The sequence below is a fragment of the Macrotis lagotis genome, chromosome X, assembly GCF_037893015.1.
Source record: "Macrotis lagotis isolate mMagLag1 chromosome X, bilby.v1.9.chrom.fasta, whole genome shotgun sequence".
Taxonomy (NCBI): Eukaryota; Metazoa; Chordata; class Mammalia; order Peramelemorphia; family Peramelidae; genus Macrotis; species Macrotis lagotis.
This window is the reverse complement of record NC_133666.1, coordinates 398,749,681-398,821,769: the sequence shown is the minus strand read 5'-3', so window position 1 is coordinate 398,821,769 and position 72,089 is coordinate 398,749,681. Positions and strand designations below refer to the sequence as shown.

General features: G+C 34.9%; 1 protein-coding gene across 6 annotated transcripts; it reads right to left on the bottom strand.

Moving 5' to 3' along the window:
- Positions 1 to 28,541: 28,541 nt before the first annotated feature.
- PEX2 (peroxisomal biogenesis factor 2) lies at positions 28,542 to 60,569 on the bottom strand. 6 transcript variants are annotated; one of them, XM_074207793.1, is made up of 3 exons: positions 60,494 to 60,569; positions 39,651 to 39,777; positions 28,542 to 38,705 (listed from the first exon to the last, which is right to left on the bottom strand). In XM_074207793.1, the coding sequence occupies exon 3, from the start codon at positions 38,683 to 38,685 to the stop codon at positions 37,768 to 37,770; it is 918 nt and encodes a 305-aa protein (XP_074063894.1). In that variant the 5' UTR covers positions 38,686 to 38,705; positions 39,651 to 39,777; positions 60,494 to 60,569; the 3' UTR covers positions 28,542 to 37,767. The 6 variants fall into 6 exon arrangements, with proteins under 6 accessions (XP_074063894.1, XP_074063893.1, XP_074063895.1 ...); XM_074207792.1 differs by having other exon boundaries at positions 60,498 to 60,567; XM_074207794.1 differs by having other exon boundaries at positions 60,488 to 60,509.
- Positions 60,570 to 72,089: the final 11,520 nt, after the last annotated feature.

The following is a 72,089-nucleotide window of genomic DNA, read 5'->3' as shown; positions in this document are numbered from 1 at the left end:
TATTTCAAACCAATACTCCAGAAATCCAAAGACTAATATTTTCTTGAAGTAAAGTTTTGTTCTAAATCTGTGTGGCTTGAACCATTTTTAAAACATTTTTATAACTTTTCTCAATATAATTGGTTTTCCTTTTTAACCCCACATATTTTACTTTATGCATTTACAAACATCATTCTGACAAGGGGTCCATAATACAAAAAAGTTTCAAAACTTAAAGGGATATGTTGTGGGCTACTAATCAAAGGCAATGACTTTAGAAGATAAAGGACAACTTGTGAAGTAAATAACTAGTTAAGAGGGAGGGATTTAGATTTTTTGACTAGTAGAGTCAAATAGAAACAGATGAATCCCAGAGGACCACACAGATTGACTGAGGAAACCACAAATGATGATTTTGTTTGCTATACTGTATTTTTACAACTTTTGTTAAATATTTCCCAATTTTAATCTGGATCTGGCCATACTCAGGAGTTTTGAGTAGCTTGATGTCCCAAGGCAGTGAATCTGATTCTAGATCAGAATTTGAAATACAGAAAAGATTAAATCCTTTCCATGAATAGAGATCATCTAATGAGGGCAAGTAAAAGGATTTTAAACTCTAATACTGGTTGGTGGTTGTTGTTGTGGAAGAGAGTTGATTGGCTAATATTGGTTCCTTTCTGTTTGATCTTCTCTATTTGTTGATGATGATGAAGACGATCAAGACATGAGGGAGGTGATACCATGCATGTGAACTGGAGTTGAGTGAGGGGTTGCTGTCTCACTTTCTCCTTCGGAGCCACCTGAATCCAGTGGCCAGATATGGATCAGACAACTGGAGATGGCCCTGGATATTTATGATAGAAATGAATCTTTTTCAGGCTTTTCTTATCTCTTCTCTTTGGAGTTAATTTAGGGTGTGGTTTTTCCCTTTATCCTAAACCCTGTGCTGCCCTACCTCTGGAGATTTAATAAGTCACAACTTGTTAGAAAAATTAGCTTGATATTTAGAATAAATCTCTCAAGAACATATGGGTCCCTTTTGTATTTTATGGAGTTTATATTAGATGAGAAGTTATTAACATAATTTTAAAAGTTCTAGGCTCTCAATTAGGAAAAGCTTTAACATTCAGAAATAAATTTGGTTCTGCTCAAGTTAAATGATTTTTGGGAAAAATATCTTTTTTTTAGTCTACCAACCCAGATTCTAAAGGATGTTGCTATAACATAGAAAAAAAGAATAACAGTTGATATTATCAATAATTCACAGGAAATAAAAATCAAAGAAAGGAAAAAATAATAAAATCCATAGTTTTAAATATTAAGTAAGGTGAAATAGAGATCCTACTGGAAGTTATTAATTTTGACTTCACAGGTATCACTGAGATTTGATACAATGAATTCAGTTTGGAACATGGCTTAAATATGGGGGGAACCTTATTCAAAGGAGATGATTTGAGTGAAAGTCAATGGAGGAAGAAATGGAAAAGATATTGTCATGGAATTACAGAATACTTAGGCAGAGAAAATCCTTAAGTAATTTGAGATACAGATAACAAGCTTAGAACAAGGGGGATATTGTAATGATGAATTGGCAAGTGAGTAAGAATTATACTAATTTGTGCTGTAGTTACTTCTCTGCAAAAAGGGGAACTTTTTTTCAGATCTAATTTTCACCAAAAGGAGGGATTGGTTGCTCAATCAGAAATAATTGAAACTTAGGGAAGAAATGACCACTTCATTTTAAAATATGTGATAAAGAAGAAGAAAATCAATTATCTTCATTCTAGATTTTGGAAGAAAAGATTTTATGCGGTTCAAAAAGAAGAATTATAATCCCATGACCTAAAATGCCACAGGAGAAGTCAGCTCAGAAGAGGTGGGAAGCTGTCTAGATAAGAAAATGAGGAAAAAGATGAAATCATCTAAAAAAGAGTGATGTGGATTCAGGGAGTTTATCAATCAATTTTTCGAAGGATGAAAACATGATTATTGTCCTATAAGAATACTGTCAGGGGGCGGCTAGGTGGCACAGTGGCTAAAGCACCGGCCCTGGAGTCAGGAGTACCTGGGTTCAAATCCAGTCTCAGACACTTAATAATTACCTAGCTGTGTGGCCTTGGGCAAGCCACTTTAACCCCATTTGCCTTGCAAAAAACCTAAAAAAAAAAAAAAAAAAAAAAAGAATACTGTCAGGAAAGTTTAACCTGAGCAAAGAACTGAAGAATTCAAGTATAACATAAAAGGTTCAGATTTGTTATTTGTTTGGGCTTTTTTTTTTTTTAGTTTTAATGAGGGGAAAGAGGGATTACCTTCAAAGTTAGCATGTTCCTCTTCATTAAATGCTTTTCATTGAAGGTTGAATAATCATTGCGGTTGTTGCAAGAGGAATTCTTAGATCAGAATCTTTTGAGATCAACTTGAAACTCTCCCAATCTATGATGGTTAAAAGATTTATATTCCTTTGCACATAGGAGGTGCTTTAAAAATACCTTGAGTCTAAATGAATCAAAGAAAAGGAACTCATATCTCATCAATTACACACACACATATAATTATAATAAAGGCAATATTCTTTAGAATCTGCCTTGATAGACTTATAAAGGTAGTTATTCCCCTAAAAGGGATAGGAACCTTGCTTAGGATGAATGAAACCTTGATAATGGATGAGGGGAAAAGAAAGTAGAATTTTCAGACTCTAGGATATTGTGATTAGCTCTGAATGCCACATTTTAAAGGAAAGACAGGGATATATTGGAATGCACTTGCATAAATGAAAGTGACCTGGGCAGTGAAGGGCACTGAGATTATGCCATGGGAATCAGTTGAAGGAAATAAGAATGTTTAGCAGACATGTGCATCCCCCAAAATATGATGATATCTACCTTCAAGCAGATTTTACCTGTTTTCCTTGGCCTTGCATAGCAGAACTAGAAGCAATATAATTAGAGTTATCCCAAAATATAATGGGGACAACTAGGTATCAAATGGCATAGAATATCAGACCTGGAATCAGGAAGACTTGTTTTCTTGACTTCAGATCAGGCCTTAGACACTTATTAGCTGCATGACCCTGGGCAAGTCACTTCACCTAGTGTTTTTCAGTTTCCTCATCTGGAAAATGAGGTAGAGAAGGAAATGGCAAACCACTCTAGTAATTTTTTGCCAAGAAAACCCCAAATGAGGTGATAAAGAGTTGGGTATGACTGAAGAGTGTGAACAAAAGTATAGAGGGCTGCCTTAGGATTAACATGTTCCCCTTCAATAGAAATTTTTCATTGAAGACAATAGTCACTCCTTAGAGTTATTGCTGGGGAATAAATTAAATGAGGTTAGCATGAGACTCTCCATCTGTATAATATTTACAGATGTTTGTATTTCCCACCCAGCACAATCCCTTGAACATAGTAGGTACTTTATGAATATCCTTTGAGTCTAAATGAATAAAAGAAAAAGAATGCAAATATATCTCCTCAAGCCCTGGGCTGCAAGTCTATTGTTTCCTCTTTTGTCAATTGCTCTCTACCTTAGACAATAGTTACAAGCCTGAACCTATCATTCCCTTTTTATCTGTCTTCCAGAGCTCTTCTTGCTCTGTAACATCCCTAGTAGCTTTTTACCTTGTAGGCCTATTTGCTTTTGCCCTTTGACATAGGAAACCTCTGAGGGAAGCTTGAAGCCAGTTAGTTGTCAATCTTTCAATTAACTGAACTTTTGTACTTAAGCTGTTGTTTAAAGAGAGTCTCTTCAGAAGTGCAGCTCCCCTGCATAAACCATTGCAATAAACCCTAAACTCTTTCAGGAAGAATAGCACAGCTTTTCCAGTTTCCTAGTCTCTGATAGTTCCTTTGATTGTCCCCTGCCCAGTCCAAAGGGAATTGAGCAAGGGGGGAAATGTTGGTCTCCATCACTTCCGTAGAAGGTAGGAAGTCTGGAGTTCCCAGTGTCATCCCTCTGTTTCCTCTCCTGTCAGTTCTCTCTCCTAACTCTGGGCTCAAGTCAGTGCAAAAGACAATAGAGATTATTTACCCAAACTTTTTATTCTGTTGGGCCTGTCAGACAGGTTTTCTGACTCTCAGCCAAGCAGACTTTCTGTTGGCTCCTGGAACCAAAATTTGGAGCTGAGAAGGCATATTTCTCTTGAGATGCATAAATTTTCATTTCCTTTTTTTCTATGACCTAGCAAGCATATCTTAAATCTCTACAGACCTTTGATACTCCAAAGACAATAATAGACTTTTATTGAGTCTAAAAGAATTAACGGAATAAGTATTTTAACTAAGAAAGCTGAAAGTATTTGTACCTCCGGTAATATGAGTTGGATTTAAGTTTTGCCTTCATCACTTATTAGCTGTGTGATAATGGACAAATCACTTAACTTCTCTGTGGTTCAATTTCTTTACCAATAAAATCATCATCATCATCATCATCATCATCACACCTATGTCACTAACTTATTGTATCAAATGACATGATATACAAAAGGACCTTATAGATTTTAGATACAAATGTCAACTACTCCTAAACATTGGTGCTGCTTTTCCCAATTAGGATAATCTAGTAATAGTGGAGATGATTAATGTCCAAATATTCATTTTCATTCAGTAAATGTAATTGGGCACTTACTGAAAGACACTATGTTGGATGCTGGTCATATAAAGAAAAAACATCAGTACCTATCCTCAAGAGAGCAAAAGGACTATGGTAAGACCTCAATGGTTAATTCCAACATTTATGCTGTGAATCTGTGTCATGACTCCAAAAGATGGCTGCTACTACTCTCTCTCTAACCGACTTATTATGAGACATGCTACTTTTTATGATATTCAAAATGAAACTGAATTCAGTGATAAACAATTATAAGTGCTACAGCTGCTATATAGGATAATTTATTTTAAATATATTTTATTGAAGTTTTTTTGTTTTAAATTTCTACATTCCTGAATGCATCACTTTCCCTTCTCTTATACAGAAAGGCATCACTTAAAACAAAGAAAAGATTTTTAAAATAGTCAGCAAAACTAACCAATGTATTCAAATAATTCTTTACTCCCCATCCCTAGCCCTGACTCTGCAAAGAAGCTGGTTAAAGTACCTTTGCATACCTCTTTTTAGGAGTCAGATTGGGTCAGATTTAAAGTTGAAAGGGAATCTAAGGGGCCATTTAATCCATTTAACCCTTTTATTTTTTTAAATTAAGGAAACTGAAGCCAAGAGATACTAAATGACTTTAAAAAGAAAGTCAAAATGTGATTACTTAAAGTTTTTCAAAATTTCAATGAAATTGATTGATTCAGCAGTTTCCCCCCAACATATGTGTGTGTGTGTGTATGTGTATATATATATATATATATATATATATATATATACATATATGTATATTATGTGTTTTCCCTTATTCTGGTCTGACATTCTCACTTAGATCATCATCATTTAAAATTCAACATATTCAAAACCAAGTTCAATGTTTTCTGCTTTCCCCTATAAAATTACCATCTTATTCTGTTTCTCATTCAGGTGCAAACCTTCAAGAGTCATCATTGCCATTCTTTTTCTAATTTTTTGTAAGTCACCAAGTCCTAGTAGTTTTTTCTCCTGGAAGGTTTTATGGTATCTATTCTTTCCTGTTCATTCCTATATGCACTACCTGCTCAAGTCATCATTTCAAACTAACTTGCCATTTCCTTCTTAATTCGACTCTCTTCTCTGATTTCATATTAATCTTTCTTAAATACCACTTTTATGTGTCTGCCCTATGAAAATCTTTTAATGGTTCATTTTCACCTGCCATACCAAGCATAAACTTAAGTCAAAGTTTTCTAAAACCTAAGGCCATCCTGATTTTCCTGTTCCCCAAACATGAACACTTTGACTCAGTCTTATGTGCGTTTTCACTGTCCCTTGGATGGATTAAGTAGCTCTCAAGTTCCAAGTAAGAAATCTAGAAAATTCAAGAATCACAGAGTTTGTGAGTTGGCAGGTATCTCAGCAGCCATCTAGCTCAATCCAAACACAAAAAGAAGATTCATAATAACATACGCAAGACTGGTTATTCAGATTCAGTTTGAAGACTTCCCAGGAGAGAGAACCAACATACATATACTCTCTTCAACTTGATATTTTGTTTTCATTAGGTTTCTGGGATGCCATTCTATCCTGGTTCTCCACAACCTTTGAAATCATCCCTTCTCATTTTAATTTGATGAATCCTTATCGAGGTTACATCTTCTATCCATTGACGTACTATAGAGTTTTGTTCTTGATCTTCTTCCTTCTACTTCTGTTCTACTTGGTGAATTCAGCAGTTCCCATGGACTTAACTATCCTGTTAATATTGATGATTCTTAAAATTATGTATTCTAATCTTGCATCTCTGTCAGAAATCTCAAACTGGATGTTTGACATCTAAAATTCAACATATACAAAACGAATTTAATTATCCTTCCCCCTCCAAACTTTCCTTATTATTATTATTATTTTTTAGGGTTTTTTTTTTGGCAAGGCAAATGGGGTTAAGTGGCTTGCCCAAGGCCACACAGCTAGGTAATTATTAAGTGTCTGAGACTGGATTTGAACCCAGGTACTCCTGACTCCAAGGCCGGTGCTTTATCCACTACGCCACCTAGCCGCCCCAAACAAACTTTCCTTATTATTAAAGGCATCATCATCTTCTCAGTTCCCAGGCTCACAACCTAGATGTCATCCTTGACTATCTATTTTGCAGGATTATTTTTAAGGAAGTGTTATAAACCTTAAAAAAATTCTATAAATCTTTCCTTTTGTGCTATGAGCTTTGAGACATTAGGCAAGTTTACCCCAAATTCATATCTTACTAAACGCCTCATACAATATTTGAAACACATTAAGTGCTTAATAAATATTCATAGAATCATAGGGTCATAAACCTAGAGCTAGAGGGAAACTCAGAGGTTATTTAGATTACCTATCTCATCTTGTATATGAGGAAGCTGTTGAATGAATTTGTGACGAAAAACAAAACAAAACTAATGATTTTCCAGAGGCCTTTATATGAAACTGTATTCTAGTCAAGGGGAAAACTTTGTCAGAAGAAATGGAAGACAGTGGAAGAAAGGGGAAGACTTATCAATCCCTGAGATTTAAAGGAAGAAAAAATTAAGGTGAACCAAGGAGTAGATCATATCACATTTACATGAGGCAAGGTTAGTCAATTGCTTCAGTTGTGTCTGACTCTTCATGACCACATTTGGAATTTTCTTGGCAAAGGTTAGGTGACTTACTAAGGGTTACACACACAGCAAGATAAGTTTTCCTGACTCTAAGCCCAGTGGAAAGGTGACTGCCTCTGGAGTCAGTAGACCTAGTTCAAATCCCATCTTTATTACTGACATTCTGTATAACTCTGGACAAATCCCTTAACTTCTCTACACCTCCATTTCTTCATTTGTAAAATGAATGAACTAGATATCCTCTAGGATACTTCTGGCTTTAAATCTTTGATATTACATCTAGGATTTATTCTAGCATGAGGCCCTGGACCTATACAACTCCAACCTCTTTAGGGTCTCTGTTCCTGCCTCCTTGCATATATTTCTCCACAACTTCCATTCCCAACAATTCTTTTTTTAGAAAGATTTTATTTATTTTGAGTTTTACAATTCCCCCCACCATTCTTTCTCCCCCCCCCCCCACAGAAGGCATTCTGTTAGTCTTTACATTGTTTCCATGGTATACATTGATCTCAGTTGAATGAGATGAGAGAGAAATCATATCCTTAAGAAAGAAAGATAAAGTATATGAGCAAATTCACATAATAAGATAATGGGTGTTTCCCCCCTAAATTGAAGGTAATAGTCTTTGATCTTTGTTCAAACTCCACAGTTCTTTCTCTAGATACAGATGATATTCTCCATTGCAGATAGTTCAAAATTGTCCCTGGTTGCTGCACTAATGGAATGAGCAAGTCCATCAAGGTTGATCATCACCCCCATGTTGCTGTTTAGGTGTACAATGTTTTTCTGGCTCATCTTGTTCAGCATCAGTTCATGTAAATCCCTCCAGGCTTCCCTGAATTCCCATCCCTCCTGGTTTCTAATAGAACAATAGTGTTTCATGACATACATATACCAGTTTGTTAAGTCATTCCCCAATTGAAGGACATTCACTTAATTTCTAATTCTTTGCCACCACAAACAGGGTTGCTATGAATGTTTTTGTACAAGTGATGTTTTTACCCTTTTTCACAATCCCTTCAGGGTATAGATCCAGGAGTGGTATTGCTGGATCAAAGGGTATGTACATTTTTGTTGCCCTTTGGGCATAATTCCAAATTGCCCTCCAGAAAGGTTGAATGACCAACAGGTTCTTAATGGAGGGCCTATACCCAGTCTTGGGAGCCACCAAGTGTCTGGGAACAAGCAGACTCTGCTCTCATTATCCAGAATCTAGGGAAAAATAAAGGAAGATCAAGGTCTCCTGCCTATACAGTACTGAGCACATTCTGATTGTTCCAGATTGGAATTCTGAACTCATTTCTCCATGGAACACTTATTATATGTTGTATTTAAGTTCTCTACAACTTTTAGTATGGAATAATATGTAAGATTTAAATGGGAGGAGTGCACTATTTTGAGAAATTTATTCCAAAGAATATATTAGACATGAACTTTTAGAATACAGCCATTCAGAAGCTAGGGATCACATGGTATAGTAGAAGATCTTAATTTATAATCAGGGGAATTATTTTTGAATCAATATTTTGACCTTCTATCTCTGTGATATTGGACAAGTTAACTTACCTGGTTTTAGTATCCTCATTTATAAAATGGTGGTGAAGGAGCCAAAATTTCCCTTCTAGCTCTAAAAATCTATGTTTTAGATATAGTACATAGCACATAGTAAATATTCTAATTTTTGTTCATCTATTGTTGTAATCCATTCATTTTTCAGTAATATCAGGCTTCACTGGAGTTTTCTAGGCAAAGATACGAGAGTAGCTTGCTATTTCCTTTTCCAGCTCATTTTACAGATGGGGAAACTGAGTTAAGTGACTTGCCAAGGGTCACACAACTACTGTCTGAAGTAAGATTTGAATTCGGAAAGATATCTTCCTGAATCCAGGTGTAGCACTTTATCCACTGTGCCAGTTGATCTTTTATATATAAATATAAACATTTATCATGAAATCTCTAAAATCATCCTTAAGTGCCAAGTGACAAACTGAGATATAAAAATAGGTCAGATCTTAAATTAACTAAATTCTTTACTACATATACTGTGTATAGTTTCTATCAACTTTGAAATGTTTCAAAAATGGGCTTGGTGACAGATGGTACATCTCTTTTCCAAGGACTAGCCTAGTTGATTTAGGTGAGACTCATCACTGTGAAGACCACATAGTGGTGTCACACTCAGAAACAGATCACTTTGGCTGCAAACTGGCTTTTGGAAACACAAACGTACATTTTCTCCATTATATTTTTAAGCATTTCCCACTTATTTTCATCTGGTTTAGTCTTCAGTAGGGAGTGTTCTAGCTACTTGACCTTAAAGTGTGACTTAAGAGATACCAGATCGTGATGTTTTGGGGCACAATTTTCATTAAGTCACAGAGGGACTATGATGTAGGTTACTAGAAGATATATGCACATCAATGAAATTATAGTAGCTTGAAGTACTAACAGGTGTAGATGTTTAATGTTGCCTAGTGGGCAAATTGCATGATTGAATTCAATCAGAAGAAACATTTAAGAGGCTACTATCTAAGAACAAAAACATTCCTTTGATTTCTGGAGGACAGAATGTCCTATTGATGAAGGGAATACAACAGAAATACAAATATGTATAGTTCAAGAGAAATTGGGAGAACCTTGTGATTTAAGTGTTTCAGAGAAGGCTTCACAGAAGTGGAAGCACTGGAAGTAAGCCTTGATGGAAGACAAGGATTCAGATAAGGAAGGAGGCTTGAGAGACAGATTGTGGAAATACTTAAAGTTCACAAAGACCAGTGTGATGAATGAAATAAGACAAGATAGTAAGATGCATCCAGATTATGAAGGATCTTGAATGACAGGTTGGAAGTGATGTAATTTGTGGGGAGGTGAGGGGGAAGAGAAATTTTGTAACAGTTACTTAGAGGAATGGAAGAGACAATAAATGAGAATAGGTGATAGCTAGAGACTGAAGTGAATAGAGCTCTGAGTCAGGAAGACAGACTCTTACTAGCAAGTCTCTTAAACTCTGTTTGCCTCAGTTTTCTCAACTGGAAAATGAGATTATCATAGTAATAGTAACTACCTCCAGGGTTTTTGTGCGATCAAATGAGATAATATTTGTAAAGCTCTTAACAAAGTACTTAGTATATATCAGGTATTTAATAAATGTTATTCCCTTGTTTCCTCCAAAAGTACTTCAATTAATAACTGAATAGTTAATTTAGTCTGTAGCTGGGAAGTGAGGTTCAAATATTTTGTAAGGATTAAAATGATGATAATAGTAATAATAAGTGTACATGTTTAAAGCTCACTTCCACTCAAACTCTGCTGCCTTCCATCCCCCAACTTGGTGATAGGTAGAGCTATACATACTTCAGGTACAGAGGGGAAAAAAATCCTGTAGCAGAAAACACCAAAATGACTTTTTGAATTATTTAATTTAGGAGAAAGTAAATTACAGTACATTATTGGCTCTGGAGTCAGAGAATCTGGATTCAAAGCCTATCCTGACACTAGCCATGTCACAACCTTTCTTCATTTGTGATATGACAGGCTTGGAGTTGATGGAAACTCTGGGGTTCTTTCCAAGTCTAGAACTATGATTCTATGAACACTAGAACCCAGGACAGTTAGAGCAGTTATCTATCCTCTTTGCACACAGAGCATTAGACAACCAGCCTAGCATTAGCCCAATGTTGAACTCAAGTTATGACATGTGCAAAGTGTAAGGAAGACTTTTCTTTCCCTTCCCTTGGAACATTCTTCCTCTTTAAGACAAATATTTCCTTTTAAATCACCTGGAGACAAGGTTTCCTCTGGTTAGGCAGTGCTATAGATACAGATAAATCCTGACTGACCTCAGGCTCTGTTATAGTGCTGCTGTCTTTCAAACCACAAAATTGTTGGCTCAGTCTTCTTCTTGGATACATATACACATGCAACATATATGCACATACATATGTGTATATCTATTTATACCTTATTAAGGTTTATGTGTGTGTTTCTGACACATTACTTAATTAGTACTAGCTCATTGACATACCTATATGTATCTATGTAGATATATTAATAACAATGATAATAGTAAATAATTACTATTTGCTCAGCACTATACTAAGCACTTTACAATTATTCTCTCATTTGATCCTCAAAACAACTGTGGGAAATAGGCACTCTTATTATCCCTGCTTTACAGAAGAAGAAGCTATGGTGGACAAAAATTAAATGACTTACCCAGGGTTACATAGCTTGTATCTAAAACTGGATCTGGACTCAAATCTTCCTGACTCCTGGCCCAGAGCTCCAACTGGCTAATCATATACATATACTCATATACATGTATATTATGAATAGTTATCAGTTTTTTACAAGTATGCATGAGTTTAATTGCTTCAATCTGATTTCCCATATAATAAAGATACCAATTCAGTTTTAGAATGGGTAAATTCAGAATCCCCACCCCGTCCCCCATTCCTAACTTGTGCTCACATTTATGCAGGTAAAAAGAGCTCAACTCATTTGTCTAAAAAAATAAAACAATTGAGTGAGACACAATTAGCATCCTAAGCATCTTACCTAACTGAAGAGGAAAATCCACCAATTCAAGGCAAATAAACTGGCTTTTTAAAAAATGTCAGGAGATAAAAATCAAGGTTTTTCAAATACTTTTGCAGCAGAGAATGTTGAAAGGGAATGAAAAAAAAAAGGACCTACTCCAAAGGACAAAGAGAAATCTGAGACAGCAGGTTAGCGACAGAGCTAATGTTGCTTCTGTCTTTTCAAAGGATAAAAAAAAGCCATGGCAGATAAAGATCATATTTCCTGGTTCAGTGGAAGAGTTGAACATTATGGAACACATTCTAACCTCTCATGCTTACTCCTCATAGGAGATTAGAAACAGGCCCAAACAGGTTACAGTAGCAAAGAGTTAATTTTTTTTTGGAGAGTAGAGCAAACATTAGCTTTAGATATTATTCCCAAACAAGTGGACTAAGTATATATTACCAAAGATAAGTTCACATTTTGATCAGAATTCTAAGAATTAGAGAACAAACATTCTTAAAACCAACGTGCCCAAGGGAATTCATGAAGTCAGCTTATCTCAAATATGTTAGTAATTAACAAAAAAACAAGTAATTCTATTTTGTTATGTAGTGAGGGACTTTGAATCAGGAACTTTGACTTTTCAACCTGCTGACATACTCTGGTCATTTTTGTTAGCTTGAGATGAGAAAAAAACAACATTTTTCTTAGAATTGGGTGTTTTGCATTTTCTTAGTAATTTCTTAAAAGGATATTAGCTGGAACTAGATGGATCCTTTCATCATAGAATCAGATTTACAATGATATTATTACTAATAATAACACATAACACTTTAAATATTTAAAAAGTCCCTGCCTCATACCAACCCTGGACATGTTATAGATGAGTAAACTGAAAATCAGAAAGGTTAAATTTCTTTCCCATGGTCACACAGTTATTAAATTCAAAGAGTCAGAATGAAGATAAAATAATTTCATTAAATTGAAGTATACATATGGAAAAATTTCACATTGGTCCTTTCTCCTAGAGTCAACTTTTGTAGAAGTTCAGTTTGAAAAGATTACAGTCCTAAACCTAGGAGTTGTACTGTTATATTTGATCTATTAAAAAAAAAGAAAATCAAAGAATAGTGAGAAGTTAGACTATAATATAGAATTTAAAAAATTGCTTATTGTGTAGCTCAACACCTCTTCTTCAGTTTATAGCCTGAGAGAGTTTCCCAGAATACCAAGAAGTGAAGTGATTGCTCAGGGTAATAGCCAGATGGTCTCAGAGGTGGGGCTTGAGCTCAGGTCATACTGGATTTGACACTGGCTCTCCATTCACTGTACCCCAACCATCATAGCTGTGGAAATTTAAGATTTTCAGAATACTTTATATACATTATCTCATTTTTCCCTCCTCCTCATCTGAAAAATCCCATTATCACCCCTCACCATTTCCTGCTTTGCTCCATTGCTTGTTGAAGAGGTGACCCTTTTCCTTGCCAAAATCAACCCAAAACTTTTCACATTTTAATTCCTCTTCAGGTGCTTTACCATTCAGTTTTACTGGCCTATTTGCTTTTATTCATGCCTAACAGTTCATTGCTTGGTCTATTTGCCTGGTTCATCTTCATCTTTCTACCCCTCCCCCACAAGTGTGACTATAACCCAAGACTTTGCCCTAGTCCCTTTTAATTTTTTTCATCATACTCTCTCTAATGGTGATCTCTATTTCCATGGCATCAATTATTACCTGTATGTGGAGAGTGCCTATATATATATATATAGTCTTTGATATCTCCCCTGAGGTCTAGTTGTGTATCATCAGTTCTCTTCTGGTTATCTCTATTTGGAGCTTCTAAAGATGCCTCAAAAAATGGAACTCATTCTCACCCCCATCCCTTATCATCACCCAAGATCTATCTGTCTGTTCTCCAGTCTTCCCTATTTTTACTGAATACATTACCATTTCCATAATCATCCTATGGTTTGTAAGTTCCAAGTCTCTTCCCCTATACCTTTCATTTCATCACAAATTAGTGGGTCAAGTCTATCACTATATCTCTTATATCCAGCACCTTTGTTTTTTCCTTCCTTCCTTTATTTCTTTGGGGGGGTGTTGCAAAGCAATGGGGTTAAGTGGCTTGACCAAGGCTACACAGCTAGATAATTAAGTTTCTGAGGCCGGATTTAAACTCAGGTCCTCCTGACTCCAGAGTCAGCGCTCTATCCACTGCACCACCTAGCCACCCCCTCCCTTTCTTTCTGATAATAAAATAATAACCAACATTTAAATAGTACTTATTATGTGCCAAGAGCTTTACAATAGTCATCTCATTTCATTCTCAAACAATCCTTGGAGGTAGGTGCTATTATTCTTCTTCCTCATTTTCACTGAGACCAACAGAGGTTGTGACTTGCCCACAGTGACTTGCACACAGCTAAGTAAATGTTTGAGGCTAAATCTGAACTCAAATCTTCCTGACATCAGGTCTGGCATTCTATCTATCGAACAATTTAGCTATTTTCATTTATATGGTCACTACCCTGGTTCAGGTTTTTATTATCTTTTGCTTAGTGTATGGCAATAGATTCCTAATTGGACTTTCTACTTTTCATTATCCTCCTCTATCTAATCCTTTATTTCATACAGCTGCCAAAATAATGTTCCTAACACACACACACACACACACAACCATGTAATTCCTCTATTTAAAAATTTTCATTGGTTCCATGTTGCCTCTAGAAAAAAATGAACTCCTCAACTTCACATTTGTAACCCTCTATAATATGTCTCCAACCCACTTCTGCAGATTTATTTAATATTACCCCTTTTCATTTTTCTCAAAATCAGAATTACACTTTTCACCATCATATCTTCACATATTCTTTCTCCTAAGCCTGTAATGCACTGCATTCTTATCTTCATTTAAAAGAGTCCTAATCTCTTTTAAAAATTCAGTGTAGATACCATCTCCTCTATGGAACCTCTCCTAATCCCCCAAATTTTTAACAGCCTCTCCTTCATAAAATTAACTTGAATTTACTTATGTAGCATCCTTTTAGGGCCACTTCAACTTGCACATTCACTCAAGGGTTGAATTCCCTAGAAAGCAGCTATTACTTTTAGGCCCTAGAGTACTTTGTGGATAACTACTTCTAAAATAACATGTCTCCACTAGGGACCTTCCCATTAACAGTAAGCCAGTAGACAATAAGTTCTTAGAAAAAAATTTACCAAAAACATTACAGTAAATATAGTATCTACAAAATATCTCTCTTCAACCCCTTGACCCCCATAAACCTGGGATAGTCTCCTACATATAAATATAGTATCATGGGAAGAATAAGGAAAATATAATGGTGGTGAGGCATACATACACACACACACATACACAAACATACATATATATATATATGTATATATATATATATATACATATATATATATATGTATCACAAGTAGTCAAAATTAACCAAGATTAGAAGAAAAGCAGAAAACTAGAAAAAAAATTTATAGCAAGCATTTCTGATGAAGTCTATATTTTTCAACCATATAGAGAATGGAGTCAAATTTATAAGAATACAAGTTATCCTCCAATTGATAAATGATCAAAAGATATGATCAGGTAGTTCTCAGACAAAGAAATCAATGTTACTTATAGTTATAAAAAATGCTCTAAATCACTAGTGAAAAGAGAAATGCAAATTAAAACAACTCTAAGGTACCACTTCACACTTCTCAGATTGGCTAAAATGACAGAAAAGAAAAATAATAAATGTTGGAGAGGATATGGGGAAATTGAGGCAATAATGAACCACTGGTGGAGTTACAAACTGATCCAGCAATTCTGGAGAGCAATTTGGAACTATGCCCAAAGGGTTATAAAACTGTGCATACCCTTTGGTCCGAAAATACCATTAAGTCTATATTCCAAAGAGTTTTTTTTTAAATGGAACAAGGACTTATTTGTACAAAGATATTTACAGCAGCTCTTTTTGTGTTGGCAAAGATTGGATATTGAAGGGACTGAACAAGTTATGGTATATGATTATAAGAGAATACTAATGACAAGCAAATGATTTCAGAAAAAACCTGGTGAATTGATGCTGAACGAAGTGAGCAGATACAGAACATATACACAGTAACAACAATATTGTACAATGAACAAATAAAGAATGACATAGTTATCCTCAGTATTAGTGATCTAAGATATTTCCAAAAGATTTATAATAAAAATGTTATCTTCCTCCAGAGAAAACAACTGATGAAGACTGAATATAGATCGAAGCATATTATTTCTTCCCTTCTTTCCTCTCTTTCTCTCCCACTCTTCCTCCCTCCCTTCTCTCTTTCCTTCTTCTCTTTCTTCCTCCTTTCCTTCCTTCTTTGTAGAAAAATAAATATTATCTATTTTAAAATAGACAATACAATATTTAAAAACTTAGCAATTCACCATTTCAGAACTGCAGGGTCTTCATGTTCTTTCTTTACCCATGAACTCCTCAAGGGCTTCTCTTTCAGCAAAGCATCTCTTCTCTGATACTCATTTTTCTTCCAATATAACTAAAAGAAAACTCTTTTGTTGCACTTTCCAAAGGAAGAAAACAATGGATAAAGAGAAGTTGAATGGTTTAAGGAAAGGGAGGTCTCCTGGAATAGGGGCAAGATGAAATCCTAAAATAGGAGGGAAGTGATTGTCTCCCTGGGTTCCTCCTTAAATAGAGGATCTGGGAGGATCCCTCTCAATATTCACCCTCAACCTTTTCTAATCAGAAAGATTACAGTATCCTGGGGATATTGAGGAGATAAGTGTTTCACAGTTGATTTCATGTTGCTAGAAGATGAATTACTGGAGACACTGATAAAGACTAGGTAAGTACCTAAGTGAGAAGTGTTTTAAAAATCTAAATTGGGGGCAGCTTAGGTGGCGCAGTGGATAGAGCACTAACCCTGGAGTCAGTCAGGAGAACCTGAGGTCAAATTCTGCCTCAGACACTTACTAACTACCTAGCTGTGTGGCCTTGGGCAAGACACTTAACCCCATTTGCCTTGCAAAAAAAAAAATCTAAATTGGTTTCTCTGATTTTTGTATATCCATATCAGCATCTTCTAACAAATTTCATTTCCCCTCCTCATTGGCATTTATCCCCAAGGTGAGTCAATTAGATGTTCATGAATATAGCAGATGTCCAATAGTTAATTAATATTTTGTTCCTGTGATGCTTTACCTATATAGGGTAAACATTATCCATATGGAAGACAGTGTAGAAATCCTTATCGTGATTATTGTTAGGTGTGATGACCAAATATCTTGCTGAAAACTGCTGGAATTGAGGGGCTGAAAAATCTATGATTAAATCCTGGTCCTGTTCTTTACACTTGTCTAGTTTTGGACAAGTCACTTAATCTCTCTGGGTCTCCATTCCACATCTGGAAAATGAAGGGATTGGAGTGAATAATTTCTAAGGGTCCTGTCCAGCTCTGATTCCATTATATATACTGTAAATGATATCCTCTGTCCATTGCATTTAATTCCATGGAGACTGTCTATAAACATTAACTTAGCTCTCCCATTAGACTGCGAGCTCCTTGAGAGCAAGACTGTTTTTTTTTTAACCTTTCTTTGTAACCCCTGGTGATTAAGACATTACCTTGCTAACTGTTGATATTCTAAATATTAGACATTTGTCTAATGGATATATTACTTAAATAAATAAATCATAGTAGTCTTGATATTCATATAAATGTAACCAATAGACAAAGGAAAATTGCATATAAGTGGAAAGATATCTAGTAAGTTCTCTTTTTAGGGGAAAAAAAAGAATTTGCTGACTTGGCTTTTAGTTTAAATCCAAGGCTCACAGGAAGCATTTTTGAGGACATTTAGTCATTTCATATGACAATAGTTAAGCATTTGCAAAAACAACACCATCAAGATAATTGTAGTTTATGTGGCAACATCTGATTCAGAAAATGAAGAGGGAAAAAAAAAAGACTTATGAAGGACTTGATAAGATCCTTAAAATCTTCAATGCAAAGGGAAGACTAGGCAAAAAAATATGTTGGAAAATATGATTCAGGAGTACACAAAAGCATGTAGATTAAAGATATGCCTCATGCCTAAATACTGCATATAATTTCATTGAGAAAAGAGTATAGAGACACTACACAAAGTTAGCATCAAACAACAAGCAAATGAAGCTGATTTTATTTTATCAGTCAGGAAAATGAGTGGTTACTAATGTGGGAGTCATTTTTGAAAGAATCATTTACATCAGTGACTTTCTAGAGTAAGATCATAATCAATACCAAATTAGAAGACTACAAATTAGAAGATATGGTATGTAATTGAGGAAATTACAATACAGCTTATTTAAGTAAGCTGTTGACATTGACAAATGGAAAACAAATAAAGAAACAGACATCAACATAGATGATTACCTAAATAAGTATTACTTCTAGGTAAGATTAAACTCTTAAACTCTATAAATCAGTTGCCATGATGAAAAGAATAAAAAGAACATTAAAACTTTCTCATGAAAGAAACACTTTCCCTTGCTACCACAGACACTTTTCCTTCCCTTGATCCCCTTGTCAAGTACAGAACAATTATAGCTAAGGGAAACACAGGCTTAGAATTTATATTCATTTGTATATTCTTGCAAATGAGGATGATGAGAAATTATAAGCAGTATGATCATATAAAAAAACCAAGAAATAACAGAAGTTTAAAAAAAGTAAAGAGAAAACTAAAAAGCAAAGTTATGTGGGGGATATTTAAGGATGGAAACTGAAAGGGCAAGCCAGTCTTTATAACAAAGAAAAAAGTGCAAAATTAACCAACATATTAAAAAGGATAACATCATAGACAAAATCCTTTAGCTCTGCAAAGTATCTTCTCACATCTTTTCTTTGGGGTCAAGCTTGGTTGTGATTTCACAGCATTTAAATTTTGTTATTTTGCTGTTATTACTTTATTTATATTTTTTTGTAGTACTCAAGTCTATCTATTTCTTGGTTATATTTTGCATCAGGTCATCTTCCCATGCTTCTCTGTATTCATCATATTTATTGTTTCTTACAGTTCAGTAATATTTCATCAATTTGTATACAATTTAGTTAACCATTCCACAATCAATGGGTATATACTTTTCACACAATACTTTATTACTATTAAAAGTGCTACATTACTATTTTAATGGATATGGATATGGATTAGGCCTTATTAATCAGTCATCATTTATACTATCTTGCAGTCATCAATGAAAATAATAGTAGTTACCTATTACTGTCATTATATATGTTTTCATCCAAATGACTTTTCCAAATCATATTATTCATGTCTCAAACAAAATACAAAAAGGTGGATTAGGGTGGAGGTAAACTAAATTATTTCTTAGACCTCTTTCAGCTTTAATATTTTGATTCTTATTATACAGAAATATTATACATATATCAAAATATTCTATTGTAATTTCTTTTACTGATTAGCTATAAATATTATTAGAGAGGTGTTTTAATTTTTTGGGTTTTTTTGGTGGTATAGTCTAGATCAGTGATATCTTTGGTTTAGGGAATTCCTAATTTAGGTTTTCCTACTTCTGAATGATTGATCACTCATAACTTATTGCCTTAGAGAATTGCTTTGTGTACTGGGAAGTTAAGTAACTTCTGCCTCTTTCTGTAGCTAACAATGTCAAAGGCAAGACTTGAATCTAGTCTTATTGACCTAGAGGATAACCCATTAGTTCAGTCACTATACTGATATACAGTGTTTCTTTGTCTAGTTAAAAAAACACAACCCTATTATGTCTACTTCTCTTTCCCTATATCCTGCTCATATAAAATGTTTCAGTCAAGTTTGTTAATTTTACCAAATTGGGATCAGTGTAGGCTATAGAAAGAAGAAATCATACATAAGGAATAGGTCTGATTTTGGAAAAAAATTGTGAAGTAGACAGGTATAGTCTCCATTCCCTGCTTCTTCTCCAGGAACTTAGTGACTTCCTGGTCCATGGCAGCTCAGGGCCTCCCTGAATAACACTTCAGTCTGTTTCCCTTCCTTGCTCCATGTTCCCTGCCTCTCATGGCTGTCTCAACTATTTGCTTTGTCTACCCTTCTCTCTTTCCCTAAGACCTGTAACTTTTTTTTATATCAGTGAAATTAATTTAAAAATCAATCATAAAGGCAGCTTTGAAAGTATAAATGTTACAAAAAAGGCAACATGGAAATTGAGTAGGACATATTGGTGGTTATAGAACTAAGGACGATTTCAGGAACTGTGGTGGAGATGTGGTGAGGGAGGATCTCTTCAAAGTTGCTAAAATTATATTCCACAGGTAGTTGCTGACCTTTGATCACCCTTTTGGGGCTAACTCATAATCAATTTTCAAGCAAGAAAAGTCAATAGGGAAATAAATAGAAGTGGAACAAAAGAAGCATCAAGAAAGAACTTTCAGTGCAGTATAGAACCAACTTTAGTGTTAAGTATTTTCCCTTTAAAATGTTCTTATATATGAGGACAGTTAGGAGGTACAGTGGATAGAATACTGGCCCTGTAGTCAGGAGGACCTGAGTTCAAATTTGGCTTCAGACACTTAATACTTAATTAGTTGGGCAATTTTGGATTAACTTCATTGCCTTACAAAAACAGAACAAAACAAAACAAAACAAAAATGTTGTCATATAATTCTACCTGAATTATCAGTGTTGTACCAATCAAACTACCAAAAAATTATTTTACAGGGCAAGAAAAAGTAGAAACAAAATTCATCTAGAGGAATAAAAGATCAAGAATATCAAGGGAATTAATGGAAAAAAATGCAAAGGAAGGTGGCTTAACCATACCAGATCTAAAACTATATCATAAAGTGTCAGCCATCAAAATTATCTGGTACCAGCTAAGAAATAGAATAGTGGATCAGTGGAATAGTTTAGGTAAAAAAGAAACATTAGTAAATGACTATAGTAATCTACTGTTTGAGAAACTCAAAGATTCCAGCTTCTGAGAGAAGAATTTACTATTTGACAAAAACTCCTGGGAAAATGGAAAATAGTATGGCAGAAACTAGGCATAGACCCACATCTCAAGCCCTTTACCAAGATAAGGTAGAAATGGGTACAGGATTTAGTCATAAAGCATGAAATCATAAGCCAATTAGTAGATAAAGAGATAGTTAATCTGTCATATCTATGGTGAGGGGAGTTTTTAACCAAATAAGAGAGAGAGAACATTATAAATTGCAAAATGGGTAATTTTGATTACATTAAAAATTTTGCACAAATAAAACTAATGCAGCCAATGACTAGAAAGTTGGGAAACAATTTTTCCAGTCATTGTTTCTGATAAAGGACTCATTTCTAAAGTATTTAGAGAACTGAATCAAATTTATATGAATACAAGTCATCTCCAATTGATAAATGATAAAAGGATACAAATAAGTAGTTTTCAGATATAGAAATTAAAGTAATCTATGGTCATATTAAAAAATGCTCCAAATCATGACTGATTAGAGAAATGCAAATTAAAACAACTCTGAGGCATCAGGTTGGCTAAAATAACAAAAAAAGGAAAAATGATCAATATTAGAGAGGATGTGGGAAAACTGGGACACTAATGTATTGGTGGTGGAGTTGTGAATTGATCTGACCATTGTACAGAGCACTTTGTAATTATGCCCAAAAGGTGATTCAGTAATACTACTCTTGGGGCTGTATGACAAAGAGATCATAAAAACGGGGAAAAGACCCACACATACAAAAATATTTATAGTAGCTCTTTTAGAAATTTAGGAAATACCTATCAAATGGGTAATAGCTGAACAAATTGTGGTATATGAATATGATATAGTACTATTGTTCTGTAAGATATCAAAAGCAGGCAGACTTTGGAAAATCCTAGAAAGAGTTGCATGAACTGATGTTGAGTGAAGTGGGCAGAACCAGAAGAACATTGTATACATTAACAGTAACATTGTAAGATGATCACTTGTGATGGAAGCAGCTACTCTCAGCAGTTCAGTGAACAAGAACAATTTTAAAAGACTTGTGATAGAAAATGTTCACATTCAGAGGAAAAAAACTATGGAATTTGAATACAGAGCAAAAAGTATTATGCTCACTTTTCAAAAATTCTTTTATATTTTTCTTTCTTCCTCATGGTTTTCCCACTTTAGTTCTAATTATTCTTTCACATGACTAATATGGAAATATGCTAAACATGATTATATATATATACATATATATATATGTATATATATAAAACTTATATGGGGTTACACACTATTGTGGGGAGGGGAAATGGAATGGAAAAGTGGTAGAAAAATGTGTGACTCAAAAGCTCATAAAAAGGATGAATGGCAAAAACTATCTTTGCATGTAATTGGAAAAAACAAAAATAATAAAAAAAAATGCTTCCATACCAGCAATACTTCTCCACTCATTACTATTAGTACCATTAATTATTTTGTCTTTTATTCCTTTTTCTAGTTCACTGAAAGATGCTCCTTTGGTGGGGTGGGGCGATTAGACTCTCCTTGATCTTCATTTTTTATTTATTTTTAAATATACTCTATTTTATTCCAATTACATATAAAGACAATTTTAAACATTCATTTAAATTTTTAAGTTCTAGAATTTTCTCCCTCCTTCCCTCCATCCCCTCATCCTTCCCTAAGATAGTGAGTATTTTGATTTAGGTTATATAAGTGCAATCAATGTAAAACACTCCCATATTAGCTGTTGATGATATTAGTAGTTGATCTTTTTTTTTAGGTTTTTGCAAGGCAAATGGGGTTAAGTGGCTTGCCCAAGGCCACACAGCTAGGTAATTATTAAGTGTCTGAGATCGCATTTGAACCCAGGTACTCCTGACTCCAATGCCGGTGCTTTATCCACTATGCCACCTAGCTGCCCCGTAGTTGATCATTTTCAAAGATCATGACATCAGGGAAGTGATGCCAGGACAAGCATGTGAATTGGATTTGAGTGAGAAGGTTCTGTGCTAAGTCACCAGCCTCACTTTCTTCTCCAGAATTCAGTGACCAGAGTTGGATCAGGATGACTAGAGATGATCCTGTATGCAGGCAAATAGAATTAAGTGACTTAAGGTCAAATAACTTAGGAAGTGTCTGAGGCCAGATTTGAACTTAAGTCCCTCTGACTTCAGGGCTGGTACTCTACCCACTTCACCATTTAGCCATCCAATTAGTTTAGCTGTGAAAGAAGAAACATCCTAAAAAAAAAACAAACAAAAAAACCCAAACCATGAAAAAAGTGAAGTGTGTGTTTCAATTTGCATTCAGATGCCATCAGTTCTTTCTCTAGATGGATCATTATATTGCTGAGAATAACTAGATCATTCATAGTTGTTTATTGTACAATATTGCCATTACTGTGTACAATGTTCTGCTCATTTCATTTTGCATCAGTTCATAAAAGTCTAAAAGATGCTTCTAAAATTAGATTTTAACAGTTATTTAGGAGATATCTTCTTCCTCCTATCCTAAGGATTAGTATTTGTCTTGGGTGTTAGGTTTTTATTGAGTTTATAACATCCCTTTCTACTTTCTCCATTTCTTGCAATGCCACATCTCAAAAGAATTTGACTTTATATTACATTTCTCAACTTTGGAAAGCATCAATCTGAAACCAAGATCCTGGTGTTAGTAGGTTAGGGGAGACCACCAGATGATTCTAATGAACTCTTAAATGTTATTATTCTCATACTTCATGGGGACTATTTTAACAGACACCAATGGTGTTCTTTCCTCTCTACAATTCATTCTGTCAGATTAACTGGAGCATCACATATCTCTGTTTACAAACCTTCAATGACTCTCCATTGCCTAGTGAATAAATGAATAACATTTATAAAGTGCTTATGTTCCAGGTTGAATGCTGAGGATTTAAATAAATGCAAGAAAGATGGCCCCTGACCTCAAGGAACTTGAATCCTAACAGAGTAATGGTCAGTACGTTTATGGAAGCAAGGTTTGGAAATAGCTAGGAGATTACTTGAAGCCCTGGATCTGGTTAGGATAAAGTTCAGTGACCAGAACCCAGGATTGCAGGGAAAGAATTTGGATGGAAAGGGTTAGAACAGGTTTGGAAATGAATTAGAGTATAAATCCTATAACTTGGCATTGCAGGTCATTCAAAATCAACTCACCTATCTGGTCTCATTTTATTCCTCCTCATCTGTCCTACAATTCAGTCAATGTGGAATATTTGCTATTCTTAAAATCTAAACTATATGATGTCTTCTCTTTTCAGTGTTAAGAATCTAGAGTTTAAAAAAACTCAATAAAAACCTAAGACCCAAGAATCTACAGTTCAGTGTTAAGAATCTAGGGTTTAAAACCTTAGACATCACCTAATCCAAACCACTCATTTCATAGTCAATCAATCGATCAACCAAATAATTATTATCATAATAATTATTAAATATTTCCAATCAGTTTATTATCTGATTGGAAAGGGAAGAGAATGGACATTGGAGAGCTCCTCCCTAATCCTCTATCATTTAAGGTAAGTATCATCTACAGAAACTCATTCTTCTGCAAGAAGAAAACAACTCCATAACTCATACCTCCTCAGGTCATTTCTCAAAGATGCAGGATTTCCTCATACTTCCCTGTTACTACTCCATTTCAGCTTACTTTTATTTTTTAGTTTTTTTTTTTGCAAGGCAAATGGGGTTAAGTGACTTGCCCAAGGCCACACAGCTAGGTAATTATTAAGTGTCTGAGACTGGATTTGAACCCAGGTACTCCTGACTCCAAGGCCATTGCTTTATCCACTATGCCACCTAGCTGCCCCTCAGCTTCTTTTTATGTGTTGTGTTTTCCTATTTGATTCTGAATAACATGAAGGCAGAGAGAATGCCTTGTACTTTTCTTTATATTCCCAGAATTTAGCTTGGGTTTTAAAAAAGAGAGGCAAAAACAGTATCCATCTTCAAGGAGTTTACCTATTAATGTAGAAGACAACAACAAATAGGTACATATATACAGAGTAGAAAGAAGATAACCAAAGTAGGGTGGCTAGGTGGCACAGTGGCTAGAGCACTGGCCCTGGAGTCAGGAGTACCTGGGTTCAAATCCGACCTCAGACACTTAATAATTACCTATCTGTGTGGACTTGGGCAAGCCACTTAACCCCCATTGCCTTGTAAAAGAAATTTTTAAAAAAAGAAGACTCAAAGTGACTGGAGAGGTTTGGGAAGGTCTTCTTTAGAGGACGGCATCTGAGCTGAGTTTTGAAAGAAACCAGACTATCCACAGACAGAGATGAGAAGGAACAACAGTCTAGGCATGAAATAGAATGGGGGACAGTTAGTGAAAATGACCCAGAGGTCAGAGAAGAAGGAGTATCACCTGTGAAGAACAGCAAATGCTCTTGTGTCTCTGAACTTTTCAGTACTTGGAGATTAAAGTATATGAAGACTGGAAAGTAAGAAGGGGCCATGATATGAAGGGCTTTAAATATCAAACACTGGTAAATGATTTTCCCAAGATCATATAGATATCAAACATTCGAACCATAATCACAAAATCAGAGTCAGAAAGGAACTCATCGATTATAAAGAGCAACTTGTGCCCAAACAGCATCCAGGTCTTCCCTAATCTCTGACACAAGGTCCACTGGATCAGATCATTATTTCTTGCTTGGATTATTAAAACAGACTTATCATTGAGTTCCTTGAGTTCCACATTCAGTCCTACACTATGCTGCCTCCTCTTTCTAATCTCAGCCTATTGAAATTGTACATATACTTTCAGGTACAACTCACTGGAAAATTATTAAGTATTTGACCACTTACCATATGGAATATGATTTTTCTTGATCTTTGTCCCATAGAACATAACCAAGAGCAATGGGATAACCCTTAAAAGGAGCTGGATTAATTTCCTGTCAACAAAACTTGTTAAAAATTTGAATTGTTGAACATCCTCTTTCAGGGAAAAAGAAGGACTTTCAATGAAACAGGGGACTTTCAAACTTTCCTATTGAAACAAGCAGAGTTGAACAGAAAGTTTGAAATCCAAGTACAGGACTCTAGTGAACCATAGAGGTTGTGAAAGAGAAGGACTAACTATGAGGAACTCAATGATATTGAACTGTTTGTATTCCTGCATGGGAAGAAGATATTGATAACTCATATGAACTTTCTCATTTATAAGAGCTGTTAGAAGGAGCATATATAGACAAAATAAGGAGAGGAATATAATAGTATAATATAGTAAAAAGATGGAGTCAATGGGTGATAAAGGAAAGGGAGGAAGGAAAAGGAGATGAAGAAGCTAAGAAATTTCACATAACAGTCAAGAAAAAGCTTTTTCAATGAAGTGGAAAGGGGGAAGGGAAGGGGGAGTGAGTGAGCCTTTATTCTCATCAGAAATGGCTCAGGGAGGAAAGAACATACACACTTAATAGGGTGAGGAAATCTATCTTACCCTAGAGAAAAATAAGAAGAAAGGGATGGGATAAGGGGGAATGGGGGGAATAGGTGATAGAAGAGAGGGAAGATCAAGGGAGAGGGTACTCAGATTCAAGACACTTTTGGAGCCAGGATGAAAGAAGGGAGAGAACAGAATAAATGAGAGTGGGGAGAAATAGAGTGGAGGTACAGCTAGTAATAGCAACTATGGGAAAAATATTGAAACAAGTTCTCTGGTGGACTTATGATAAAGCAGACAGAGCCACTGAAATCTGAACACGGACTGAAGTACAATTTTTTTTTTCTCTCTCAATTCTTAAGGTTTCTCATCTTCTTGGTGGGGAAAGGGTTTATGTTTACTCTTATAACACATTCGATTTACAACAACGTATGGCATGGAAACAATGTAGAGACTATCAGACAGCCTTCTGTGGTGGGGATAGGGAAGGGAGGGGGGAAAATGGTAGAATTCAGAGTCCTGCAAAAAATGATGGGTACATATTACTATTGTATATAATTGAAAAACAAATAAAATGTTAAAAATTAAAAAAAACTGAATTGTACAAGAATACAAGATAGCTTTTGAATGCAGTAGGATCCCAAGTAGTATGTGACCATTGTACAATTACATTATGTTGGAGATTCTTTTCTGGGGTGTGAGCTGGATTACATGGCCACTAAAATCCATCTCTTAACTTCTGAAAATGTTTATTTTATGAAATGCCTTCTTCACACACATAGACATATACAAATGTACATGTATATTCACATATATGTATATATATGAATATACATGGCAAAGTTCGAGATTTTCTTCAATTCTTCTTACCTTCTAATAGGGGCATGACAAGAGTGAAAATTTTCTCTTTGAAAAGGAAAAAGATTTGAATTTGAAGAAAATTCTTATTATTCTAATATTTTAAATATTGTTTATTTCAATGCTATTGCATGCAACTATATAGCAGAACACAGTGATGTTATTGCTATGGGAAGTCAAGGGATCATGGAGGTCTAGGTTTTCCTACCCATTATCCACCCATGTAGTAGAATCAACATATGAAGGAAAGAATAGGAGACTGATTACTAAATTTTTTTTAAACAAAACTGATGAGACAGCAAATGATATTCAATCCTATTAAAGAGACTAAGCACAGACCTTTAACAAAATCCTTACATTCCTTGCATTGGGATTGTGTGATATGGTTCTACAATTCAGGGAGATTGGAAATTACAGAACATCTGCAATGAAATTGGTTTTCTGTGGAAAACTGATGAATCACTTACTGCCAATGACTGGAAGGAAAAGTACTTGTTTATGCCCTTATGTAATGAATTTTTATGAGGTGAAGTTTGCTGTTTATAAAAAATACACTTTAAGCTGCTGTAGATGTAAAATAATAGAATTCAGAATTCAGAGCAATGCATTACTGCAAAGACAGTCACTAGCAGAATATTATCTGCTTACAAAACACCAAAACAGGGCTATTACTTCTATAATGGAATTAAAAAAAAATCTCATCCACCCAGTTAGATTCTAGGAGAAAAAGTATTTAAAGAGACATAGCTAAAATTGACAGTTCTGAAATTGCATGTACCTTAAAAAAATTCTCTTATTGTCCTCCTGAATCCCAACTGTGCTTTTCCTTAAAGCAAGACTACTACATAACATTTCAAATTAAAAATGACACTCCTGAGAGACCCTACAAAAACAAAGCTGGGACACCAGCCTCCCTGTATAGTCCAAGGCAAGCTTGAGCATGTAGGAGGACTGGCTCTGCTTTATTCTTGGGATGGATTTGATTTTTGAAATCTCAAATGATCCTGTCTTTTTTGAAGGGAAAAAAAGGCCATCTTCATTCTCTTTTTCCATCTTTAAAAATACTTAAGACAAGACAAAAATAATAGACCATTTCTCTCTAAATGATTCTTCTTTTCTTAAATAAGTTATACATTTGTTAAGGTATTATTATGTGGGAAGGGGAATATATGAATTGGTGAATAGGGAAAAATCTCTTTCTTTTTCTGAGTGACCTCATTCCCTTGTTACTCTCTAAATTCAATTAAAACCAAGAATCTAATGTAAAAGGTAAACTTATAGAGCTCATTACTGTTCTGCTCTTAAACAAAGATATCTATGTAAGACAATGTTGGTTATAATTAAGGAATATAGTGATGGGCCAGCAAGGATTAATATATAAAGAGCTTTGTAGGCCTTTTCCTATTTTCCAGTGCTTTTAAACATGAATAATTATCATTTGAATTGCATGGAAAATAAGAATCTTTTAATTTGACAGTATTTTACAAAGTTCTTTTTAAAATATATATATATATATATGTATATACATATGTATGTATATACATATATATATATATATATATATCATTAAAAATCTGCCTTCTTTCCTTCCCTTCTTCTACTCCAAAATTGAGACCTAAAGAAAAACAATTCCCTTTATAATTATGTGTAGTCAGTCAAAACAAATTTCCACACTGGCCACATTTCTCTCATCTACACAGAATCCTTCACCTCTCTATCAGGATTTAGGTAGTATATTTCATTATTAGTCCTCTGAAATTGTGGTTGATTGTAATTTTCCTAATTCTTTCAAAATTGTTTGCCTTTGCCTCAGTGGTGTCATTGTACAAGTTGTGCTTCTGGTTCTGTTCACTTCGCTCTGCATCACTTGAAACCTTGTTTAAAAAGAATGATAAAACCTGCAACGCTACAGGCACAGTAGGGATTCAGGAAGATAGTGAGAGAAATTTTTTTTTTAAAGTAGTGGGACAATTTGGGCAGGAATTGAACTTTTGTTTATGTCTGTACTAGCATACAAGGGGGTTTGTTAAGCAAATTAGAAATGTAAACAAATTACCAGGAATGCTAAGAAAATGCTTAAACCTATGATTCCCTAACTTTGCATGTAATGGTAGAATCTGGATGTCTGAATTTCTATGTAATGTTTAAGGGTTCCAAGAAAATTCCAATGCCATCAATAATTATCTGAGGACATAATCAGGGAAAGATCTTTTGAGGGAGAGACAAAGGCACCCAAAGAAATGGTTGTAGAACTTAGAGAAAAGCTTGTCGCAGAGCTAGATGGCGTGGGGAGTATAGAGACCTTACATACAGAAGTGGAACCTGCCTCTGAGAGGAAGGTGCAGCAATAAACCCTTCTTGCCTAGAAAACTGCTGAAGTCTCCCTATTGATATGAGCTGAAGTTACTGTTCATAGGCTATTAGGTCCATTTTTACTAGATGGCTATTTTAGTTACAGTAGCCTAATTATTGTGAATCATAGCTAAGCTACACTTAGGATTAAAGCAAGCTAAAATTCAGAATGAGCTGAAGTTTGTGATGAATGCTGATGGAAAAAAAAAATAGGGTTAGTGTTTAAGCTTCAATGGGACCAAGAGAAAGCCCAGTCCAGTGATAGGATTACTGGTACTTGGGTGGGATGGGATGATAATGATATCATGACAAAGAAAGCAGAACTATTCAACTTTTATTATTTCTGTTTTCCCTACCAAGGAGAATGATCTCAGGCCAGGGGTAAGAGAAAAACAATGACAAAAATACTTTTCAGGGAATTGAAACTCAAAATAATAAAGATGTTGAGAGCAACTTCCTGCCCTAGTAAGTTGAGTTACCAAACCCAGGAAAACTACATCCCTTAGAACTCAGTTGCATATTGGGACACTAGCTACAAAACTGTTTTTATCTTTGTATAAAATGTATCAACTTAATACCTCTTTTAAAAATCCAATATAATCTAACTAAAGGAAAATATTATGTATTTACTGGCACTACAATTTAGGTATGGCATGAGTTAATCCCTTTTCTGCAGAGGATCTTTTACATTGGTTCTTTAATGAGAACAAGTTGTTCTCCTGTTAATATGAGGGATGTACTCACTTCAGTAGTGATTCCATGGAAAGTCAACTACATATTGAATTACCTACTTTTGGATCCCCTGTCCTCAAGATTGACTTGGCTTAACCTTGCTTGACTTGTTACATCTGCCAGAATAACAGCTCAAGGCAGGATGGATGAAGGCCATCGTGCAAAGAGGTGCTTAATAAAATCCTTTTCTGTTAATGACTTCATGAAATTGTAAGCTTTCTTATTGAACATAAAAAAGTATTCCAGAAGAAATACGGTTTCCCATGTTTTCTAGGAAAGAGGAAGTCATCCTCTCATTTCATTTTACATTACTTTTAAGTGAAATTCAAAGAAAAATGAAATACTTCTTCACTTGCAATAGAAGCTGAATATGTGATTATCTTATATATTAGTTTAAAATAATGAAAACCATGGACAATTGGCATTGTGACCAGTATATCTATATGAAAACCATGGCTGACTGATTCAACTGAATTATGATTACAATGATTCTATTTGCTGTCAATGTGCAGCTAAGCTCAAATCTACTTTTCTCATTACAATATTTCATTCATTGAGAATTGCCAATAGGTTTTTCTGTATATTCTCCAAATATCTGACAGTTACCTCATAAGTTAATATTTTTTATTAAAGATTTTATTTGAGTTTTACAATTTTCTCCCTAATCTTACTTCCCTCCCCCACCCCCATAGAAGGCAATTTGCCAGTCTTTACATTGTTTCCATGCTATACAATGATCCAAATTGAGTGTGATGAGAGAGAAATCATAACCTTAAGGAAGAAAAGTATAAGTGATAGCAAGATCAGACAATAAGATAACAGGTTTTTTTTAAAATTTAAGATAATAGTCCTTGGTCTTTGTTAATACTCCTCAATTGTTTCTCTGGATACAGATAGTATTCTCCATTGCAGAGAGCCCCAAATTGATGTCGATTGTTGCACTGATGGAATGAGTAAGTCCATTAAGGTTGATCATCACCCCCATGTTGCTGTTAGGGTGTACAGTGTTTTTCTGGTTCTGCTCATCTCACTCAGCATCAGTTCATGAAAATCCCTCCAGGCTTCCCTGAATTCCCATCCCTCCTGGTTTCTAATAGAACAATATTGTTCGATGACATACATATACCAGTTTGCTAAGCCATTCCCCAATTGTAGGACATTTACTTGATTTCCAATTCCATATTTTTATGTGAATTTTTTTCATGAAAAATTCCTAAGACAAGTTTGCTGCCTCTTTGAACAGTGTGCTAAAAATAACTTCTTGATTCAGGGTCATCATTATGAACAATTATTCTACTATGCTAGAACAATAACACTTTTTTGAATTCTTGTCTTTTGTTTTTATTTCCACCTCTACGATAGGCTTTCAGCTCTCCTTAATGCTGCCAGGATTGCCTTTCTCTACTAGTCTCCCCATCCCATTCTACTTTGCTTTTAATCTGCTCTGGGCTGGGAATCATATTCAACAGGCTTTAAATGAGGGCTTAAAAATCATTAGTTTTGATGCCATGAACAGCACTGAAGAGGTTTTTTGGGGAGGAGAGTGGGGAGTTAATTTCCTGATTCTTAGTTCCATTCTAGATGAAGATATTTCACACTTATAAAGTATGTTAAAGTTTACAGTTGTCAGATGGTTGTTAGATAAGTAAGGTGTAGGTACCTTCTTTGGGGAATTCATAATTTCATAGATGTTAATATTTTTTTCACTGATGCACATTACAAAGACTCTTGTGCCTTCTTATCCTAGGTGATTCTGATACCCACTTTCCTACAAAATACTTCACTACCAAAAAACCAACACACTGGAGACCTTCCTGTTGTTCTTTTCATATTGCAGAGGAATCAATAGGAAAATTAGCTTATTTCTCATTCTCATTATGTAACCAGTAATTATACATTTGTTAGTCTTGTAAACCACTTTGAATTATAGTCATTATTAACATGCATTTATACCTCCCATACATCTTTCCATTTTCTTGTAGATTATTTTTAATTTTAGTTCTGATTGCAGTTTTCTGTCAATAGCAGTAATATATGAAAGAATACTTTACAATTAAAAAATAATTTGGTCAAAAGATAGCATATAAAATTGAATGCGAAAAAGGTATCTCCCTTTGTTGGTTTAAATAATATTTATAATGAGATCATTAAAATCAACCAGATACAGGAGGGGTGCAATGGGAATTAGGGGTCTCTGAATCTGTTGATTTCATCAATACAGGGAAATCCCAGTAGGAAACTACTCCATGGATGCATATCAGGAATTTATATTATTAGAGTTGCCTAGGGCACTAAGAAATAACTTGTATAGGGTCACACAACTGTATTGGAAGCAGTTCCTGAACTGAGGTCTTCCCTTCTCTAAAGTAGGCCCTTTATTAACTATTATATGTTGACTCTCAAGTCATTTAATACCTATGTGGCTTTCAGCAAATCTCTTAAGCTCTTTAGACCTCAAATTTCCTCCTTTTCATTATAATAGAAACTGAACTATTATTATTCTCATTTTACAACTGAGAAAACTGAGGCAAACAGAGGTTAAAATGATTTGCCCAATTGGAACTGTGCCCAAAGGGCAATAAAACTGTGCATACCCTTTGATCTAGCAATACCACTAATAGGTCTATATCCCAAAGGGATCATAAAAAAGGGAAAAAGACCCACAAAAACATTTATAGCAGCTCTTTTTGTAGTGGCAAAGAATTGGCAATTGAGAGGATGCCCATCAATTGAGGAATGGCTCAACAAATTGTAGCATATGGATGTGCTGGAGCTCTATTGTTCTGTAAGAAATCAAGAGTAGTTGAACTTTAGAAATACCAGGAAAGACTTGCATGAACTGATGCCAAATAGAGTAGAACCAGGAGGACATTGTACACATTAAAAGCAAGAATGTGAGATGATCATTTGTGATGGAAACACTCTTCTCAGCATTTCAGTGATCAAGGACAATCTTAAGCAACCTATAATGGAAAATGCCATCGATATCCAGAGCAGGGGGGAAAAAATAGAGTGAAAAGCAGAGTAAAGCATACTACATTCACTTTTTAAAACTTTTATTTTTTTCCATTTTTTGGACTCCCCCCCTTTTAGTTATAATTCTTCTTTCACAACATGACTAACATGGAAATATGTTCAACACAATTGTACACATGTACAACCTATATCAAATTGTTTGTGCCACTGGGGGGGATGGTAGAAAAAATGTGAACTCAGAAGCTTGCAAAAGGGTGAATACTGAAAATTGCCTTTGCATGTAATTGGAAAAAATAAAGCAAAAGCTTTGTTCATCTGCAAAAAATAAAACATTTTACCCATAAAATAATTTATTTGAAGTATCAGAAAAGGTATCACTTTCTCATGCTATCTGAATTTTTTCTCACAAACCATTTTATATTTTTTTTGTTAAAGAATAAAAATTAAGAATTTTTTAAAAATGCTATTATAATTTAAGGAACCAAAATATATCATGTATCTTTCATTTATCTGCGGTTTAACTCATTTAACATGAGTTGTTTTTCCACAGTATTATATTTTTTAATTAAGAAAGGAAAACACCAGAAAAGGAGAGGAATACCAAAGGAGAGAATACAAATCTGACCAGTGATGGATAATCCCAGTGTGGGGATCCAGTCATATGTATGAATGTATATATACATGTTTATTTGGGCCTATGATTTTCCCGAACTGATGAGGGAACTCCTCTAGTTAATGATGAATGACAACTGACTGCATTTAGAGTCCTAAAAAACTACCTGGAGAAGGGACTTGCCCAAGAACACAGAACCAGAATGTCAGAGGTTAGCTATCATTCTCTTAAACTGCTTCTCATGTATGTCTCTTTATAAACAGCTAGATGTAGAGCTACCTAGTGTGGGAATATATATTTTCTAACTGGAGATATTTGAAATTTTGTTGGTTTTGGAGGGGTGGGAGGACTGCCTACCAACAAGATTACAACTCCTCTAATACATAGCTGCCACAGCCAAAAAAATTAATTAGCAAGTGATGACTCCAATATGTATGTGTATACTGTATACATACATAATACATTCACATGCGTTTAAGGCAATACAATAATTTAAACCACTTGTTTTAAAAAACCAAACACTTATAGAGTCACAAAATTTCAGAACTGGAAGGGACCTCAGAGGCAATCTAGACCAAAGAGGAAAAACACTTCCTCCCAAGCATGTGTTAAGAATGGCCATCCAGTATACTGCTTAAAAGGTCATGGAACCCATCAATTTTCTGAGCTAGCTCTTTCTAGTTTTAGATTGCTCTTATTGTTAAAAAGGGCAACTAGATGGCACAGCAAATAGAATTCTAGACCTAGATTCAAGAAGACTCTTTGTATTTTCCATCTGCTGCTCCAAATTTTGTTCTCTAGGGTAAGATGAACAAATTTAATTTCACTTCCACATGGCAGCTTTTTAAAAACCTGAAGAGAAATAACTATAGTCCTCATATGATATGAACTAAAAGCACTTCACCAGCCTGGTTGTCTTTCTTTGAATATTCTTGCTTTCTAAACTATGGTGCCAAGAACAGGACACAACCCAGTAGGTTTAGTCTGCCAGAGCTGGGTAGGCTATCATCTCCTTACTCCTAGAAGCTTTTTGTTTCTTAAAATAGTCCACTATTATATTGGCTTTCTGGGTTGCTGTAACTCTATTTGACTATGTCTTTAAACCCAAATCTCTCTGACTTTCACTGAATGGCTAAACACTGGTCACAGCCCAAAGCCTCACTTGCTCATTATTTAGGTTTTGATGACTCAGAGTGAGTGTAAATAGCAATTGTTTCTGTTCTGACCAGAAACTGGCTTTTACCTACCAGACTGATTCTTTTGCAAAGGCAAACTAGGCTATCTTTTATCTCATTTCTTAGCTAGCCTCTAATTACTAAATGGGTTTTGCCTCTAACAAACTGTCAGGGTATTCCACTGCAACCGGGTTCATCAACAGTAGTCTTGACTTATATCTTGCCACTAGACTCTGATGACACTGGAGGAGTGGGTTTGATGATTCTGATTCACTTAAATCTTATTCACTTGCAAGTCAAGACATTACCTTTCTAATGTCATTGGTCCTCTTCTAGAATGAAGAACAATTCATATTTAACTTGTAACCCACTCAAACCCAGATCTTTTTCAAATGAACTGTTTGTCTTGTAAAATTCAACCAGTGCAAAACTGTACAATCCATGTAAAACTGCATGTTATCTAAATTAAATTTCATCTCATTAGATTCAAATAAAATGTCTTTGGCTAGGATCTTTTTAGATCTTGTATTTCAAAAAGCTTTCTCTCTCATCTTTGTGTCACACATGTTTGATAAGCACATAAACTATGCCATTTAAGTGACTTCACTGTCATGATACTAGCCATCAATTAAAATGTAATCATGACTTCTAATTACAACTTAATCTTGACCTAGGTCCCAAAAGCAATGTGAAGACAAAAACCCCCTCTACCCTTCCTAAGTAATTGTGGGTTAGCTTCCATAGGTGACCATAAAGGGGGGAGCAGTCTAGAAAGACTATCAACCCCTTACTTTTAGCTTTTCAGTGAGATAAGAGGAATGGATGTGATGCAAAATTCAGAGACTTCATTACATTATCTTTACCACTAAACTAACCCCTCTTCTAAACTTCCCTATTTCCAGAGACAACATCTTTCTATTCTCCAGGGTTCTTAATTTCCTCATTATCGTTGATTCTTCAATATAAAGTATAATCTTCAAAATAACTAATAATCTCTTAATTGCCAAATTTGGTGGCTTTTTTCTCAGTTCTCATCTTTCTTGTTCTTTCTGCAGCATTTGATACTGGAGATAATACTTTCCTTGCGCATACCTAACTCTTTAGTTATTATTTAAGTATGTCAAGTACAAAAACATGCTTTTGGCATGTTTTAGGGCAGCTAGGTGGCATAGTGGATAGAACACTGTCCAAGGAGTCAAGAGGACTTGAGTTCAGTTTTAAAAACTTGGAAACAAATATCTAACCTGTTTAGGAATCTTTCAAGTGAAGAGTTTTGGTGGGTTTTAAATTTGTTAAAATACATAAAAACATAATACCTGACCAGTTAGTAAGGACAACTGATATGAGGAAAAATTATTAGCTGAATTTTAATAAAATTTTTACATAACTAGTGGATGGGATCAACAAATAAGCATCATGATTTTGTAATCCAACAGTGTACTTCTTCCAAATGAATCTATATATCATTGTGAGATATCTTTTTCAGTTATGACAGTCATTAAAACCAAACAATGAAATAAACTGAATTATAACCAAGACTTTTCACAAAAGATAAATCAACCTTTTAAAAAATAACAAGGTATGTTCCATCAAATTATTCACTAAGATATCATTAACAATCAATAATTTGGGAAAAGGACTGTTTTTACTGTTCACAAATCAAATTTTTTCCATTTTTTGGTGCAACCTTTAAAATATCTATTTTTGTGAAGTTTATAAATGATTTTATAAATAAACATATATTAAAGGCATACATTCAAATTTACTGATAAGAGGTACATGATCAAAAACTCTGGAGATCACAAGTCTACAGATGTAGATAGTTTTTATTTCCAAACTATTTTTACCTCCTAAAACATCATTAGGCAAGTTTGAAAAGAATAAAAAAAAGATGAAACAGATGACAAAAGCAATTTTGGATGTGGTTTAAGTCAGTCATGAGGAATAAAAGCAAAAGCATCTTATTTTGTAGAGAACTCTCAAGTTTGCAAAGCATATATGTATATACAAACATATGTGTATATACATATATGTATATATACACACACACATATACACACACACACACATATATATGCTACTCCATTTTATAGATGAGAAAACTGAGGCCCAAAGAGGATAATTTGTTTGTGGTCACACAACTAGATACAATATGAACACAATCTCTTCTTATTCCAAGTTATGTGATTTTTCATCTATATTATGGATATTTCCTATATGTACCATGATTTTAAAATAATGTAAATAGCCCAAAAATATTTATCAAGAATAATCTAAGGCAATCAATGGTGAAGTAGAAAGGGCATGGGATTTGAAATTAGAGTGGCTGGGTTCAAACTCTAGGAATTACTTATTACAGTGAATCTTTCTGGGCCTTTAGTTTTCTTATCTGTACAAATAAGGAAGTCAGATAAGATTATCTATGAGGCAACATGATGCAATGGAAAGAGAACTTGCTTTGAAGTCACAGAACATAGTTTGAATACCCCTATATACTGGCTATGTGACCTTAGGCAAGTCACTTAACTTTCCTGGGGATCTTGAAAGGATTGGCCTGGATGGTTTCTGAAAAGGTGGTCATGGATGGCCATTCCATCGCTATACAAGACCTTGTGATCAAAAGGTATTATAAAGTCATTTATATGCTGTTAAGATAAAATATTTTTATAGCTCAATTTCTTTGCTAGAAAATTATTCAGGAAAGTAAATATATAGTCATTAACAGTTTGAGCACAAACCAAAAACAAATTCTTTGTTCAAATGGAGTTTAAAAAAAAAAATGAAAATTGGTTAAGTTCAAACTTTTTATTTTAAATATGTAGTAGAATTTACATAATTTGATATAATATTTCTTCCAGGGCTTAGTGTTTTAATTAAGTTTTTAGAGAGATTTGAAATAGTTGATTCTGATATGCATTCTTAAGTTGCCTATTTTGTTAAAGAAGGTAGATACTGTTTCTAAGAAGCATTCACTTCTGACATTTCAATCCCTGACTTCAGTGGCTGTACACTCTGTACCTCTGTGCCACATTTAGGGCAAGTGAAATACATGTCAAATAAGTAGCTGCTTTTAACACAATAATAACAAAACACATGTACACAACCTATGGTATGAGGCATAGTGGGCCATTCTCCACAAAGAGAACATTCTTTGCCATGGGTGGCTAATGTATCATCACTGTTAGGGACACCTGCAATAGGGATACACCAAGATGTCAATTTGGCTTTCAACTTTTGGATATTAATAAGTGGTAAGAGAAAGATCAGAAATTCTGCAAAACCATGCCACAAAAGTTCCCTGTTCATGTACTCAAAGCCAACTTCTCGAATGTTTTGGGGTTTGCAAAATACAGATCGAATACCTAAGAGACGCTCTGTCAATGTAGCAAACTTTCCTTTTTGAAGGAAAATCAAGAAATTTACCAAACTACTTAATTTCAAAAGTCCAATAATAAAATTAATACACTGTTTGATTTTATAGAATGATGCTAAATGGTGGCTACGGAATAAATCATAACATCTTTCTTCTAACCACCTTCCTCCAATTGTACAAATAGCATACCATAACTTTTGATTTTTACTTAGTGGCTGATATTTCTGACTTTGAGAAAAATCATTCTTGTACTGGATATTCATAATTGACTGTCCCACAGTGGCATTCTTGGAGTAAATGGTGAATCTCCATAAGAAAAGCCACAAAAATGCTTTTACCTCAGGTTCAAACCGGGCTAAGAGCCCTGGCTTAAATCCATGAAAACAATGAGTAAACTGGGACCAAACTAATTGTTCCAGGGCTTTGTTTAGTTCCAGGGCATCCAGCTGACTTATTCTCAGTACAGGGTTTGTGTGCTCAATATTCTTTCCATCGGAAGACATATCTTCTTCACTGCAGGGCTCTGGTGAAAACAAACAAGTGAAGACATTCCAATTTATTAATGCTTAATAAATTTGTAAAAGCATAATATTAATGTTCAGGAGAAAAATTAGTTTTAAATATGAAAATATACTACAGCAATATAGTTACTATAACTTATTATAATAGCATTCTTTTCTCCCATCTCATGTTATATCTACATATTATATATACAAATATGTACATATGTGCATATATATATATATGTAGATTTAGGATCTGCGTGCATGCACACAATACAAACACACACACAGCTGAATGTATCCTTTTTTAAACAAACCATTTCTAAAGTAGAAGTGTCCAATAAATTTTTTGCCAGATAATTTAAGAATTACTATAAAAAATTAAAATTAAGGGTATTTTCCAAATGACTAATGGGGCAGTTTATCATCAGACTAATAACTGCAAACTGTAACATTTTACTGGATAGTGAATTAAGGCGAGAGTTTAATTTTTATGCCTGGCATTTTCCACATGTGTACTTTTAAATGAGTAATTTAATTTTTAATCACTATCCTTTTCATTGATAAAAGCAAATGGCAGGGATAAGAGAGGTCAATGTCTAGTTATCCTATCATGCCATTGTGAAAACTGACAAGGAGAAATAAATTCTGTTCAAAATAAAATCCAAACAAATACATTAATACCACTAAAATACTAATAGCTACAAATTATATATGTGGAAAATTTTCAAAGAAAAATTGAGAGTTATGGAATAAAATGTGATTCAGATATGTGGTGAAATGTAAGGTGACTACTAGAGGGTAAAAACAAGAGAACAAAAATGTCAGAAATACCATAAATCATCAAAATGATGAGGCAGTAAATCTTTTCCTTGCCTAGCCTATCCTTTTCCTCATATTATCGGTGATTTACATAGTTAGGGACCTGAATTAGAAGCAGAGAAATACAAAGCATATATACTCACATAATCTGAAGGATAGTGTCTCTGGTGTGGTTTGGTGTAAAAGGGCACAGTTTTGGTATTCATTAGATAAGCATCCACATTTTGGCTGCATCACTCTAGTACCACAGATTAGAACATCAGGATGAATCTAATAAGATGAAAACAGGCATAAAGTTTTATACCTGGGTTCAAAAATGAGCTTTACAAGAACAAGATGAAAAAGAACTTAAAAGTTTTAGATGATTTAAGATCAATCATGATAAAAAAAAAGTCAAAAGCTAATATAACCTTCAGCTGCATCTGTAGCACTGCATCCAGGACTATGGACTAAAAGCAGCATCCAAGACTGTGGAATTAAAGCATGCTCCTTCATGAAAAAATGAAAGAAAGCTTTTTTTCAAGTGCCTATCATGTGCTAGGTGCTGTGCTAGAACAGTAGAAACAAATCCAGAAATGAGACAGTAATTGCCCTCAAGGAGTTTATATTCCAATGGGAGAACAACACATAGAGCAGAAAGATGGTCAAGGGAATCAAAAGAATAGTGAAGAGAGGCAAAGTGTAGTCCACCTTCAATGACTTTTTCAGAAGCAATGGTGGGATTGATTTGCTTTCTGTTCTTTAGAAAAAAATGGGTGGGGAATGGCAGAATGTGTACCAAGATGTCTGGGGTGGGTGGTTCTGAAATATAGACTAGGTTGAGTCAGATACATTAATTGAGGCAAGTTTGCACTCACTGCTCAGGAAATGAACTTACTTGTGGAGGGATGTATGGTATCTGATATAGATGTGTTTTAGGAGGAGAGTGGACTATGTGCAATGACTGAGGTGAGAGAATTAAATAAATTTATGGCACAGTATTAACTACCTTCTATCACTATAAATAGTGTTCCCAAAAATCTTAGTGCAACTTTAAGATACTAAAATCTTAAAACTACATTAGCATTAAATTTTGGGGGGCATCCTGAATTTCTTCATAGCCTTGGTTTGAATTCTAGATTATCATGAAATAAAATGAGTAAAAAGAGTTGAGTATCATTTGAATTATTAAAGAAAACTAAAAGTATACCAAGGTTTAAATATTTGAAATTCCTAAGTAACAGAGAAACAGCGAACAATTCATTATCTTGATATATATCATATAACAATGGTGATTAGCTGGTAAACATTTTTACTACATACCAGATTATTTACTAAACACTGAGGATACAAAGAAAGGCAAAACCTCTGCTCTCAATGAGCTCATATTATATAAATTGGGAAATACAACTTCCAAAGAAACATACATATACAATGTAGACAGCATCAACAGGAGATTCTCTAAGTGGGAAGGTAGTAGTTGTAGGTATGGTATAAATGAAGAAGACTGCTTGGAAAGATCTCCTTTAGAAGGTAGGATTTGAATTGACTCCTGAAGAAAGCTAGAAGTAAGAAGTCAGGTCAAGTCAATGAAAAAAGGCCAGTCAAGTCAATGATAAAGCCTGAATTTGGGAGATGGAATATCTTTTTTTTTAATTTTAGTTTTTGCAAGGCAAATGGGGTTAAGTGGCTTGCCCAAGGCCACACAGCTAGGTAATTATTAAGTGTCTGAGGTCACATTTTAACTCAGGTACTCCTGACTCCAGGGCTGGTGCCACCCCCAAGATGAAATATCTTTTGAGAGAAATAGAGACATTGAGTCACAGAGTACATGGAAGACAGAGACTGGAAAGATAAGGAGTCATACTGTTAATGGTTTTAAACACCAAACATGGTTTTATATTTGATTCTGGAGGATGATAAAGAAACACTGGAATCTGTTAATGTATGTGGTTAGACCTGTGCTTTAGGAAGATCACTTGGCAATTAAATTGAAAGATGGATTGAAGAAAAGATGATGTATTGAGACCAAAAAGGAAGCTACTGCTATAGTTTAAGTGTGAAAGTGATGAGGGCTACTACCAGGAATATGGCTGGGTGAGTGAAGAGGAGATAACAAATATCTAAGAGATGTTTTAAAGGTAGAAATGACAAGATATGGAAACAGATTGGATATGTTACGTGAGTTTGAATGAGGTGTCAAAGTTATAAACCTGGGTAACTGGATGGTGGTGCCATTGACAGTAATAGAAAAGTTGGGGAGAGGGTAGGGTTTAGAGGAAAAGGAAAATAAGTTGTTACGGACATGCTGAATTTGAGATGTTTATAAGGCATAGATTTAAGATCTACTAATAAAGTCCACCGGGCCAAGAAACCCACAGAGGAAGAAAATAAGTTAAAAAGGTTGGCAAACTTGAACTGGAAAGTCATCTAATTCAACCCCCTCATTTTATGGATGAGGCATCTTAGGTTCAGGGAGACTAAGAAACTTGGCCAAAGGAATCTACTTCTGGAACCAGAACTTTTTTTTTTTTAATTATAATATGCTGTCTTCAGTTTTAGGGGATTATTCTGTACCATTGGTTTAAAACAATATCATAGGTAAGACTCCTAAGCTTTTAATTATCATCATGGATATGGGTTCAAATAGAGGGGAACTTTGTAGTATTTATTCTGTTCCCTAACTAGCCTGGGAGACAGTAGTCTCTGAATGTGGGCTAATCCTGAAGAAAGTCCTGGATTCAGGCACTTCAATATTTCTTCTTAAATGCTATTTATTAGTTTAATATAAATCAAGAAAGACAGAAAGAAACTCACATAGAGAGAGAGGCAGATAGAGATAGTCTGATACTTCCTGAATCATTACAATGAAGCTACTTCAGTTAAAGAAAGTTTGGATCAACTTTCTTCTCTAATAATAAGCTCCCCCATTAGAATGTAAACTCCTTGTAAGGATTATTTCATTTAAAAAAATATTTACACCTCCAGTGCCTAACAGAGGGCCTGAATCACAGTAGGTGCTGAATAAATCCATGTTGATTAATACATAGACACTCTATCTCTTTCCCCCTCTCTTGCAATGCTTCCCATGTCTCTTGTCCTATAATACACGTATTGCTGTCATTTGAACTTAAGACTGAAAGGGCATTATAAGAAGTCTGTAAGAGAAGCCCACAGGTAGACTTCTGGTTGAGATGGTGATAATTTATTTAAAAAGAAAAGAAAGCAAAAAATGTCAATGAATTATTAAAAAATGAACAGAAGAAAGAAGTTCAGAAAAAAGATAGGCTAGTGCTGGTATTACTATGTCAAATTTGAATTATACAAAAAAATCACAATGACCCCAAGGTGTTTGTAATGGAGTAAAATATCAAATTGTGCATGACAGATGTTTTCAGTTGCAAATACAATCTCCTCTTTTGTTTTTCTGCATATGTCCATGTCAGATGCTGTTTATTAATTTTATAAAAACAAGGAAAATTTAAAAGAAAAGGTGACAATATTTTATAGAGCAGTCCAGCTCTGCCAAATACATTTCAGCAAATGTATCTGAAAGGGCAACATAAAGAATGATCACCAAAAATATGGAAAAAACTAACCCCAAAACAAAAAACACAACAGTGAGCTCCTTCATAAAAGTCAAGATTATGCCAGTAGGGGAAGGAGAACGATGGAACACTCACAGACACAGTAGGAGACAAAGTGAGCTCATCAGCCAGTGAGGGAACATGGTGAAGGAAAAAGGTGCCAGAAAGCAGGGAAAGGAAGGGAGTTTGCCAAGAAGTCTAAGACCAGGATTATAGCCCATAACTGGGCTCAGAACCAACTCTTCTTTGGGGACTTTGTCAATATCTGAACTGGTATTGTAGAAAAAGCAAAAGTTAAGAATGCAGCAGAGTATGAGGCCTGGTATTAGAAACGCCTACCTGCAAGTATAGTGATATCAAAACCAAAGAGGAACTGTACACCCCATTCAAGAGTTCATGAAAAGATAGAGATGGGACCTAACACAGTCTCAATGCAGAAATTGAGTTATGGAGATATGAGCAAAGAGACAAAAAAAGTTACAAAAGGTCCAAGAAGTTAACCCAGAAGAGAAGTTTAGCCACAATGACTTCAAATATGGCTGGAATAAATGAGGCAACAGATAATAGTTGAATAAATGGTAGTATATGAAGATAATGGAATATAATATTGTAAGAAATGACAAGGATCTATGTATTGGAACTGATTCACAACGTTGAGGTCAGAAATTCTCTTATTAAACTTTGTATTTTTGCCACTGCCTAGTACAGTGTTGTATACATAGTAGATAAACAATAAATAAAACGTTGCTGAACTGAGTTTTCCTTTTTTGGTTTCTTAGCAGGTATTATTTCTTCAACCTACTAGCTACAGAGAAAAGAACAGGGAGAGAGAAATGGGTCTTGGGCCAAACAAGGGAGTAAATATAATCTCACTGGTTACTTTTTATTATCTTTGCATCACACATAACATCTAGCACCATTTAATACACTCAGCAAGTCCTCAACAAATAAATGTTGAATAAAATTGTTCCCAGCAATTGTGAAACAATGAAGATGCTTAACTACAATTTAACAAATACATATCAAATGCTTACTCTATGATAGGTGCTAGAAGAGACACAAAGATAAAAATAAGATCTCTGCCCTCATGAAACTTATTATCTAGTACAAAGCATCATCTGAATGCTTAAAGATAAATTATTATCAGTATAATTAGCACTGTTTTATTACATTATAATCCTTTGACAAATGGTCTTCTATGTAACTGTTAATTTCTCCTTAATCAGGCCATTCCATTCTTCTTCACATTCTGAATGAGAGTTAAATGTGACTGGTTCTGATTTGAAGAATTTATTAAATACTAATTGTATGAAAGGTGCTATATACTAAGAACTAGAGATGCAAAGACAAAACAAAAAAAAAAGTTAAAAGCCCTCAAAAAGCTTACATCCCACCAAAAAAAAATATAGTACAAAAACAGTAACTTGATGAGTTAAGAGATCTATGAGTAACAAAGAAATGGCACATGACCTGAGCTCTGAATAAAGCAAGAGAATGCATGAAAGAGGTTGAGGTGGGGGCAACATTGAGGTGGGAAATCTAGACATTTTGTGCTGAAGGTAAAGTCCCACAAGAAATCAAATTCAAGGAACAGCAAGCACACAATGTGGAGTGATGAGCATACACCTAGAAAGGAAGCCTGGAGACAGACTGCACAAGTGCTTTAAATACCAAGCTATCTGTACCAGCAGTAGGGAAATGATGGTGCTTCAATAGGGGAGTGGCAGGGTGTTGATATCTATGTTTAAAAAGATTACTTTGGTAGCTGTGTGGAATATGGAATGGAGAAGAAAAAGGTTAGAACCCAACAGCCCAATTACATTACAAAGATCCAGAAGAGAAGTAAAAAGGATCTGAACTAAGAAAAGCATGTAGATGAAGAAAAGTGGTCAAATGTGAGAGATGTATGAATGGAATCGAGAAGATTTGGCAACTAACTGAATGAGGGGTATCAGGGAGAGAGAAACAAGAGAAGATGCTTGTAAGATTGTGAAACTGAGTTCATGTCCTGTGAAGATCAGTTAAAGGAACTGGGGATGTATTAAACTTCATCTTTCTGAAACAGTGAATGGAAGTTACAAAGGGATCACTGAAGCCTGACATAAGGAAAAAATTTTTCAACAATAAGAGTTAACTAAGAATGGAGTGAGTTGCCTCTGTAGGTAGTGGTTTCCTTCTCTCTGGAGGTCTTCAGGAAAGGGCTGGATGACAATCAGATCAATATTGTAAAGAGGATTCCTTTTCAAATTATCTATAAAACTAGATGGCCACTGAAGCATCCTCTATTTACAAAATTCTGTGATTTCATGAAATGTTAGTTATATTTTGAGCACTCCCATATTCAATCTTTCCTCCGTCCATTTCAGATATTTGTTTTAATTAGTTCTCACTCCTGTGCACAAAAAGTACATTTTCTTGGAGTTAGGTTTTTCTCACCTCATCTTCACTTCTCAAATCTTTGCAATTTAGCTTCTGACCTCATCATTCAACTGAGAATGCTCTCTATTATTCTTGTCCTTTCTGGAATATTTGTCTCTATAACAAACACCACCCCACTTCTGCCTAGACACCCTGTTTTCATGACACTCTTCTCTCCTGGATCTCTTCCTACTTGTCTACTGCTTTTCAATCTCCTTTGTAGGATTATCACCCATGTCACTTTCATATATAGGTATGTGTGCACACGTGGGGTGTGTGTGTGTGTGTGTGTGTCCAGTCCCAGGGTCTGGCCCTGTTATCAATTATTTACCTATGGAATATGTTCACCTGAAAGTCACAGATTCAAAATATAACTCAACCTTTTCCCCAAGCCCTTCCTTCTTCAATTATTTATAGTACCAAAATTCTTCTAGTCACTCAGATTTGCAAGTTTCCTTTGCTCTTCCTTTAGTTGTGTCTACCTATTAATGAATTACAAACTAATGTATCTTACATTTGTCCCTTTTATCCATCTCCCTCACTTTTTAAGCCTAGATTATACAGTAATAGACCCCAATTGTTTCTCTATTTCTAGTCTCTCTATTATCTTCAAAGATGTCAAATTCTTTTCTAGGACAAAGTTTGACTCTTAAAACTTTCAACTTAAATTTTTAGACCTCTAGCATATCACACACTCCCTTAGACATACTCATTTCATTATTCACCATTGCATGTCATTGCTACTACTCCCCTTTGTACTTTTTGTTTGAATGAACTCCTCTATCTCAATCTCTAAGAACCCTGAGTTTCAGACTACAGCTCTAGATTTTTCGATGCTACTGAAAGTCTGTTTCTTCTTTCCTGCAATTCCTTTGTATACAAGATATTCCAAAGCTTTAAAGAGCTTAAAACAAAACTAAACTTTCAGGACACCGGTGTGTTTTGAATATAATTTTCTGTGCCAATGCACAACAAGATAAAAGTTCCCTGAAGGTAGGGGCTATTTGATTTATCTTCAGAAACTGACACAGAGCCTGGCACAAAATAAGTAGTTAAGAAATGCTTGTTCATTTGGAGTGAATTGTTATGATGGGCTTACCATCCAATCTTACTAACCTACCTTGATTTGAACAGATTTTTTTGGGGGGAGAGGGCGGGATTCACATTTTTCTTTACTTCAGACGTATTTTTTCAGGCTTTTATCAGTTTCTTCCCCTTTTCCTGACCTTTTAATATCTTAAAAGTTAAAACTTGGTCAAATATTTCTAGTCAATAAAAACTGAAAGAAATAAAAAAGTCCAACCATCAACAACTATTAAGGAAATAAGTTGGAAATAAGTGATGGGAATGCTTTAGGCAAAAAGAAGACCAGATAAAAGGTATAACATATACCAAGGTTAGGGTGATTAACTTGTCACATAAATATGTTTAAGACAAAATGATCTTGCACTAAAAACTATTAAAAAGGTCTCCCGCTGACATTTTATCACCAGGAATGTCACACTGCTTTTTTTCATTAAAAAATAACTGAAAATCAGTTTACCAAGAATAGAAATAGATAACCTCTCTTTTTAAGAATAATACATTTTGTCTTATTTTTGCCTCCAAAAATCAAAACTGCCTCTCATATAGTATATTCCATAACCAAAACAAATTAATGTATATCACAGAGGAAACAGGAATTTCTCTGGATGTTATTTTAGAGCTTTTATTGGATATTGTACAAATTATGAATGAATATATTTTATTTAGAAACATGTTATTGACAGAAATTTATCAATAATAATGTGGGTATTGTCAAGGGCCTGTCAATATTAATGTAATTATGATTAAGGGGATAACATGGATTTTATCTATAATACCAAGTAACATCTCCTACATTGCTATCAATATAAGCCATTATTATTGACTTGTTCTGAGACTCTCAGTAGTACTAGATGTATTACCATTAGGCATATTTGTCAATGCGTTCTGCCTACAAAAATTCTACATTCAAATTTACAGGTCTGTAAACCCTGTCAGGAGAAATTCATGATTCTCAAATAACATTTAAGGTATATCTATCTAACAACATTCCTTGGCCCTGCCCCACCACTTACATACACAAAAACTATACTATTCCAGTTGTATAATAATAAATGAATTTCTACAATGCCATGCTGCTCTAATTCCTCTAATAATTAAGAGAATGTGCCAGAATATTCCTTTAGCTACTGTAGTTTTTAAAAAAGCTTAAGGAGAAACATACATATAATCAATCCTAATTTAAAAGGGTTAAGGATACATATGCAAATTTAATTCTGTGATTGTAGATTGCTAAGCTTCTTGCCCATACCAAAATATTTTATTTCCTTTGTGTAGTCAGATAGATTTACTGTCTATTGTATTGAAATCAATACTAATAAATGGGACATGCATCAAAAAGGGATTTAAGCAGGACAGGCTATTCCCAGAACACATTACTAACATGGGCATAAGAAAACAGGTTATCCCCAACTCATTATGAATAGTGTGACCTTCTGGACAGTGAACAAAACTGGAAGTGAGAAACTAAGTTCAAATCCCAGCTTTGTCACTAACTTATTAAATGACTTTATACAAGTACCAGCTCATACTTCTTCCTTTTTCTTTCCTCCTTTATTCTAAATTAGAAAGGGGTTACCTTATAAAGATGTGGTACTTGATTATTCTAAATCCTAATGTTCATTTTAAGATTGTGCAGCTATAACTGACAAGTTTAGAATGTTTAACATGACTTTTTTTTCCCCAATAATTGTGCCAGTTTATCTCAAGTTTTTTTGTTTGTTTTTTTTTTTTTTTTTTAGTTTTTGCAAGGCAAGGTGGTTAAGCGGCTTGTCCAAGGTCACACAGCTAGGTAATTATTAAGTGTTTGAGGTCACATTTGAACTTAGGTACTCCTGACTCCAGGGCCAGAGCTCTATCACTATGCCACCCAGATGCCCCATCTCAAGTTTTTGTCAATAGTGCTATATTTTACAAGTTACATTTTGCAAAGAATAGTAGATCTTTTGATTACAAATTAAAGACAACATCTACATCTTTTATGACTTATTCTTTTTGAAAATTATCATTTATTTTTAAAGCAGTGGCTGCTGAGTTATTTTGGTCATTTTTGACTCTGATTTCATTTGGAGTTTTTGTGGCAGAGATGCCAAGATGGTTTGTCAGTTCCTTCTCCAGCTCATTTTACAGATGAGAAACTGTTAAGTGCTTTGCTTAGGGTCACACAGCTAGTTGCACACCAAAACTTAACATACTTTTTATCTTTACTCAATCTCCAGGATGATTTTAATTAAACATCAAACTTTTCACTTCTCTACTTATAATTATAATACAAGAGAATCTTGAAAGAGAAGGGATATTATAGAAATGAGGAATCAAAATTTTCAAACAGTTTTAATGTTTAGATTTGTGTTCCAGTCTTAGCTCTGTCACTTTGGCATTCAATACTAGTAGTGCATGCCTCAGTCTTTTCATCTGTACAACATTCACCCTTTACCTTCACAGTCCTGAGATCTCTACTTTCAGATCTCAAAAGTAAGAGGGAAATCAAGGGCATTAAATAGTAAAACAGTAATCTTCATCTTCAGAAATATATAGTGAAAAGCACAGATACAGGGAAGGAAAGAAACCATGGTAGCATAGTAAAAATCAAAGAACAATCCTACATGACAGGATTTGGTGATGAAGGAAAAAGGAAGATCAGGTAAGAAATAAATCTCATCCTCAAAAGTCATTTAAAGAGTACAAGAAAAACAAAGCAGAGGTACTCTCAAAAGATAAAAATAGACATGTTAAGATGATATGAAACATACAAAAAGCTATAGATAATGGAGGAAGGAAAGTTTTTTGGTTAATTTATTTAAATAATAGAACTCTTTCAGGAGCTAGAATAGTTACAGATCCAGGGGCAAGGGCATGGGCCTGTGCCAGGGTTCTAATCAAAGGATGAAGAAATAAGTAATTTAGAGGCAGACATCATAGCCAGAGAAGTAAACAGTAAGATTAAACTGTTGGAAGGAAAGTGCTCTAGGGCCTAATTACCCCACAGCTGAGTACTGCAAGACTTTTGAGGACTGTTTAAGCAGCTGTCTTTGGCAGCAATTTTCAATGGCATATAGGAGAAAGGCAAAATGACCAAAAATGAGACAAGAGCTATTAATAATGAGAATTTAAAATGAGGAAAGGGAAAGTACTAGAAATTGGAGACCACTGGCATTACTCAACATCATACAAGACTTATGTCACTATCAGGCTGCAAATGCTATTAAGAATAGAATATGGGACAATATCTGAATTTTAGAGGTTTGCCATTAAAGGCTGGAAAATGACTTAGGTTTTTTTAGTCGTAATTAAGAGGACCAATGAAGTTTTGGATATTGAAACAATAATTTTCTCTTCAAGGCCATGAAAAAAGTTGAAGGCCAGACAAATGATGAAATGTGAAGATATTCCTTGCTAACAAGACCATTTTTCCTATGCTGGCCCTCAAAGGGCCAGTGTTTAAACTATATATAAAGGTAATAAATGAACATGGTTGCATATCATTCACAATAAATCATTACCAAATATGAGAGGAAGGAGTGTAAAGACTAAAATGGAAAGGTACAAAGAAGATTAAGTTCAGTTTAGTACTCCAGCATTTGCCAAAGTGCCAAAAAAGGGAGAAAGGGAAATCAGTTGATTTGGAATTATAGGTTCCTTTTTTATATTCTTAGAGGGTATCAAACAGAAATTAAATTACCATTTATCACACACACACAAACAGACATAAATATGTAGAGAGAGACAGAGAGAGAGAGAGAGAGAGAGAGAGAGAGAGATAGGAGGGGGGAGAGTGGGAATTCTCAATGCGGAGTTTGGCAACACAAAGAGCATTGGTCTAAGTAAGGAAAACCAGGTTCTAGTTTTGAGTCTACCACTAATTTGTGCCAGCTGTTTGAGCTCTAGCGACCTAACAATTTCTGTCTATAGAAGAAAGTTGCAGTAGATTATCTTTAAGTTCCCTCCTCATTCTAAAATTGTATGATTTTTTTTGTATCTTACTACTTCCTTTATGAAACAATATTTCTAAGAGTAAGGGGATCATAGAAATAGGAATGTACAAATTCAATAAGAGAAATGGTCTAGGAAAGGAAGATAAATCATACTTGATTCATTAAGGACTTTAATTCCACAAAGAGATTAAAGAAGAATTAAATGTACAGAACAGAAATAAAAAAAAAATTAGAGTTCAAAATAGACAGAAATGGAAGAGAATAAATGAAGAGAACAAGGAATCTTTCTTAGAATAAAAAAGTACAGAAAAAGGGAAAAAACATAAATAAAATATATTGAAAGGAAACAGATGAAAGGGATTTTGAATACACTACTTAACTGAGAAGGGTGGAAAGAAGAAAGATGAGGGGGAATAATAAAGGAAAAAAATAAATTAGGGGAAAAACTACAAAACTAGGTAAAGGACCAATAAAGAGAAAGGGCTGGGGAAGTGGGGAGGGAAGAATAAGTGTGCTTGTGGGAATAGGGTTGCAGCAATATAGATTAGGAAAAACTAATGGTACAATCAACCCCTTCCCCCTCCAAAAAAATACTAGAGATACAAACATAGGATGATATAAATACTTTCATAACTTTAAATATGAATGGGGCTAGATAAAGCTAGGTGGTACAATGAATAGTATTCAGGACCTGGAGTCAGAGAGCACCAGCCCTGGAGTCTGGAGTACCTGAGTTCAAATGTGGTCTCAGACACTTAATAATTACCTAGCTGTGTGACCCTGGGCAAGTCAATTAATCTCAATTGCCTCCCTCTACTCCTCAAAGTATTGTAAATGGATTAAATAATAAGATAAAGTGAGCTAAAAAATGCATTGTCTTATGGTTTCAAGAAAGATAATATAAAACAAGATATACATAAAATGAAAACAAGAGGCTAGACCATTTACTATGCATTAAAAAGGAACTGCAATCATCAGACAAAACAGAAACAAAAATTTACAATATGAAGAGATAAACTAGGAAAGCAAATTATGTTTAAAAGAACCATAAACAAACCAACATTAACATTCAGTTTATGTGTTCCAAATGTCATAATATTTTATAATGGAAAAGTAAACAGAATTATAAAAAGATATAATACAATAACAGCAGGAGACTTTAATGTCGCTCTCTCAGATTTGGACAAATCCAAAGAGGTAAATGAAAGGGAAGATATAGAAGAAACTTGGAGAAACTAGAATTAAAAGACTTATAGGGTCTTTTATTTTATTTTATTTTAGATTTTTTTGCAAGGAAATGGGGTTAAGTGGCTTGCCCAAGGCCACACAGCTAGGTAATTATTAAGTGTCTGAGACCATATTTGAACTCAGGTACTCCAGACTCCAGGGCTGGTGCTCTATCCACTGCGCCACCTAGCCGCTCCCTATAGTGTCTTTTAAATGGGAAAATAAAGGTATTTCTTAGCGCCATATGAACTTTTGCAAAAACTGACTAATATTAAGACACAGAGATATTTTTAAAGAATGTGAAAAAATAGAGAAAGTAAACACATCCATTAAGATTCATAATACAATAAAAAGTTAGCAATTCAGAAAACATAAATAAAAATCATAGACCCAAATGGAAACTTAATAATAAAATTCTAAATAATGAATGGCTCAAAGAAAAAAAAATCACAGAAACAATAATTATGTGAAAGACAATGACAATGATGAAACAACATACCACAATTTTGAGAATGTAGATAAAATAGTTATCAGGAAAAACTAAAAATAATGTAGTAAAATAGGAAGGGATTAAATAACCAAAGATGCACTTAAAAATTAAAAAGCCTATTAAATAACCCAAAACAAGCAGAGAATAGAAAATCAAAAGAGAAATAGAAAATTTGGATCTAAGACTATAGAAACTATTAAAAACCCTCAAAATTATTTTTTTGAAAATACTACCAAAATTGATCAATTTTGTGGCCACTCAGATTAAAAAGAAAGTAGAAAGGCAAAAGAACAAAACAGCAAATGAATGAGGTCAGATCATAACAAACTTGGAAGAAATAAAAATGGTCAGTACCTGGGTGCACCAGTTATATGCTAACAAAACTGCAATCACAGAAATAGAGGATTAACTTAAAAAACATAAAATAACAAAACTAACAAAGGACCAAACATCTTAAGCAATCTACTATCAGAACAGGAAATACAACTAGCTGTAAAGGTGGGAAAAAAGAAAACAAACACAAAAGCTTCTATAGGAGAATCCCATCAAACTTTTTTTTTTTTAGGTTTTTGCAAGGCAAATGGGGTTAAGTGGCTTGCCCAAGGCCACACAGCTAGGTAATTCTTAAGTGTCTGAGACCTGATTTGAACCCAGGTACTCCTGACTCCAAGGCTGGTGCTTTATCCACTGCCAACTAGCCCCCCCCCATCAAACTTTTAATGAACAAATCAACAATTAGTACAACCATATTATTCTCAAAAATTGAAAAAGAAATCATTATATTAGAATCTTTTTGAGACAAATATACTCTTAAAAGCCACAAAGAAATAAAACACAAAGAGGTACCAAAAAAAGCATTTGCCAAAACACAACATTCATTTGTGTTAAAGGTATGGCTTATACCTACATATGCTTTATACAAAGTATAAAGAGAATATTTTTAATTTGATATAAAAAAGTATTTATCTAAAATCAAAAGGAGGCCTGATGTACAATGGAGAATCACTAGAAATTTTGCTAGTGAATAAAGGAGTAAAGCTAGTATCCCTCTTTTCCCAGCTAGTAAGTGATAGCATTAAGGTCAGAAAAAGAAGTTCAAGAAATAAAGATTGGCAAAGAGGACAAAAATGATGGTTTAAATTAAAAAATTCTATTGAATCACCAAATTTTTTTTTTTTAATCAGGGAAGGTTTTCTTGTTGAGATGAGGGAAAGGTATAAATGGGGAAATTTATCTGATGTAAAATATTTAAATTTGCAAATAACAGTTAGAAAAAATAAATCAAAACAATTCTGAATTTTCATTTCACATTCCTTGCAAACTAGCACCAAAGACAAGTGGAAGAAATTCTGTTGTAAAGGCTAGAGAAAGACAAGCATACTAATACACTGTTGATGGTGTGTGTTTGGTCCAATCACTGAAAACAATTTGTAATCATAGCTAGGTCCTTATTAGTGCAAATAATGAATTCCTTGAAAGCTGGTGCATTATTAGAATTTGTACTACATGCTTCCATTGAGCTAGAACCAGTGACCAAATTTTACATAATTAAAACTTCAAATGTGTGATTTTGAATACATGTCACTATGTCAGGGGAATATTTGCACTATTCACTAGCTGTGTCTTTTAAAAAAAAGTGACTAAAATGTCCATACCTTTTGACTCAGAGATCATATGGCTAATGAGCTATCTGAAGGAGGTCAATGACAGAAAGTCTCCTATCACACCAAAACTTCTTAACATAATTTTTTATGATAGAAAATAACTGGAATCACAGCAGATGTCCAATAACCATGGAATGATTAAATTTGTCATAAGTGAATGTAATGAAATCTTAAATATTAATAAATTAGACAAATGGGGAAAATAAGATCTATGCAGAATAAAGTAAACAGAACCAGAAAATCACTAAATATAATGACTAAAAGGTAAAAAGAAAAAATGAAATAAGAACAAATGCTACATAAATCAATAAGCATTTATTAAATGCCTATGCTATAACAGAAACTATGTTGGATATAATTATATTGATCAAATGACCCTTTAAATGAATAGAAAGAAAAAGCACCTTCCTCTTCCTATGGATAAGAAAGATTATATTGTCATATAGAGTAAAATTATTAATTTTGTTAGATTTTTTTTAACCTGTTTCTTCTTAAGTTTCATTATAAGAAATAGTCTCAAGGATAGAAAAGAAATATTCTGAAAAGAATGATATAAAAATGAAAGATATCAATAGGAAAAAATTAATTAAAAAACTCATCTAAAATTGAGATTATCAGATTGATCACTGAGTGATGAATTCTATTTTTAGCCACAAAAATTCTTGAAGATCATTACAGTGTATGAAAGCAGTCTAATCAACTTCATAGTGTAACAGTTAAATATCACACTTTCTTGGATCCTTCCTTCTACCTTTCTATAGATAAGGAAGTCATTATCCCACACTCTTAATTTCTTTTTCAAGGTAATCAGAATTAGAATCCCTTTGTTCCCGGCTCATTCCCCATAAAACTGTGAATTCATTCAAGGAAGAAATCAGTGGAAAGTATAAACAGCAAAGAATTATATGACTGATGGGACTATCCATGTCTGAGCTTGCAGTGACTGAATTTACTAGCTCAAGTGTGATTATACTCTTGAATTAAAAATACTGTTAAAAAATATTGTTATTTTAATGTTTTGACTCTGAGCATATTTAGGATTTTCTTGGCAAAGATCCTGGAGTGGTTTGCCCTTTCCTTCTTCAGCTCATTTTACAGATGAGGAAACAAGGGTTAACTGACTTGCCCAGGGTCACACATCTAGTTTCTGGGGCAAGATTTGAACTCAGGTCTTTCTACCTCTAGGCCCAATGCTCAATATTATTATAGCTAACAACATAGCACCTCTTATGTGACAGAAATGGCAACTAGGTTACTCAGTTGCTAGAATGTGGCCCTGGAATAAGAAAGACATATTCCTGAGTTCAAATCCTTTTTCAGATATGACCCTGGGCAAGTCATTTGACTCTGTACATCAGCTACTCATCTGAAAAATGAGCTAAAGAAGGAAACTTGTGCCTTTACCAAGAAAACTCTACATGAGGTCCCAAAAGGTCCTATATGACTTAAAAACATGGGCCAGGCATGGTGCTAAATGCTTTACAAGAGTTTCTCATTTGAATTGTCAAGGACATCTGTAAGAATACTGACATTGTTAAAAATCACAGATGCTTTAAGAATGAAATTGAAATAGTGTAGGACAGTCAGGGTAAGGCTGTGGAAAGAAGTCTGGATTGGGTGTCAAAAGTTTTTAGGTCTACTCCCAACTAGGTAAGGTTGGTCAAGTCATTTAATATACCTACAACTGTAAAACAAGGATAACGATATTTACAGTACTTACTCCACAGAGCCAATGTGAGGTTAAAATGGGATAATGTATGTCAAGTGATTTGCAAATTGGAAAGTAATGTATCTGTTAATATGGTTTTATAAAATAAAACCACGAAAATCTTCAAGTATTTGAAGGCCTGTAGTATAGAAGAGGGATTTGAGTTATTTTCTCTGATCCCAGAGGGCAAAAACCAGAAACAGGCAGAAATTGTAAAGAGACAAATTTAGGCTTGATGATAGGAAAAACTTCCTAGCAAAGTTATCCAAAAGTGGAGTGAGCTTCTTCAGAAAGTAGAAGAAGGTTCCCTCATTGGAAGTCTTTAAGCAGGCTGGATGCTTACTTTTTGGAGAATGTCAGTGAAGGAATTCTTTTCTGGCATGGTTTAGATTACCAAGGTCTCTATTCCCTGACTCCCCAAAGAATTTTGTGATTTTGGAAAACAACAGGTAAACTATGGCTTAAAAGAAAATTTGTACAGGTTTTTAGCAATGGGGAAATAGGAAAGTTAAGGAACAAAGAATAAAGACATAGACCCAGAGAGGCTTTCCAGGACAATAGAAACTTTGTATCATACAAATTTTTAAAGCCAGAAGAGCAATTGGCAAGAAATCAATTGAACAATCAATTAAGCACTTCTATGTGGGGCACTGTGCTAGATCTTGAGGATATGAAGATGGAAGTGAAACAGTTCATGCTCCATTTTATTGAGAGAGACAATTTATACATATGTCTATAAAGAAAAAAAGAATACAAAATAAAAGCAGTCTAATTAGTAATTGGAAACATGGAAAATTTATGTGATAGTTCTAGTAGAGGGGACACTGTAAAAGGAAAGAAAAAATATGAAAAAAAAAGAAAATTTGTTTAGAAAAAAACCAAGTGATTAAATAAGGAATTTTTTCTTTTACAATTTGCTAGTGAGTCAACAAGAATTTATTAAGCACCTGCTATGTGCAAGGCAAAAAGAAAGCAAAAAAAGACAATCCCTATGGAAGTTCAGTCTGATGGACGCTATGTAAACAGCTAAATATATCAAGACACATACAAAATAAATTGAAGATAATCTTTGAGGGATTGGCAGTAGCATTAAATAGAGATTAGCAAAGGTTTCTCAGAGAAGGTAGGGTTTCAGCTGATACCTGAGGGATGCCAAGAAAGCCAAGAATCAAAGATGAAGAGGGAGAGAATTCCAGGCATGATGGACAGTCAATGATCATACAGTGTTGGGAGATGGAGTATTTTGTGTGTGGTACAAACAAGCAGTTAGTATCATTGAATGAAAGAACATGTAGATGGGAGTGAGGCACAAGAAAAATTATAGAGAAAATAAAATCTGTAACAATTAGTTGACAGAACAAGTAAAAGTGTTTTGAAAAATATTCTGTTTGTCTGATATGTAGCATTTACAGCTTGAAAGAATCTCAGACAATCTGGTTCAATCTGCTCATTTAACAGATCAGAAAATTTAGGTGCAGAGAAGTTAATTGATCAGTCCAAGGATACTTAACTTGACAGCCTCAGATTGAAGACTACAACCCAGTTTGCTGACGCCAAGCTTAGCATTCCTGGACTTAATGTGCTTCAGTTCTGGAGGAAATAGGGCTCTCTTGAGAAATTATCCACTTAATTGGCACATTTTTTTCCAAACTCCATATTCTGCTAAAGATTTCCCAGTTTTAATCTCCCCCACTAAAAGTAAATGACAATCAAGACAAATTCAGAGAGCTTGTAAAGGAAAAACAAATCAAAAACCCCAAACAAACAAAAAAGAAAAGAGAAAGATCCTCTGTGCAACTAGTTCACACCTTCCTTTTGTCTTCTGTGATTGGAAAACTGTGGTGTATGCTGCAGTTTTATTTCCTAAGATTTCAAAGTCAGAATTAGAAACTTCATCATTCTGCCAAACTAAATGCTCACTTTTAAAAAATATCTTTGGCTTTTTACTAGATATCATGATTTGGCATGTTCAATATTGATTCCAAAACAGTGGAGCCAAACAGAAATGAAGATCCTTAACTAACCAACTTCAGAAGATTATAAAACCAGTGAAAACTCTGGAAACAGTAAATTTCTAGTAAGACAGAGATCTATGAAAACAAAGCTGGGAAGTTTGGTAGACAAGTGATTTTATGTTTCCCTAAGGAGTCATTTTTACAATTCACCTGTGTCCCCAATATACTTTCATCTTGTAACTATATTCTTTACTCTATCTCAAAGTGATAAGAAGGAAACCTATTTGCTTAGTTCCTCATCATCTTAGACCACACAGGGAAATGAAAACATGGACACAGTAAGATGTGAGGGGAAGAGAGTAAGGATACTTTTGGCACCCCAGGAGCCTGGTACTAATGGCAGTAAATAGTCTAAGCATGGTACAACCTATGAATAACTTTCATAATGATGAGAGTAACATCTAATTTGGCACAAAGGCAAACTGATGTAATGAGGTTACCATTGGACTAAAAGTTGGAAACCTTAGGTTACAGTCAGTGCCTCCCATTACTCTTGAGCTTGTTTCTTCATTTGTAAAAATGGGGATAATACTTGCACCTCCTAGATCATGGGGGTGGGAGGTGTAATAAGAAGATCAAATGTATGGACATTTATTTCTCTTTAAGTTTTAAAATAGGCATTAGGTTGGTTCAAGGACTCTTCTACTTATCTCAAGGTTATAAGAAGTGTTTTATATTTTATATCAGTTTCACTATTGTTACAAATATTTTTGTGAAGTCAACAGTTAAAAATATTCCTAGGTCAGTTAAAATGAATATGGTAAAATGTAAAAATTAACAAAGTTAAAGTGAATTTAGGACAATTCTGTGACAGAAATATTTATTTTGCGATTAAAAATGGAGGGAAGATTTTTTTGAAACTTTTACTAGTAAGCCCAAATTTTAAATTTAGGATCAAGTTTTTAGAATTGAAAAGGGTTGTGTGAGGTATACCAATTTTATGGATGAGGAAACCAAGGCCCAAAGAAGTTAATCAACTTATCCAGGGTATTAAGGGGCAGTCAGGATTCAAATCCAAAATGCTACCACCAGTGTACCAGCTTGGATATGCTATTATTCTGGTATTTCCTCTTGAATAAGACGCAAACCTCTCTATTTGCCATATAAGACTCTTAATCAGGTTCCCTCATACTCTTCATGGCTTATTTATAAATTACTTTTTTACAAACCCTATGATCTTATTGAATTTTTTGTATATGTTCCAAGAAACTGAGTGTCTGACATGTAGTAATAAATGCATTTTCTTTCATTCATGCCTATTTTGCAGTTCCTCCCACAAGTTATTCCACATTCCACCATCTCCATGACTTTCAGTTCTGTCTCTCCCGCTTGGAATGCACTCCCCTTTCACTTCCACTTCTTAGAATCACTAGCTTTTATCAAAACTCAGCTCTAGAGTAATTTTTTAATCTGAAAGACATACAGCTCTCCTTAAATGCAGGTTTTCCCCATCCCCAACAACTTTTTATCTAATTTTTATGTACTTATTTGTGTACACATTGTCTCTATCCCCCTTCCCTTCAAAACTACGTTAGTAAAGTGCCTTACAAATATTATCACGTTTGGTCCTCACAATAACCTTGGAAGGGAGGTGCTGTTAAAAGTTAAGTATAGGGGCGGCTAGGTGGCAAAATGGATAGAGCACCGGCCTTGGAGTCAAGAGTACCTGAGTTCAAATCCAGCCTCAGACACTTAATAATTATCTAGCTGTGTGGCCTTGGGCAAGCCACTGAATTCCATTGCCTTGCAAAAAAAAACCTAAAAAAAAATTTAAACATTTTTTTTAAAAAAGTTAAGTATAATAAGGCAGACCAATAACTTTGCTCAGGATCACTCAACTATTAAAGGACACATTTAAACTCCCATTCAGCACTTTACACCGCTTTGGCTGGTTTTGTGGACTCTTATGGCTGGAATATAGTAGGAACTTAATAGGGCACCGAATGCCAAAGCATGGGTTGTTTAAAAGTGATTTTAATAATTAATGAGGCATAATCCATAAACTGTGGCGCTGCAACTTGTGGCATCCCGACTTGCAGTAGACAGAGCCAATTCTTCCGGCTCCTCCTGTATGCTAAACCGCTTTTAAACAACTGACCCGTCGGTAGGCCGGATTCCATTACTAATTACTTTAGGGAAATAGAGAAGAAGCACCTGAAGTGAGCGCGCCTGCAGGAAAGTGTTGGGGCCTTACACCTGAGGATCGTAAGGGTTAAAGACCCGGGGCTCCTCTATCCAATTGTGGCGGGAAAATTAGGCCGGGCCCTGGGGGATCTAGGAAGGCCTGGGCCCGAAGAGCCAGCGCCCCTCCAAGGGGCCTCGGGGCGACGCCTTCCTCCGGCACTTCAGGGCGTCAGGGAGCGGCCGGCAGCTTCCGCCGGGTTTCCTCTTCCCCGCCCCTCCGGAGTCCGGGCACTTTGGTTTGCTCCTACCTGGAACGGAGGAAGCCGGTCCGCGGGCGTGACCGCGCAGGCCGGAGCTGGCGGACCGGGGCCCCAGCTGGGCAACGCCCCGGGCGAGGGAGGACGAGGCGATTGGCCTGCCAGCTGTCAATCACCGCACGCACACACACACGCGCGCGCGCGCGCGGACACCAAAGAGCCCAAGCCGGCCGGAACGAGGAGAGAGAAAGCTCCGTCCAGGCAGAGGTTCTCGGGAACGTCCGGGATCGGCTTCCCCTCCCCCATGCCCCGCCCCCGCCCCGGCGGGTCGACCTCGGCTCCCTAAGGGCCATATTTCCGGAACCTGGGGCTTCCGGAGTAACTGCGGACCCGGAAGTAGCTGAAACCAGGGGCGCCCTGGATCGCGCACACGCACCTGCTCCCACATAACCCCCCCCCCCAGCCCCCTTGTACAGCCCCGGCACACACACACCCGCACCCACTCAGACGTAGACCGAGACGAGCCCCAAACTCAGAAGCGCCGAAAACACGCTGGATACATTCAGCGGCGCGTTGATTGGTCAGCGCGCCACGTGGCGGCAAAGAAGCGAGTTGATTGGCCAGCGTTCTACCTAGAAGTCCGTAGTGCTGGAGGGAAAGCGGGACTCGGCGGAATACCGTGATTATGCGAGAATTGATAAAAAAAAAATAGAATAAAATGAGAGAAGCTGGGGGTAAGAAGAAGAAATGATGGGGGGGGTCGTGCCCACGCCGCCGACGCGGAGGGGTCTTCGGTCCGCTCCCGGCCTACTAGGAGGCAGGGGTCCGGCCAGCCCACAGTGTCCGTGGCCGAGGATGCGGCGCCGGGGGGCAGCACCGTCGGGCCGGCACCACAGAGCCCCCAGACCTTAGCTGCCGGGTAGCTAGTGCCGGCTGCGGTTCCCCCGTGCTGCACGGCAGCCCCAAAGAGCTTCCGGAAGCGCTCATCAGCTCCCCATTGTGTGCACGAGCCGGGACACGAAACCATCGCACCTCTGGTCCAGCCTCCCTCGTCCAGAGAGGTTAAATGACTCGCCCAAGGTCACGCAGGGTTTTTAGCAGCAGAATCGGGCTTTCGACCCGGGTCCCCTTGACTCCAAATTAAACAGCTCTTCCTGCAATACAATACAGGCTTCTTTTAGATCCCAGGAGCTTGCCCCTAGGGGTGCCATTGTACTACAGGTACACGAGCCATTAGGAAGTTCTTTTCACGAGACACCCATAGCGCTCACCTTGGTACCGTAATTGGCATTAACACCATTGTCCCACCTGTCAGTCATTGCCACCTCACTGACCAACCCGCAGACCTCAACATCATCCAGAAAAGGAAGATGGGACGTTTCAAGAGAAAAGGAAAATTTCATTATCAAGCTCTGCATAAATAGGGATTTCAAACATAACGTCAGCAACGCAATTCAGTTTGACAAATACTTCTAAAGCACCGCTTTGTGCCCTTTAAGTCAAAGCTAGCTAGACTGGGAATTCAAAGAACAATGAGGCAGCACCTCTTTCAGAGTTTATATATTCGCCCGAGGGGAAGCAAGGCACAGAGAAGGCAATGCACTGATAAATAAATAAAGTTCTAACAATTGGGGTGATAAACTTCGAGGAAAAAGTGACAATCGGACGAATCCTATAAGAAGGAGGGGGACAATTAGGAACTTTAAATATAACAAAAATATTTAAGACAAAAAAGAAAACAGGTAGAGGTAAGGAGATATGTCCTCTAGCCATGGGGATACTCTGTATGAAAGCATAGTCAGGAGATACAATTCTAAGTTTAGTATGATTTGGCTGGAACATAAAGTGCTTGAGTTTGAAATGTCTGGAAACCGGTTGAGGACAGATTGTGAAGGTCCTCAACAGACAGGTTGAGTTTGTATTTTATCCTAGACAAAAGGCTTTTGAGAAAGGAACTGACATTAAGCCTGTGCATTAGAAGCTCATTGAGCACAAAATCTCATTTATATTTGTGTCTCTAGCATCTACAATGCTTTGCTCATAATAGGTGCTTAATAATGTTTGCCAAATTGATTTAAAAATAAATTCTATCACTTAAAAAGTTGGTTGTCAGCTAACTGGAAAACTCAGCTATCCAGAATGATTCATTCGGTAAGTTTTCCAGTTAGCTAAGATTTCCCTGTAGCTACATGTTCACTTATGTCGATGCTGAATATGCAGAAGTCATTGGCTGTGTAATGGAATTTCAGATGAATTTATTTTGTTAAACAGTATCAATTCATAGACAGGGAATAACCAGACAATGACAACCTGGCATAACAATGAATCAAGCTCTTTAAGTAAGTGCTTTGTCTTTAGAGATGGTAGTTGAGGTTATGAACCCTTTTTTGTTTTTTAAATAAATACTTCTTTGTGTTCTTTTATGTTCTTGCATAAGTATTAAAGGGGTAATTCTATTAGTAACTAATGATGTTTCTTCAAATACATTTTCCTAGAAGTCTGGGCCATATACACTAATTTTGTACAAAATCAACCAAAAGCTATTGTGGAATCTTAAAACATCTATATCTATCTCCTTGATAATGCTGGTAAAAACAAAACTTACTTAGGTTTTATGATCCAGGGAAATTAATAATGTAAGACAATTTTTCTTTTAAAATGATTGTTTTTGGAAAGCTTTATGCTAATGTGCTAACTAATAAGAGTGCTGAAACAATTTAAAGACTATCCATGTATGCTTAACACATATAATACAAATCACTAATTAAAAAATCAAAATCAAATTAAATGTTTTGTTTTAAATGCATTCATTTATTTACATAGTAGTTAAGACTAACTTATCTACCTTTTATATGAAGTTTTATAAATACAGAATGGGTTAGTGGATAGGATGTTCAACTTGGGGTTAGGTTCAAATCCTGTCCCATATCTCTGACACTTAACTAGCTATGTCAAGGTAGACTTTCTGATCCTCAGTCTTTCACATTAAAAATATGAATAATAATAACAGCAGAATTTACCTCACAAGGTTGTTGTGGAGTTCAAATGAGAGACTTAGGTAAAAATGTTTTATAAATGACAAAATTCTATATAAATGTTGGTTATTATTTTTTTAATGTTGGTTATTATTAGAATTTCTTATGATCTCTCCCAAGCTCATTTTCTTCTAACATTCCCAACAGTTGATATGAGGTTCAATCCTAAATTTCAAAATAAATAGCTCATTATGATAAAATGAGGAGGTTGTATTAGATGATCTCTGAAGTTCCCTCCAGCTCTATATCTATAATCTTATGATCTTTTTATGCTAGGCATGATTATAAAATGTTCAAGATTTCATAAACCAATGGAAGTCACTTAGAGAACCTGGATTTTTCCAGTGTCTAAATAAATAGAAAGAAAAATAGTAAAGAGTAAGTTGTGCATGTGCTTTGTTTTTCAAATTAGCCTTATGGAAATACTTTTCTTTTTAAAATTAGAAGCTCTATTTTTCCATATAAACAATTAAAGATGTTTTAAAAATTAGATATGCTTGCTCTTGAAGACAGATTTCCAAAATTCATAAGGTTTGTAGTGAACTAACATAACAACTTTTATGTGCTGTAATGATGGTCGTATTAATACTATTCTGTAATCAAAATATGACAAAATCAGTGTTATATCAACTGATTTGAAAGATGATCCACTTTTCCATGACTTCAATGAAAATTTATTTTAAAATTACCAAAAACCTTTTTAATTTTTCAGATATACTATAAAATAAAATATACTATAAAATCTGGAAAAAAATGAAATGAATCACTTTAGTATAAACATTTTAAACTGGAAAGTTACACTTATCTGAGGGGTGAAGAATATATACTAGACTTAGGTAAACAAAACAAGAAAGCATTTTTGGTAGAAACACTGACTTAGTTTTTTTGTCTAATGATTTAAATCAAATTTCTCCCAGTTCAAAAGACACAGTTACACTATTATGGATATGAATTTGAAAGATAAAGAGTCAGAATGTGTGAAAATTCAAATTCATTTTAGATGTCAGCATAAAGACAATATGAATTTGTAGTAAACATTTTGCAATAAATATGATTCCTAAGCACACTTATGGATGTGACTTTTAATTTGATATTTCATTTAAAATACACTTATTTGTGTCCCCAATTATACTTTAAAGAATCATTAAAGGCAGTTATTCAAAGTACAATAAGCATTTTTTTTACCAGAAACGTACACATATTGAACTGAAGACAAATCTTTATATTTTTGCTTCAAAATTATTCTAAGACTTTAAAAAACAATGTGGAAGAAAACCATATATAGCAATATTTAATTTTCTTAAACATCTTTCAAGTGCACTGGAAGGTCCCTTTAAAGAAACAGGACTCTCACCTACAAATCTGTTTAATATGCTGAATGAGTTCAACTTTAGACAATTTATACAAATTATTTATTTTTCTATCTTATTTATTTATAGTTGATATGTATTTATACTTTCAACCCAGATTTAGTATCCTTTTCAGGGAATAAATGAATCCAGGGAAATGCTTCCACAATTCATAACAGCCAAAAACAAACAATAAAGACCAATAACCTTAGAAATGAATTCACTAAATAAGAATAGAAAGAAAATATATCTTCCCTTTCCTCTTGTTCTCTTTTGGTTCACTCCACATATCTGAACTTTTGACAGACCTTTTTGTTTCTAAATTCTCAACATCTCTTGTTATATGCTTTCTTCTTTTTTTTATGCACGGCCACCACCCTGGTGTGGAGTCATCATCTTATCCTGGGACTATTTCACTCACCTAAATGGTCTTTTGGCCTTGTCTTTTTCTAATGTAATTTATCTTCTATTCAACTGACCAAATGATCTTCCTAATGTGTAAGTGTAACCATACCATGATCTTCAAAAAACTCCATTGGTTTCTTTTCTTTGCTATTAAAAACACTGTTCCCATTTAAAGTTCTTCACAGTCTTCTGGTACATTTTCCAGCTTCTTACTCATTTTCTTCTATGTTTTCTGTGATGCAGAAACATTGGCATACCTGTTGTTCTTTACACATGAAACTCCCTATTTCCAGATTCACTCTTTTTTTTTTGACTAAATGTATGTAGACTCCTCCCTTCCTTTTTTCTGCCTCCTGACCTTTCCTCAAACTCTGCCTTTTGTAGGAAGTTTTTTTTTCCCTTTTCCCCTATACCTCCTCAGAACTACTAGTTTCTTCCTACTGAGACAACCTAATTGACTGATATATTTTGTGCACACATACTTATTTGCAAATTGACTCCCTCATTAGAATGTGATCTCCTTAAGGTCCAGGGATCTTGTTTTTGTCTTTCATGGTATCCTCAGTACTTCAATAAATTCTTGTTGACTGGCTAATTTTACTTCAAGAAGACTTCATCCTACCAATCATCTTGGAAACAGTTCTAGACACAGAAAACCAATTGGCAATTCTCTGTTCTTTTAAAAAAAAAAAAGATGGTACTAATGTGAACATATGTACAGTATATATAGGAATAGCTATATTAAAATTGATCAGAAGAATATCTCCCATAGATTTGTGCAAGTGACATAATAAGGAGCACTCATATACTACAAATCAGGAGATCTGGTTCTAATCTTACTTATGCCAATAGCTATCATCAATTAATCAGTTAAGCTTACTGGACCTTAGTCTCCCTCAAATGATGAGTTTAAATTGCATATTATTATTACAGTATTTTCTAACATCTAGATTCTTTGATAATTAAAATCAAGCCTTAAATAGTGGAAAAGCTGAAATTATTCATTTTGATATCTGCTGTTCATTTGATATAACAAACAGCAATAATTGTGGATTTAAGAATTGGAAAAATTCCTGGAGACACTTAATTCTACCTATACCCAAGAGAAGTTGATCATTCTTCTATATTATTTGCTTAACTTGTACTTGCTTTCATGTTCTGGATTGCCAGAGTGGTAATTATTTCAGACTCTCTGGTACCAGATTTTTGTACTTCTAACATGCCTCAGAAGCTTCTAATGTTTTATTTCAAGACATTCTCCCCGCCAAAAACAAACAAATGACTGATATGTCTTACATGCACATACTTATTTTCATATTGACTCCTTCATTAGAATGTGATCTCCTTAAGAGCTAGGGATCTTGTTTTTGTCTTTCATTGTATCCTCAGTACTTCCGAAAGAATGATAGGAACATGTATAACCGAGGTGACTCAGTGTTCTAGTATTTTTTTTTGGGGGGCAAGGCAAATGGGGTTAAGTGGCTTGCCCAAGGCCACAGAGCTAGGTAATTATTAAGTGTCTGAGACCAGATTTGAACCCAGGTACTCCTGACTCCAGGGCCAGTGCTTTCTCCACTGCGCCACCTAGCCGCCCCCTCTAGTATTCTTGATCTGCAAGGCTAGCACTCTTGATTTTTATAGCCAACTTTCTTCTCTGCTGCCAAAAGTCACACTCCTCAATGCTGCTTCTTCCTTAGAATATCCATATCTTTCTTGTAGTGACTGTCTCTGCTTCTTCAATTGTATTTCTCAAATTAACTTTCTACCTGTTGGATAGTTGGTATGAGCAGTTCTACTGGAGGATATGGAGGGGAAAAGAGAAGAAAAGAGAAATTTTACTCTTATCACTGGAGGTGTCTCCTCTAAAGTTAGCTCCTGACCTATAATCATTTAAACTTTTGGACTATAAAATTCCTGACTTGCTGGCTATCTGCAGAGTTTGACTATTTATAGCCTCAGTGGGGTAGCTAACTTTTAGCTCACCCAATCTTCTTGCCCCTTCTCACTCAGAGAGTTTGTACTTTGGAAAGGGGTCACTGGAATTTAACACCTTATTACCACATCAACACTTTTTCCTTCCACCACATCCCATGGCTAAATCAACTAAGCCAGAGATGGAGAGTATAGGAAAGAAAATCCTCAACCCCTACACGAGAATTCCTTCTATTTAATTTTCTTTAAATTCCTTGTTAAATTTATATATAAAGACTACCAATGAGTGGTAGAAAAGTTACTATCTCCAAGATAGTACATCCTACTTTTGGGCTGCTCCAATTATTAGGAAGTGTTTTCTTTATATAAAACCAAAATGTATTCCTTTATAACTCCTGCACATGGTACCTATAAGTTCTATCTCTTCTCTACATGACAACCTTTCAAACATTTGAAGACAGCTATTGTATTCTTCTTAAGTCTTCTCCTCTAAAGGGTAAACATTATTTGTTCCATCATCTAGTCTTTATAATAGCTTGATTTAATACTTCATTATCTCAAGGTCTTCAGTCTACTTTGGAATAAACATGGCCTCATCTGTTCAGCAGGCTAGAGGTCCAAAGACATTGTTAGCTTTGATTCCTCCCTCTCCATTTCTTGCTGGCTTAGTTTTTAAATTTAGTTCCTGTTCTTGAATTTGGATAGTTTCATATTTTGTAGGAAGAGCAAAGGAAAAGAAGCTTTCCCATTTCAGGTAGATAAATTTAAGAGTATACATTTATAAGTATTTTAAATTCTATATATTTTTGCTATTTTCATTGTATATGAATGTCCTTTTGTTGGAAATGTAGAAGGAAATTTTGTTCAAGGATGGCATGGGTCCCTCCTAATTCTAAAATTCAGTGTTTTACTGTTAATTAAGAGAGTATCATGAAGAGGAAGGGAAGACACAGTGGCAATGTTATTCAGATAACATTAACTCCAGGATCCTCTTTAGTCAGGAAGTATAGTTTCCTCTCTGGAGAGTTGCAGTGGCTATCAACAATAACAATACTCTAAAAGAGCTTCTAAAAGCTTTTTAAGTGCAATTGAATAGGTATGAATAGTAGTTAATCACTTTGCCACTTACATCAGAAATTATTTACATCAGAATTATTCGACTGCCAGGAGATGGAGAGTAATTATTAAAGGTGTGTGTGTGTGTGCATGTATGCATATATGTATGTATGTATGTATATATGTAAACACAAGTATGTATGTTTATATAAGATTATTTAGTCTTATCATCCAGGCTAGCAGTGACTTGGAAATTAGTTTTTATGTATACTTAAATATAATATATATGTATGACTTATTGGTTAACACTAATCATTGTAATTCCAGATCTTTTTATTTATTTTCTATTGCTCCCTGCAATGCTGATTTCAAAACTTTATACTATTGTCCTGGTCAATGAGCTCTCACTCTAATCCTTTTACTCTCAATTGATCATTTTATTTCCTGCTTCAGTAAGAAAGTTAAAATTAGCATTTGGGGATATAAGAACAGATAGATGGGGATAGAATAATTTAATTACAAATTCTCTTTTCCCACATTTTTTTTTCTATTTTCATTGTGCGTGGATGACCTTTTGTTGAGAATGTGGTAAAGGTAATTCTTGTTCAGGTATCAACACCAGCCTAGATGATTTCCTAAAGACTTCATTATCTTTGGTTTCTGAGTTAAGTCCCTTGGCTTTTAATGATCTTAATGCCTGTCTGTGACCCTGAAAATATTTTAACCTCCTAAGGACTGTAGAGACTAAGAATGGCCTTCAAAATCATGTTAGGAAAGATAACATGGCATTATGGTATAAGAGCTGGATTGATTTGGTATCTGTGAACCTTTACTACTCACTAACAAACATGACTCCCTTAGAAATAAAGAATTAGCAGGTGAAAATACAGAAGTTTTTAGTTATGAAGTGGGGAGGGAATTGGAGTACTCTAATATTGAATAACTTTGACTTTTGTTATAAAGTAGGAAATAAGATATTCTGAAAGTAAGCGGATTAGGGTGAGTTTGATGACAAGGAGAGTAGTAAAGGTTTGAAACAGTCATTGCAGGGAAGAATATAAGATTCTAAGTAATTAAGTGATATTAGTGTTCAAAAATAAATATTTTTAAATGCCTCCTATTTGCCAATCAAAGAATTCTAGCAATGAGGATACAAAGGCAAAAGAGAGTCTCTGCTCTAGAGGAGTTCAATTTTAATGAATAACTATGTACAAAAAAACTATATACAGAATAGATAAGATAATAATCATCGCAGGAAAAGCTTCCTCTAGAATGTGGAATTTTAGTGGGGACCTGGGGGAAGTTAAGACCTCGAGGCAGAGATGAGGAGGGAGAGCATTCCAAGCATAGGCACAGTCATTGAAAATAGAATGGGGCAATAACTTGTTCAAGGAATAACAAAGAGACCTGTGTCACTAAATTATATGGTAGTAATGAAAAGGAAAGAGGTGTGTGTTTGTGCATGTGTACATGCTCAAACACTGGCAAAGTCTGGTGAGGTTTGGGTTTAGATGCCAGACAATCCTTTCAATGTAAAGTGAAACACTGCTTCAGCAATGGCAGCACCAATTTCCTCATCCTTTGTTGCATGAGCCTTTTTCTCTTGTCAGCAGCTTGCATTAGGCTTTTTTTGTTTTTGTTTTTGTTTTGGTATTTTGGGGGGGGGTTTGGAGTTTTTTTTTTTTTGGTTTATTTATTTTCTCTAGGTCTGATGGGAAACGACAAGGTCTCCTTTGCTGTTCCCCAGCAACTCCATCCAAAGAATAGTTTTATCTTTGTCACTTTAAATATAGATGGAGCTTCCTTTCTTCATTTCTACCCCCAAAAGAATTATTGGTCACATCAGACAAAGATGTAGCAGTATCTTGATTTTCATTTTTATTATGGGAAAGAGGAGACATTAATAAGTAATAACAATATTGTCAAAGAGGTGGTGCTGGCACTTGCTAGCTGTGTGAATTTTGGCCTGCCACTAAAGTTCTCTTTAGTTAGTTTACTTGTATGTAAAATGTAAAAAAGGATCAACTGGGATATTATATGTAAAATATGGTATAAACCTTAAAGTGTTATATAAATGTTATCTGTACAAGCAATTGAGGGACAAACCTTTAAAAAAAACAACTACTATGTAATCCTCAGTGGGGAACAGAATCATCTTCTCCTTAGCTTTTAGTGAAGTCTTTTTTTTTTTAAGGTGCTAAGCAGGGAAGAATAAAACTCTCATTGACTGCTTCTACTCTTCAGACTCATCTCTGTCAGAGTGATAAAGGTTCTTTACTTAGCTTGTGGTCATCATCGCCCACAACAAGATGGAGTGAAATGCTTCTGAGCCACACTTAACCTAGTGGGCCTGCTCCCTGAAGAGGGCCACTACATGAATGCTCTTCCTTATGTCCAGAATTTTCCTCCTCAGTAATTTCCATGTCACCGAAATTAGATGAGAAGAATCTATGGGACTTTGCACTAGCCATTTCAAGAGTCTGACATTTCTTTGACAGCACTCACAACCCAAATAACCACTTTCTAATTCACTGAAATTCTACAAGCTGCAATGGAAAATTAGAAATTTTTAGGAACTATTTTAAGAATCAGTGTACTATGTTTTTATCAAGAATAAATTTTATTGATGGCATCTGGGCTATTGATAGCATTGCAAAATAGATTTTCCAATATATCCCTTTCCTGATGTTATTCCAGAGAGTAGAAGGAAAAAAAAATCAGTGAAATTAACAAATTTATCAAAAATAGTATGATATTATATGAAGTTTTCCAAACCCACTGTCCTCTATCTTTGAAAAGAAAATGGGGCAAGATGCCTTCAAATCATTGATGATAAAAGAAATACATTGCAAAGAAGAATTTTTGGTTCTTCAGTTAACTAACTGTGATTTTGGCTATGTCATTTAAGTTGTTGGAGGCCTTGGTTTTTTCTCATCTGTGGAAGGAGGAGCTGGACTAAATTATATTCAAGGTCTTTTATTGGCTACTAGGACCTAGCAGAATTAGATTTCAATAACAATATTTCTTTAATTTTTCATTTCAGATAGCAGGAAAAACAATGGATCCTGAATTCAACTTCAGTCTCTGCTACTTCATTTTTGTGATCCTTGATATTTTAGTTTCAGCACTGAGTTGTTTCTTCAACAGTTAAATGAAAGGGTTGTATTTATATCTAACAATCTTTCTACTAAAAATCCTATAATTGAGTGATCTGCTAATTTCATAATTACCATTTTAAAAAATTCAGATTTTTAGGGGAAAAAAGAGATGTAAGTTTTGTCCTTCATAAACTTTCAAAATTGATTGCCCAATTGAGCTAGTGAAAATTAGAGAATGTGTCAATAAGTAGATTGTCACTAAACCACCTCATTTATTTACTCTTTAAAAATGGCAGCATAAAGAAGAAAAAAAAACTGCTATAAAAAGTGCTGTTACCCCAGTAGATTTCCCTGGTAATTATATTTTCTCCTAAGAATTGAAGGGGAGAGACCATGACTGTTGATTGCATCAAAAGTGTGACAATAATGAAAGAATCAAGAAATGACACATCTGTACAGAAGTGAACTAATAAATCAAAAGCATGTTCATAACTACGTCAGATGTTTCTTTGGAACACATATGGTGTAATTCCAATATACTCTATATTCAGATACCTAACAGGCTGTCTTATTTCTTTCAACCAGTCCAAAATCTAGCAGCGCAAATGTTTATAATACTGGCAGAATGTCTCAATTTTATTTTATACCCTGTTGGATACTTCTGAGAGGATTGTTATATTTTTATCCATAAAACCTTAAGTGAAGAATTAAGCAAAACTGTTGGCAGCAGTGAACACAAGTTGCTACAATATCCCATTTTAAAACTGCTCATAATTTCCACTAAGCAGTTGCTTTTGACCTACAAATTTACCAAGTTTGTTTTCCTCTCAAAATTTAAATAAAGTCCTGTGGATGTAAATCTTTTTAGCACTTAGGCAGAAGAGAAAAATAAACCTCTTGTATGACTTGAACCAAACCAAAACTCTATAACAACTTGTCTCCTAAATCAGAAAAGGATGAAAATAATAATTAAAACTTAACTATCTTTTGTCATCAAAGGCAAATAAGCTCCATCACTAATATTAGTAGCTGAATTTGTGTTGTGATATGCAGAGTTGAATTGTTATATGTAATGAATTTCAAGTTCAACACTCTTAAAAGTTTTATCAGTAAAGATTCCAGGTTTGGGTATATGTGTTTATAGCAAAAAAAAGTGGGGGGGCAACTAAACAAACAAAGGAGAGGTAATACTGTTCTGCAAAAGAAATACATAAAAATTC

What these genes read in the sequence shown, in the direction of transcription:
- PEX2 (XM_074207793.1), bottom strand. Translation starts at nt 38,685, where the DNA reads ATGTCTTCCGATGGAAAGAATATTGAGCACACAAACCCTGTACTGAGA.